Genomic DNA, 68,628 nt, shown 5'->3' with positions numbered 1-68,628 from the left:
CAGCATTTGGTCAAAGAGGAACAAAATCCACTTCGCTACGTTGGCCACAGCATTATCTCAGAGCCTGTGGTTTAGTGGAGCAACCACTGACTAGAAGATAAAGGATCCCACTTTAAGCGTCAGATGCTACAGCTTGGAGCGTCTGGGCAAATCCCTTTCCTTCAGTTTCCCCATCTGCAAAATGAAAATAATCTGTGTTCTAGAAGAAAACACTTTCCATACTGAAAAGAATGATAGAAATCAGTCAGAAGAAGGCAGATGACTGGTTCCTCCCAAGCCCCAACAGATTGGTGGGAAAAAAAATAATCCAAAGCACTTCCTGAGTAAGCCTCCATTCTCATCCGTCTTGGGGAAGCAGGAAGAGGGCCCTTGTCCCCATTCTGCAGATATGGAGCATGAGGTCAAGTGGTTGGTCAGGAGGGCACATGGCCGGCCAGGGAAGGGAAGGGCAGAGCCTGCTTGAGAACGAGGGGTTCTGCACAGCTTCCCCAGCAGAGCATTGGAGAAAGGCCCCGGGATATACCCAGCGTCCATTTCCACAATAGAGAAGAAATGACTATAAGGGCTTCAGATAATGACCTTTGTAGGGTAATCTGCCTTTGAGGGACCTTGCTGCTGTGGACAGAGCCGTGTACTGGGAGTCTCCAAACCCTGCCTCTGCCCCATCTCCCTCCTCAGCATTTTCTCTGATCGAATCCCGGGCCTGAAATGGCCTCCCTCGCCATCCCTGACTACTGACCTCCTCTCGCTTCCTTAATTCCCACCTTCTACGGGCTTTGCTTCCCAATCCCTCTTACTTCTGCGGCTCTTCCCCCCTTATCTTCCTGTTGCTCCCTTTAATTGTACTGTTTGCTTGTTGTCTTCCACAATAGATAGTAAGCTTCCTGAGGACAGATCTGTCTTTGTATCCCCAGGGCTTGGTGCACAGGGAGGTGCCTAATGAATGTTTACTGAATAATAAAAGTAGTGGGCAACAGTCGCTCTGGCGCTCTCTGACTCAGTTTCCTCACCTGTAACACTAAGAGACTGACAAGCTGCAGGATGATCGCCAAGGTCTCATCCACGCTGGACCCGGGGAACACTTTGGGTTCTTTTGGGCCATGGGTCCCAATGCCTCAGTTAGGGAGCACAGCAGCAGGGCCAGGACCAGACCTGTAATGTCATGAGAGCAGGGAATTCCCAAGTGAGGAATATTAATATAAATGAGCGGGTTCTAGGCAATTATAGGGTCTCTGGGACCCTAGAGGGGTTAAGTGTTGTTATGTACCAGCAACAGCACTTAAACCCAGCTGGGGGGCCAATGCCACCTGAAACCCCTGAATCTAGCGCCTGGAAACTGAGTTCGAATCCGGCTTAGACATTTCCCAAGCATGAGATAACAACAGTGATCACTTCCATCACCACAACAGCGATAATAATGTTTACAGAGGGCTTACAGTTACAAATGAATTGTCCCGTTATCTCATTCGAGCCTCACAACAATGCTGGGAGAGATATTCTTACCTTATTTTACTGATAAAGAAATTGAGGTAAAGGAAGGTCCAGGCCCTAGTCACACAGCTAGAGTAGGATTCAAACTCAGGTGTCCCAGCTTCCTGATTTTCCCTGCTGTGCTATGGAGATGGGACCTGCCCCAGAGCCTCAGTTTCACCTTTCATCAAATGGGGCTAATACAGCCTGACCTCTCTCTTTCACAGGGAGATTGGAAGAAAAATTCTGACTCAGTGTAGCCGCCCTGTAGTAATGGGTACCACTGCCATGACACAAAATGAGACTCATACAGTCGTAGCACTGGAAATGATTCTAATGCTCCCATTTTGTAGGAGGGAAAACTGAGTCCCAGGGAAGTTACATAAACCTTGCCAGAGGTCACCCAGCTCAGGTTCAACTCAGGAACATCAGAGATCCTCTCCCTCCTTGTGGAGATGACAGCCGGACCGAGCCTTGTGTGTGAGGGTATTAAAGGGAAGCCGCCCAGCAGGGCAAAGATTGCGTCACCACGGGATATTTATCTGATATGGGAAAAAATAGGCTTTGAGGAAATGAGCAAGAATAACACACAAGAAGAGGTTCTTCTGGTCCTTCCCAAGGGAACCAGGGTCCCAGGAAGAATTCACTGATGGATAGCCGGCCAATCCAGCATCCCACATTCAACCAGTTGTCGGGGAAATCCGCCTTTCTCTCTGGGAGTCTCCAGACCCAATAACCCGAGGCGTTTCTCCGCCTGGAGACTGCCTTCAATGCTTTAAATGCTTTCTGGCTGCCTCCTCTGGGCCAGACATCATGATGCAAGCTGGGGAACACACAGACCCAGAACAACCGGAAATAGCCCCAGCCCTCCGGTTGTTGACATATTTCTGCTCAGGGTCAGGGTTAGGGTTGGAGACAAATACACAGAGTATTTGGGGGAGGAGAGGTGGACAGAACTAGCACCTGGGAGAATAATCAGGCTAGGTGGAGGGCGGGAGATGGTCGCGGGGCGGAGCCTTGGGAGAAGGCAGAGACTAGAGGAGGAGAGGGCTTTGGGCAAGAGGGACACCCCCAATCAGGGCTTCTCTGCGTCTCCATCTGTGGAGCTCAAGAGTTGTGGTCAAAAAAAATTCCTGGGTGACCAAGACAATGAGAAGCTTCTCTGTAAGTAGCCACAAGGCAGCCCTGCCTTTTAAAAAGCTCTAAAGCAAAATTATGTGCCCAGTGGTCCAGCCAGGTAGCACAAGTGGGTCACAGTGGGACTCAGTGGTGGAGAAACCCAAGAAAACCTACCTCAGATACTTAATGGCTGGGTGACTCTGGGCAAGACTTGTAAGCTCACTTTGCCTCAGTTTGCTCATCTGTAAAAGAGAGAGAAAAACACCTCTGGTTATCATCAGGGAAAATGAAATAGATGCCAAGGGCTTTGCAAAGCTAAAAGTTCTAGAGAAGAGAAACACTGCGGAACTGTTTAAAAGATCGGTCCCAGCATGTGCAGACCCTCCATTGGGACCCTCCACACAACATGGAAGCCACTCTTCCTAGAGCTGGTTCCATGGCTAGGAGGGGGCAGGCTGCTCATTCACCTTGGCCCCTCTGAACTTCGGGCTCCCCTTTGGGATCATCGCTGGGGGCTTCAAGATTCAGGTGTTTTGGGATGTCCTGTGGGGAGCCCCCAGCTCTGGCCACCCAAAAGTCCGAGAACTGGAGAGTTATGGGACAGCTCCGAATCTAGTCCCACCTCTCTACTACATACCTGACATGGGCCTTCCCACACCAGCCCATTTCACCTGGAAATCATTTTATCTTCCTTTCTTCCTCTTCCTTCCTTCCTTCCTTCCTTCCTTCCTTCCTTCCTTCCTTCCTTCCTTCCTTCCTTCCTTCCTCCCTTTCTCTTTGTTATAACAGAGGACTCACTTGAGAGGCAGAGGAGGGGTATATGTGGAAACTGCAGAGCTAGAAAAACAAAAAAACATCAATAAATTTAAAAAGGAAACACTTTTGGATCCCCCAGGTAGGTCATCATTGTGCACATCAGTTCTCATGGTACTGGACCAACTGTAGGACATCAGATCTCCTGAACACCAGGGGGCGCAGTCATACTAGAAGTGTAGCTACCTCCTCACAAGAATTCTAAGGGAATCTGAATCCCTTCTTGCTCATGATGCTGTATTTGTGGAAGAGTGAGCCCCCAGTTTCCACTGGAGATGTTTGCGCTTTCTTTCTCTAACTATTCCATTTCAATGGTTGCTTTTAGCTAAGGGTGTCCTCTGGTTAATATGGAGAGTTGGACACATTAGTGGGGGCTTAGAAACTATAGCTGGGAGTTCCAACCCACAGAGTGAAACTGGGGAAGTTATCCCCCAGGAGACTCTATCTCCCAGTATGATTTGAGGCAGGAGTGCAGCAAAAAGGACACTCTACTGCAAATCGCCATTGGTCATCTTCCTTTGCAGTGTTCATAATGAGCGTAAGAAAAAAACAAAACATAAAGATAATTGTAGCTGGAGCACTCAACTTCTGTGTACCGGAAATCGGCCACTAAAAGAGCTTGTTTCGGAAGAGACAGATGCCTTAAAGGCTTTATTCCAATCAGATATTTCCCAAGCATGTGTCAAAATTACGTATGCTTTGAAATATGTGAGAGAGAACTTTGATGATCCTCTGATTCTTTCCTTAAATTTTTATTTTTTAAATTAAAAAAAAATTCCCTCTGATTCTTAACATCAAAGAGGTATAAAATAAGGAGAGGAATACTTACTACAGTGTTGGCCACCATTGTGGAGGGTGAAAATGGGAGCGCAGATAAGTGGGGAGGTCCTGGCTAGGTTTCTGGTTAAGGATGACTTTGGGGTGACTGCATTACAGAATACCCCAGAACCTACAAAAATCACACCTTCATAAAAGACTTTGGACTGACAATCTACAGAGGAAAAACCCAGTGAATAAAAAAGCTCATTCCATTTTCTCCCATCCCAAATCGTATTCTATTCTATTCATTCTTTGTGCTCCGAGCCCAAATTCACCGGTTTGTAATCTTGAATCCCGACGATCATCTCCATGAGCAGGGAGGACACTGAAAATGATGGTGTCTTTGTGTTCACTAGCTTGTGGACACTACAGGTTCAAAGTCACCCTCAACACAGACGTCAGATGATACAGGGGCTCTCTGCACTTATCAGAGGAACAGACTCACCTCAGACTCTTAGGAAGTCCCAAAGAAAGTTGGTCAATGGTTGCCATCCCCAGAAAGGACAAGTATTCCTTGTGATGTGATGATGTGAGCAGACAGAGAACGTCCGTGCTAGCCCCAGAAGGAAGGTCATTTTTGTAGGAGGCAGTGTTGTTCAGCGGTCAGAGGAACTGGATTCAAATCCAGATTTTGCTGCTGAAGGGCCACTTAGAATGAGCGTTGGCCAGCCTTCTCATTTCTCTGGGTCTCAGTTTCTTCCTCTGTAAAAGATAGAGATAGAACAGAGATTGTCACATCTGCTCTACTGGGTCAGACACCGGCTACAAAGGAAATCTTTCAGAATATTCACTTTGCCCTGGAGCTGGTCCCCTCCTCCTCAAAGAGAGTCTTTTCCTTGGTCCCATTTGCTTTCTTACGTAGCCATAAGTTCTGTTCTGTCTGAAGCAGCTTGGAGAGGCTGTCTGGCCAGAAAAAGACAGCCCAGGGTTAGCTTGAGACACCAAAGCCAATGAGTAGACACCCATGGTTTACCCAGAGAATGTAAGGAGATTTCTAGTTGAGAGTGCCAGGCTCAGTGGGAAGGTCCTGTCCCTTGTATAAAAGCACTGAGGGCAAGGTTGCCCAATTAACAGATGACCCGCTGAGGAGGGATGGAGAATTCTTGGATGGCACCAAAGCTCTCCATGGTCTCTCCTCCCCACCCAGAGTAGCACCTCCATACCGGACCCCCAGAACCCATATGCCCAGCCCCTAGGGAACCAGAAGTGAGCCCACTCAGTTTTGGAGCTCACGCACCGGGACTAAGATGTCTGAGTTGGTGAAGAAGCCCAAGTTCGCCCAACCCACCATATCTAGCTGGCCCCGAGGCGTCCTTTGCATCATCCTTTACTTCTCCCACTTCCCCCTTTTTCTGCCTCAGCATCCCAGTACCACACATGATAAACTAGAGAACATCGGACACTAGGCTCGCCAAGCCAATAAGCACCTACTGCATGCCAGGGGCTGTGCTAAACCCTGGGGATTCACAAAGAAGCCAAAATTCCTGCCTTTGAGGAATTTACACTCACTTAATGGGGGAGGGAAATCAAAAGTATATGCAAATCTAGAGAAACAGGAGTAATTGAAGCTAATCCCAGAGGGCAGGTACAAGGTTAAGGACAATAGAGGGATTTAGGAAGATCAGTGGAAGGAACTGGGAATGGTTAACCTGCAGAGAAGACTCTAGGGGAAAATGTGCTTGTGTGACCACTCTGACCTCAGTTTCTTTTTCTTTTTTTTAATTAAAGCTTTTTATTTACAAACATATGCATGGGTAATTTTACAACACTGATCCTTGCAAAATCCTTCCAAATTTTCCCCTCCTCCCCCTACCCCGTCCCCTAGGATGGCAGGTAGTCCCATACATGTTAAATGTTACAATATATGTTAAATCCAAGGTAACTGCATAAATATGTTTACATATGTGTAAACATATTTATACAGTTACCTTGGATTGTTTTCTTTCTCAGTTTTTTTTCTTCCTTCTTGATCTTTTTTTTTTTTGTGTGTGTGTGTGTAGCAAGGTCACTGTAAATATTTATAAAATGCAAGCAAACAACAACAGAAAGAGTGAGAATGCTGTGTTGTGTTCCACACTCTGTTCCCATGGTTCTCTCTCTGGATGTAGTCAATTCTCTTCTTAAATGAACTGGAACTGGAACTGCTGTACAGAGCCACGCTCATCAGAACTGATCCTCACGTAGTATTGTTGTGGAAGTGTATAAAGATCTCCTGGCCCTTCTCATTTCACTCAGCATCAGTTCGTGTAAGTCTCCTCAGGCCTCCCTGAAATCATCCTGCTGGTCATTCCTTACAGAACAATAATATTCCATAATCTTCATATCCCATAATTCATTCAGCCATTCCCCACTGATGGGCATCCCCTCAGTTTCCAGTTTCTAGCCACTCCAAAAAGCGCCACCACAAACACTTCTGCACATGCGCTGACCTCAGTTTCTTCATTTTTAATGGACTGTCCACTGGAGAAGAGACTGTCAGAAGACAGAACCCGCTAGGGGAAGATGCAGAGAGAGGGGGCAGCCGCTGGAACTGCTCCTGCCCAGCAGAGCAACCCCCAGAGACCAAGGGGCCGCCTTCAAACAAAGGAGGTGGGCATCCGCAGGGGCTGATCTCATCCAACGCCTCCCTTGAGTCCTGCCAGATTCCCGCAGAGCCCATCCTTCTGGGAGCTGCCTCTGACAGCATTGCCCTTCTGCGCCTTCACCGAGGACCTTTGAAAAACCAAAGCTGCCAGGTGAAGAGCAATTAAGTTTAATCGGGCCACCATTGATTTAAAACTACAGGGGACTGGGGTGGGGGGAGGAGAGTAATGCTCGAGAAGCTTCTGTCACTGAAAGACTGAGGCTTACTGGTGGATTCCAGGTATTTTCCACAAAGACTTTCCATGGTGACACCTGCCTGGTTATTAATGCCAGTCGCTGACTATTGTGTTAATTTTGCTTCTGCTCATTGAAACGCATCAGGGTCCCCAACAGCAACCTCCCCTTGTCTGATGTCAGCCTTGAACAAATTTGCCTTCGGGGAGTGGCCAGCTTGAGCAATGGGCACAACTTCTGTGGGGCCGGCCCAGGAGGGCCCAAGAGGTCAAGAATACTTTAACCCGGCCCATCTGGGGAAAGGCAGGCAGGTGACAGGTGCCCACTCACCTAGGAAAGCTTTCTGGAAGGCAGGCCTTCTCTCCTGGCATTTCATAGCAGTTCTGAGCCACGTTTGAGATCACCTTGAAGGTCTAAACCGCGGGTACCCTTTGATCCAAAGATTCCCAAAGAGACCAGAGGGAGGAAACGGTCCCCCGTGTGCCCAAATATTGCCAGCAGCTCTTTTGAGGGTGGCAATTGCTAGAAACGAGTTTATTTATTGGAGAATGGCTGGCAAGTTAGGGTATATGAATGTAACCAAATATTGTGTTATCAGAAATGATCAAAGGGACAGTTTCTGCGGCACTTCTAATGGATTCAGAGTAAAGTGAGAATAAGGTATATACTAAAAACAATAGGATCGGCTGTTGTCCTTCTCAGAGCACAAATGACATTACTATGTCGTGTTTTCAACTGTGGCTGATCAGACGAATGTGAGCTCCAAGCGTTCTACCATAGGCTGAGCACAAAGAGTCTGTGTGAACATTTGGAAGGAAAGAAGGCTCTGGGTTTGTGCCCCTCATGTTTCTTTTAGGCTCCCAAAATTCAGCTTTGCTTGAAGAGAACAGCAGCTTCTTGATGGGGCAGCCCTGTGACTCTGTCACTAAGGAAAAGCCACCTTGAAGCTCTTCTGAAGTCAGATCAGTGCAATGAGCAATCCCCGTTCTGGAGGACTGATGTCTGCAGCTTGCTGCTCAGACTCTTTGCAGAGAAGGGAAGCACAGTAAGATAAAACCTTTAACTCCAACTGAAATGGGAACTGGCTTTGCTTGATTGCAAAAAAAAAAAAAGAAGAAGAAGAAGAAGAAGAAGAAGAAGAAAAGAAAAAAGAAAAGAAAAGAAAAGAAAAGAAAAAGAAAAGAAAAGAAAAAAAAGCAGTTTTTTTTTATCCTATTGAACAAAGTACTTGGGAATGTCCACTTTACTAGGTAAGCTTGGAATTTAAAACAAAAAAACAAAGAAATAACAGAATAACAACAGAAGATGCCATCCAAAGCTAGGAAGGGTTGTAGGATTAGATGTGATCATTCCTGTGTCCTATTGAATCTGATTTCTGCTAGAAATCCTCAATTTCTTAATTTTTAAGGAATATTGGACTTGATGTCCTTTGAGATCCCTGCCAGCTTGAAATACTTATCTCACAAGACAGTTTTGGAAAACACACATTGTGAATCTTAATGTTAATCTTCAAAAGTTCATGATTAAATGGTACTTTAAGAATGATGATGGCAAGTGAAATGAGTAGAACCAGGAGATCATTGTACACGGAAACAGCAAGATTCTACGATGATCCATTCTGATGGACATGGTTCTCCTCAGCAGAGATGACAGAGGCCGGTTCCAACGATCTTGTGATGAAGAGCGCCATCTGCATTCAGAAATGACTATGGGAACTTATTTTTACTCTTTTTGTTGTTTGCTTGCATTTTATTTTCTTTCTCATTTTTTTTCTTTTTTGATCTGATTTTTCTCGTGAAGCCTGATAATTATAGAAACATGTATAGAAGAATTGCACACATTTAACATATATTGGATTACTTGCGGTCTAGGGGAAGAGGTGGGAGAGAAAAAATTTGGAACACAAGATTTTGCAACGTGAATATTGAAGATTAGCCATGCATATATTTTGAAAATAAAAAGCTTTAATTAAAAAAAAAAGAATGATAATGATCCATCACCTCCCATTGGACAAAGAAGAGGTAGAGATCTATGCCAGAGGAAGAGGGACACAAGTTCAACCCCCCAACTTGAAACACAGATCAGAGTCCAGTTATTTACACTTCCCATGGTTTCCTTTCTCATGATGCAATGGAGAAGCCAGAAGTCCGGGGACCTGCACTCTTGTCCTGGTTTTACTATGGAGTTCATGTAATCTTGGACTGGTTACCCAGTCTCTAGCTTCAGTTTCCCAATCTGTAAAATGAGATGTTTGAAACAGTTCATTTCTAAGTTTCCTTTCCACATCATCACTCATTCCTTCTTCTGAGAGCTCAGTTTTTTCATTAGAGGAGTCGACTTCAACCAGTCCTAATATCCATTCATTCATTCATTCATTCATTCATTCATTCAATAAGACTAAGAAGCACCTACCAGGTGCTCGATACTGTGCTAGAGATCCAAAGAGAAAAGCTCATAGTCCCTCCCCCCCCTCAATAAACTTATATTATATTGTAGAAAACAATTTGTAATGGAAAAGAAAATATATGTTGTTTTTCAGTCATGTCCTACTCTTTGTGACCCCATTGGTGGTTTTCTTGGCAGAGAAACTGAGGCAGTTGGCTGTTTCCTTCTCCAACTCATTTTACAGATGAGGAACTGTCATTGATGGTGATTTACAGATGAGGAACTTTCAGAGAGGAGACAGATAGGATTAATTTCTAGAGGAGAGTATTAGCATCACGGAAGTCCTGGACATCATGGAAGACCTGGGCAGGAGCGGGTGTTGGAGCTGAGCTTCTATAAGGGCATAATTTCTCCTTTTCCTGAAGCCTCCTTTCTGGCAAGTAGTTACGCCCATTTTCAAGGGAGGTAAGTAGCCCAGGAACAAATAAATGGAGATTTTTTAAAGTGTCTTAACCAATTAAAAAATAATAATCTTGGAAAGGAGATGAGAAGCTTTGAGTGTCTCTCTGAAGGTAGATCCAGAGGCTATAGGCAGGGACTAAATGGCCAATTGTTGGGGAGGGGGTGACTTGGGGGTCTAACTCCTTGCAATCCCATCCTGCTGGGAGAGTCGGTCAGAGGATGGATTCTGAGGATCCAGGCCTGCGGTGAAGGAAAGCGGAGCCACAACCTGAGGATGGCGTGCCATCTAGTGGCCATCTTCCAAATGGTTGGGAGGGACCCGAGTTTTGGAGGCAGTTTGAAAAGGAGAGGGAATTGTCGTCAGCTGCCCAAGGTGGCCGCCCTGTACAGTCCACTGAGCCAAAGAAAAGAGAAAGAATAGAGAGGGGGACCCACCCCAGCAAATTGTTTAGGAGAAAAGTGGCCAAGCGTTTTTGAATGGGAAGGGCCTCCCTCCCCTTCCCTGAAATCAACTTCGGACAAAGCTTGGCTTGTGCCTGGGCAGAGGTGGGATGCCAGGCAGGGGAAGGGGGGGCGCAGCGAAGCAGAAAAGGTTCCATGACTAATAATGGCCATCCCCTAGCAGAGTGCCTGACCCACAGTAAGAGTTTAATAAATAAATGATTGTGAACTTGCCTCTCTAAGTGAATAGGTTTCCAAATTCGATTGCTCCCAGGACATCACAGCCCAGCTATCACGGATGTTGTTTTGCCAAGAGGGTAATTGGGACTTCAAGATATTGTGTCACTTGTCCAAGGCGATACTGATAGCTGGGATTGCAAGGTAGGACTGTCTGGGCTGCCATTTACTTCCATTCTCTGTCTCTCTGTATCTCTCTGTGTCTCTGTCTCTGTCTGTGTCTCTGTGTGTGTCTCTCTCTCTATCTCTGTCTCTCTCTTTCTCTCTCAATCTCTGTCTCTCTGTCTCTGTCTCTGTCTTTCTTTCTCTCTCAATCTCTCTCTCTCTCAATCTCTCTTTCTCTCTCAATCTCTCTTTCTCTCTGTTTCTCTCTCAATCTGTCTTTCTCTCTTTCTCTCTCAATCTCTCTCTCTGTTTCTCAATCTCTCTCTCTCTCTCTTAATTTCTCTCTCTGTTTCTCTCTCAATCTCTCTTTCTCTCTCTCAATCTCTCTCTCTCAATTTCTCTCTCTTTTTCTCTCTCAATCTTTCTCTCTTTCTCTGTCTCTTTCTCTCTCTCAATTTTTCTTTCTCTTTTTCTCTCAATCTCTCTCTGTGTTTCTCTCTCAATCTCTCTTTCTCTCTCAATCTCTCTGTTTCTCAAACTCTCTCTCTCTCTCTCTCTCTCTCTCTCTCTCTCTCTCTCTCTCTCTCTCTCTCTCTCTCTCTCCCCCTTTTTGTGAGTGCACTGTTTCTCTCTCCTTGATTTCAAGGCATTCTCTCCAATTAACTGAGTCCCTAAGAGGGACTTTCTAAAATCCAGTTGCCAGAGGAAGTCCCAGAATGTCAGTAATCCGAGGCTCCTCCGGACTTTCACTGTCCAGATGGATGACTGGCCACTCTTTGGGTTCACGGTCCTGTGGTTTGGGTTTTGGATTTGTAGATTCCCAGCCAAATGCCCAGGAAGAGAAAGGCCCTTGCCCAAGACGTCCCTGTCCATTTCTCCCAGTCTCAGCCCTTTCCAGCCACATCTCCATCCCACTTGGGCCGGCCAGCTTTCCTTTGTTGTGGCCCACCAGGGGGGCGCTAGAGGAAGGTACGGGGTGCTGGGGGGAAGGCAGGGCCGAGGAGAGGGCAGCCATCCCTCTCTCTCTGGATTTAAGCTCCCCAGTCTGCCCGTGGGACAACTTCGGAACATCCAACCTTCCCATAAGCGCCTCTTCTCTCCGCAGGCAGACTGTTTGTTACCCACAACTGGGCCTCCAGGAGCCAGCCAGTCTTCCCCATTTCTCCTTTTCTCCCTCTCTCCTTCCTTCCCTCCTTTGTCCTCTCCCTTTCTTCCCACCCTTTCTCCCTCCCTTCTTTTCTTCCTTCTCTCCTTCCTGTAGCCATTCCTTCGCTCCCTCTTTATCTCCTCTCCTCCTTGTCTTCCTCTCCCTGCTTCCCCTTTCCTTTCTTCCGTTGCTCTCCCTCCTTCCTTTCTAGCCTCCTCCCCCCACACCGCCCATCCCCACTGCTACGGCCTGTGTGGGAGGGCCGGCTGGGGGCGGAGCCCAAAGGGCTTGGGGGGGGGGGGAGGGAAGGCCAGTACCCGCGCGTGGGGGGGTGGGGGCGGTACGGGTGTGTGTGTGTGTGAAAAAGTCGCCAGTGGATTTGGGTGTGGACTGACCCCCTGAGATTTGACCCTGGTATGAAATGCTCTAGCTATTTGCAGGAACCTCATCAATGAATGGACAGATAAGGAGCCCTATAAAAGGAGTGAACACCTGCAGCCGCTTGGTTCTCTTCTTCCTCCCCATCCCAGCGCCTTGGCTCCCTAGTGCTTCTCGCCCGTCGGGAAGCAACGGACCGCGTGCCTGGAGGTGCCAGTGCGGGTCGTGCCCAGCGCTCCGTGTGCCCCAGCGGCCGCTTGGAGAGAGCCAGCCCGGGCCCGAGCTCCAGCCGGCTGCGCCATGGCTCTGCTGCTGACTCCTCTGCTCGCCCTGGCCGCGCTCTGGTTGGCCCCGACGGTGCGCGCCCGGCCGCTGACGGACGCCGGCCCGCACGTCTATTACGGCTGGGGGGACCCCATCCGTACGCGGCACCTCTACACCGCCAACCGGCACGGGCCGGCCAGCTTCTTCCTGCGGATCCACCGCGACGGCCGCGTGGATGGCAGCCGGAGTCAGAGCTCGCTAAGTAAGTTGGTGAGCCCGAGTGTGGGCGAGTGTGTGTGCTTGTGTGCGCGCGCGCGTGTGAGAGAGCGCGCGTGTACTTGAATATCTCTGCAACGCTTGAGTGTGCTTGCTAGCCCTTCTTTGGAACTCCAGACTCTCCCTCCCTCTCTTCTTCTCTCCCTCCCTCCCTCCAGACGAAAGCCCCTGGGGCGCTGGTCCAGGCTCATCCCAGCAGATTGGAGGGCTCTGCCCGGATCCTCTGGCCCCGCAGCACCTCCGGGCCGCAGAGGCGGGCGCTCCTCCGTCCCGCTGGGCAAGGATAACCTTGGCTTCTGGCCGGTGGCGCCGGATCCCTCCCCGCCGCTCCCCTCCAACGCTTCCATCAGCAGGCCTGAGTTGAGGCTGCCGGGGGCGCAGCGCGGTCTCCTGCCTCTGGGCTGCGTTCGGACGCCCCGTCGGGTGCGCCTCTGCCCTACTCACCTGTCTCCTTTTTGCTCAGGTTTGTTGGAGATCAAGGCGGTAGCTCGGCGGATTGTGGCGATCAAGGGCGTCCGCAGCTCTCGGTACCTGTGTATGGGAGACGCCGGGAAGCTCCAGGGATCGGTAAATCAAATCCCCAGAATAACCCTCGTGGGCTCGGGGAACTGGCTCCCCCGGGCTTTCCCGTTGCGGGGGCTGGGTCATAGGCTCCTCTCTCTGTGTACCCTGGGCTCAAAATTCCTAGAAGGCCGAGCTCTTCGCAGTTTCCTCACCTGCAAAATTGTGATACTGACTATCTCGGGACTCTGGGAAGCCTTAAAGAGATTAGGGATGCCAGGTTCTCAGCGGGCGCTGGAACTCTGCTAGGGGAGGAATTTGGCTTCTTTGTGTTGAGCAGCCGGGAGCCCGGCCCTGCCCGAGGTGTGGAAGAGGCCGGGGACTCCGGGGGGTCCCAGACTGCAACTTGGGAGGCTGGCGGCTCCAGTCCCAGCCTAGTCGGGGGAGGGGATTGCTGCTTGCTATTTGCAAAAAAAAAAGGTCTCAGACGCTCCTTCCAGGGGTTCTGATAAACTAAGGCCCCGAGACCTGAGAATCTGGAGCTATTGTTACTTTGGCTTGGAGCTCCAGCTCCCAAGCCGGGGCCGAAAACCCAGGAAAGCCCGGAGCCGGGCGGAATCTGCTTTGTGCAGGAGCCGTGGCTTCTGCACCGGAAGCGAGATTGTGATAGTCCCTGCGGCACGCTGCCACAGAGGAGCCCTTCACATAAGCCTACAAGGGATGCTTTTATTGTCGGGAGGAGCCGCTGCTAGTCCCCGAAAGGCCTTTCCTATGACTTTAAATCTTCTTGAGAATTGGTTCCTCTAAGCATCCCAGAAAATCCCACTGGAGAATCTTGGGGGTCGGTGCGGGAGCCCGGTTTGGCCGCATTTTTAATAAAAACCTAAATGAAAAAGACCCGGGAGCCCCAGCAGCTCCGAGCCTCCTCCCGGCTGCACGGGTTTTTCTAGCCATGCTCCCTTTCTGAGCCTCGATTTCTTTAGAAAATGAGGGTGATCATAACAGCGAGGGATGGGGGAGCTGGAGCTGTCCATCATCTGCTAAGCCCCAGGTCTGTGAGGAGAACTGCCCAGATCTGGAGGAAATCCAACATTCCCTGCCCCCCCCCCCCAGGGGCTCTCGTTCTGGTTAGGGAAAGTGACTACTGATAATTGGGGGGGGGGGAGGGGGGTTAGAAAACTGCTGTGTGACTCCAGACTAGTTTCTTAGCCTCTCCAAGTTTCAGTTTCCTCTGGAGGAAAATGGGGTGGGGGAGCAGGAGAGAAAAGCACTTTCTTTGCCGAGTTGTTGCAAGTCCCCAATGAGATCACAGAGTTAAGTGTTTTCCAAACTTCAAAGCCATGGTTTCAATGCTGGCTATTATTATGTAAAGCGCTTCCCCATCTTTGCTGCGGGAAGGGAGGGTTAATTATGTCACCTTTGTTATATATTCACCCTGTCCCCCTATTTTAAATCCTGCTTCTTGCAAACTGTCAGGATAGTTTTTTTCGTCGTTTCTTCTGTCCCCAGAAGCCCGGGCTTCCAGCGGATGGGCCCCCCCTACCTCCCCCCCGCCCCGTCCCACCAAACGGGGTCTCTTCATCTTAGAATAATAAACACTCCAGGCCTGTCAGGCAGCCTCGCTACTGCTCCCCTCTTACTGTTCAGCTCAGGCCTAGTGGGAGAGCTTACCCCCACTGAAAAGGAGCTAGGCCCATGGAAAATCAGAGCTCGCTGCTTCCCTAATTAGCCGCCAACAAAGGCTGGAGTTCAAAGGGAGCCATTATAAAACCCCCTCTCTTTCTGGGGTCATCGATGGCTGCTGGCTGTGGGAGGTCTGAGAAGGGTGGTCCAAGGCAAGCTGGTCAGGGGCCCCCGGTGCCCTCTTGCCCTACTGTGAATGCCCACCCCCACCCCTTGTGCTTCCCAAGACCGGGGAATAGTCCGGTCTTCCCAGGCCGGATCCATCGCCTGCTAAGGCGATGCAAGGAGAGCCCAGCTTTGATTAGCTCCTACCCAGGATGCTTCATGACCCAAGTGCAGGCCTTTTGATGTTGGTCCCCAGCTTGTTTTGTGGCTGGGAACCATTGATGTCGGCTCCCTTTGTGACCTTTATTAGTTAAATACTTGAAGGGGAGGAGAGGACTGGAGCAGAGGGAAGAAAGGAGGAGGGAGCCCGGGAGAAATTTGGCACCTGGGGGAAGGGGGACTCTGCGGCCATGCGGTTGTTTTTCCTCTGGAGACATTTACTTAAAGTGGCGGCATGGAGGGCCTTCTTGGTCTTTAAGATCATGGATGTCCCAGCATTCGTCAGGTGAGCAGCAGGGAAAGCCTTTTCCCATTCGTTCTGCCTGATGTAAAAGAGAAGCCTGAAGGAGGGGACACATCTGCCTTAATGTATCCCGGGGGGGGGGTTCGAGGAGGAGTAGGGGGGCCTTTCTACTCCTGTCTCTGGGTTCAGAGGAACGATGAGAGGGGAAGCAGAGGATTAAGGGACTCCCTACCAAGCCAAGGGTCATCCCAGGCTGCCGGTGTCCTTAAGCAAAGGCTGGCTGACCCGGGACCGATGGCTGACCTCAGTTTCTCTGAGAGACCCCTCACATCTCAGATGCTGAGCTTCTGGATCTGCCAGCTGGGATATTCCTGATAGGACCCAAGGGCTGGGAGACCCCCTAACGTCCCTCCCTTCCAGCGCTGCCATCCTAGGGCTCCGGATTGGAGAGGACGTCACAAAGGGGGCCTGACACTGAGACTGAGGTGAAAGAGGAAGAGAGTGAGCTGGCTCGGGAGCTCTTAGGTTTCCCAGCCTGTAGGTCGTACACAGAGGCTTGGCGAGGAAGCTGTGGGAGAGTGGGGAGCTCGGGGCTGAGCTGGACGGGGGGCCTCTGGGGTCCCTCCAACTCCGGCTGGGAGACTGGGGACTTTGAGGCTCTCTTCTCAGCTTCTATTTCTCCATTTTAGAAATGATTGACTATAGGATGGACTAATCAGCGGCTCTACTTCATGACTGTTGGGACCTGACCGAGAACTGCCATGTTCTCCGGGATGTTTTATTACAGGTTGAAAGAGTTCACTGGGAGCCGTCACCGGCAGTTCAGTGACCCCTGAGCCGCGGGGCCCTCATGGCTCTGATCGCCAGTTTGCTGAGCCCAGCACTTTAGTTATAAACATTGGCTGAGGCGGGCTGGACTTTCTGTCTCTGCTCCCTTTGTCTCTTTGTCTCTTTGTGTCTCTGGATCTCTCTGTGTCTCTCCCTCGGAAGTGGACTGTTCCATCTCTTAGCCAGGATCTGAGAACACAGGCCCTTCCACATCCCCTCAGACTATTGGGCTTCTTGAAAATACAAGTGAACCACAGGGATGGAGCTTCTGTCTCTAAAAATGGATCCTCGGGGTGCTCTCTGATAATATTGTTTAAAAGTCTGAGGAGCTTCGAAATGGAAGCCTTGAGTTCAAATCCTGGATTGTTCCTTCCCTTCCCGGCTGGGAAACGTGGGCTTGTGTTTGTAGCTGGGTGTGTTCTCTGTGTCCTCGGCCCTTAGCACAAGGCCCAGCACTTAGTCAGTGCTTAATATATGCTTATTGACTAAAAGGAGGACAATAAGGCTGCTTTCAGCTCTGTCTTTAGGGGATTCTCCACTCGAGTGGGAGGAGACACATCCTGCTCAGCTTGGAGTCCCCCCAGGGCAGAAGAGGGAAGCCCTTTCCTGGGGTAACCCGGCCCCTTTAAGGAAGCTCTCAGCTGGCTTTGTACCCACCATCCCTTGCTCCTAGTTCTGTCCTCTGGGACTGCCCAGAAAATCTTAAATAATCAAAGACGATCAGCAGGTCTAGGTCTCCCAGAGTCAGGTAGGCAACATTCAGCCATTCTTTTTTTTGAGATTCTGTGGCCCTGGTTTCAGGGAAAGGAGGGAAGAAGCTGCATGGACCTAACGGCACCAGGTGCTGCACAAATGCTGCCTCCATTGAGCCCCCGGACAATCCTGGGAGACAAAGCAGTGGAAGAAACTGAGGAAGTGACTTGTCCAGAGCCACACAGCCAGTAGGGCCTGAGGCAGGATTTGAACTCAGGCCTTTTTGATCTCTAGTCCTAACGGGGGACACAATCTCCCACCAATAAGGGGCAGAAGACAAATCTGAACCCAGATTCTCTGACCTTGGCAAAAATAGCCTTCCGCCCTCGGGACTCAGTTTCCCAGTCCCTTACTCCTCCTCTCCGTGGGTTAGCGGGGGTCCAGGCAGCCTGCAGACAGCTCCCCGGCTTCTCGGCCCGCGTTCTGACCCGTCTGTGTCCCCCTCTAGGTGAGGTTCTCCCCTGAAGACTGCACGTTCGAGGAGCAGATCCGCCCCGACGGCTACAACGTGTACCTGTCCCCCAAGTATGGCCTCCCGGTCTCCCTGTGCAGCGACAGGCAGAGGCAGCAGTTCCAGGGCAAGGACTTCCTGCCTCTGTCGCACTTCTTGCCCATGATCAGCTCCACGCCGCTGGAGGCCGAGGACTCCGGAGGGCCCGGAGAGGCCTTTGACTCAAACCTGTTTTCCCCGCCGCTAGAGACCGATAGCATGGACCCCTTTGGCTTTGCCTCCAAACTGTCGCCTATAAAGAGCCCCAGCTTCCACAAGTAACCGCGGCCCCTGCCAGGATTCAGACCCGGGGCCGGGGTCCTTCTCTCGGCCTCCTGCAGCCCACGGGGGGAGTCTCGAAGGATGAAGACGTCCCTGGAGAGAGCGATGGTTCCATTTTGTAAATACATAAAACGTCTCCAGATGGTACATGTGTAAGATATTGAGCATCAGCCAAACCCCTGCCCAACAGATCTCTCACTTGGGCGGGGGCACCTTCCATGGTCGACCCCCTTCCCCCTCCCTCCCTCCTCTCCCCCCCCCCCCGCCCAACAGATCTCTCACTTGGGCGGGGGCACCTTCCATGGCCACCTCCCTCCCTCCTCTTTCCCCCCCTCCTCGCCCAACGATCCCTCACTTGGGCTGGGGCACCTTCCATAGCCAAGCCCCTGCCCAGGAGGTCCCTCACTTGGGCGGGGGCACCTTCCATGGCCGCCCTCCTTCCCTCCTCTTTCTCCCCCCCCTCCCCCGGCCCAACAGATCCCTCACTTGGGCTGGGGCACCTTCCATAGCCAAGCCCCTGCCCAGGAGATTCCTCACTTGGGCGGGAGTACCTTCCATGGCCGCCCCCCCCCTCGCCCAACGGATCCCTCACTTGGGCGGGGGCACCTTCCATGGCCCAGGAGAGACCCCTTTCTGCTACCAATAGGTGACTCTGAGAGCTGAAAGGGGGACCCTGACCGACCTCGGATCCATGTTGGAATGGAGCCAAGACTCCTCAAAATCCCTCAGCCAGGGAGGCTGCAGGAGGCCCCACCCCCACTCCTCAGGCCCGAATGGGTAGAATTGGAGGGTGAATGACCTCTCTCTCCTGCCTACTAAGCATCAGATTGCTCCTGGGAGATAAGGCTGCTCACCCCTCCCTACCCCCTACTAACTCCCTCTTTTAACCTGGCTTACCTTATTGACAGGAAGAAATGAAGAGACCTTGTCACCCCCAGCTCCATAACTGCCTGTCTTTTCAAAGTAAACACAGCTTGAAACAGAAAGAGATAGGAGCCAGCTTTGGGGCAGCTTATTGACCCAAGTCATTGGGGATGTCTCTTAGGCACCCCTCGAGAGACTTCCCAGGGAACAGCGACCAGCAGCCACCGGATCGAGCCCCCACAGGATTCTTCCCTCCCATAGATTATGCTTGGGCTCCCCTCACACAGGCCGGCTCCTCCTCCTCCTCTTCTTCCTTTCCTCCTCTTACTCTTTTTCTTTCTTTCCTTCCCTCTTCCTCCTCCTCTTCCTTTCCTCCTTCTCTTCCTTGTTCTTTCTTTTTCCCTTCCTCCTCCCTCTCCTCTTCTTTGTTCTCCTCTTCCTCTTCTTCGGTCAGTAGTGGGGGGGGGGCAGGAGCTGGGAATAATCCAAAGCCAGTCTGGGGAGGCTTTCCCTGGGTATCCCACCTAGAGCAGACTTCCATTCCTTGTAATCGGGTCCTCATGGGAAATCTCACCCCCTCCTCTGCCCAGCACTTAGCTGCCCCATGTGATATTTATGAGTAATTTATTGTCCCATTCTCAATCCTTTATTTTCTTACTTTATTTATGCCCTGTCATATTTATGCGCTGGTGGGAGTTTGTTTTTTACATTAAAGTGGCGTTGGTTTGTGTCAAAGCCTGGCTTATTTCTGAAGACTTTGAATTCTGTAGATAGAATTATATCCAAAAGGAGTGCTAAGACCCTCGGACCCCTCCCAAGGTCTCTAAGTAGACTCTACTATCGAAAGCTTTTATTAAGTACCTATTGTTTGCCCTGTGACAAGCCCTTGGCAGGGAAAAGGTAGGGGAAGGTTCTTCTTCTGGCAATAGCCCAACTGACCCTCTCTGGCGTCCCCCCAGTTTCCGGCGTCCCCCCAGTTTCTGGCGTCCCCCCCAGTTTCCAGCATCCCATCCTTACCACAGTTTTATTTTTTTGGAAATTCCTCTCCCTGGGAATATTGTTGAAGAAGGAAAAGTGAATGGGTGCTGGACAGGGAGAGAAAGTGGTCAAAGCTTTGCTGCTCCCCCTTGGGAGCATGACTCTAGACCCTCTGTAAGTGGTTCATGAATCCCCTGAACACAGAAACTCTTGGGCTTGCTCTGCAGAGGCAAAGGGAGGGAAGCCACAGAATTCTGGCTATCTGGGATGGGTCAGGTCAGAATTAGGCGGTTTCAGCCTAATCCCCTCACTGTCCTAAGCCTCTCAATTTCCTGTAAAAGGGAGCCGCAGTCCATGCTGCCTATCTCCTGGGGCCATGGGAATATCAGGAGGATGTGCGCAAGCCCTTTGAGTGATGAGAAATACTCGCATATGGAAAAGCTTTGGGCTAACTGGGGCCCTTCGAGGAGGAGGGGGAGAGAGAGGCGGCTGGTGCTCCTTGAACCTCAGCAGGTTTTATAAGGAATTTTTGGTCAATCCTTTACTTTTGTAGTTTATCAGGGGGATAGAGAGGGGGATAGAGAGGCGGCTGCTGCTCCTTGAACCTCAACATTTTTTGGTCAACCCTTTATTTTCGTAGTTTATCATGGCGCCGTGGATCAATTTCAGATCCAGCCCCTGCCTCCTTCCAAACAAACATCCTGGTTGAATATCTCAGAAATCAGATTTCAGAAGTATCCCAGCAATGTGAGGGCCCCTTGGAAGAAGTGGTTTAATCCAGGGGTCTGTGGGAAGGGATCACAGGAAGGGGCCTGGGAGGAAATCTATTCCAGTCCGCTCATTTTATAGCTGGCTGATTGGCCCAAAGCCACCCAGGTGGGACGAGATAGGGATGATTAACATGGGATTGTGAGGTGTACAAAGCACGGCACGGAAATGTTATCTCAAGTCCATCCTCACACAGCCTGAAGGTGGGTGCCATTATTATCCTCACTTTACAAAAAAGAAAACTCAGGCTGAGATGTAGTCAGCATTGATTAAACACCTACTAGATGCCAGCCACACTCCTCCTAAGTGTCTGGGGCGGGATTGGAACTCATTTTCTTGACTCCTGGTGTATCCACTGCTTTCTTCACTAAGCTACATTAATCTCTCTCTCTTTATCTCTCTGTGGTTGTCTGTCTCTCATCCCCCTATCAACTCAGAAATTGCAGGATTCTTTGAGTTACTTCAGTATAAGACCCCATTTAATTTCCCATATGGCCGAACCAATGGTATGCATCTTATAGGGCTGGAAGTTGCCAAGGCAACCAGCCACAGCTCACACTACTACTTTACTACTATTTACACTGGACCAAGAATTGTCAAGTGTCTCCCAGAGGTTTCATCACAGGTAGCAAGAATTCCCTGGAGTCAGAACCTGCAGTTCATTGACCCCTGAGCCCGAGGCAGGTCTTAAGCTGTGGGGCCCTGTGAGCTCCGAATGCCAGGTTACAGAGCCTGGCACTTCCTTATAAACATTGTCTGAGTGGAGAGAGATGGATGGATGGATGGACCCTCAGAGAGGCTTGAGGTGTTTGGAATTTGGGATAGGAACATGTGAACTGAGACCAGATTACACTCAGGTTCTCCTGACTTCAGGCTACAATAATATTTTTTAAAAGGCTAAGAAGCTTGGATTTAGAAGACGTGAGTTCCAATCTTATCTGGCTGCTTATTGGCTACGTGACTTTCCTTCTCTCTGAAAGAAGAGAGTGGGATTTAATGGATTTCCCCTGGTGTCCAGCTCTGACCTTTGGTGATCCTCTGCTGCCTTCCTTTCTCTCCACAATTTACAGTTTACAAGATCCAGCTTTCTCAGTGGTCGAAGGAAGCTTAGAGATCATCAACTCTAAGCTGTCCCTGAATGAGAATTCCCTCTTCAAAGTAGCCAGTAAGTAGCCACCAGCTTTGGCCACCTCCAGTGGGGCAACCCCGGCCTTTTTAGTACAGTTTTTCCAACCTGTAAATGGTTGTTGACTGACTGGCCCCAACCTGACTCCATCACAATTTTCTTTCACCTCTCCTCGCCTTGTCGTCTGGATCCACCTGGAGCCAGTCCGATCCCTCTTCCAAATCTTCCAAATCCTTTAAATAATGGAAGAAAACTATTATCCCCTGTCCAGTTTTCCTCCTCAAAGTTAAACGTTCTCCAAGTATGCATGCCTCCTTCAATCTTTCCTCATACAATGACAATAGATTGAAAAAACTAGATGCAAATTCAGCCCATGACACCATCAGCCTCAGTTTCTTCATTTGTTAGCTGGAGGTAGTCTGTCTCATTTAGTTTGGGAGAACAGCTAAGTTATCAGCAAAAACAAAACAAAACACAAACTGAGAAAGACATTTATCTTGCCTTCAACAAGGGAAAGGCACATCCCCTGAAGGGAACTATTGACAGGTTTAGGGGGACAATCAGGACATCCGGCAGCCCCGGATCCCTAAGTGTGATCTTAGCCTCTGCCTGTCATCATTCTCCATTAACGTAGCCAGTGCTAGTCTTGCAATAGTCTTTATCTTCAGCATGACTGGCCTTGATTCCCCCAGAACAGAGAAGGGTCATTGATACTGTCCATGGTCATGAAATGGTGGAGAAGGTCAGGCAGGTCTTTTCATTGTGGGGTAACTGCCCTGCTCAGCAGCCATTCCTATTGCCAACTTTTTTCCAGTCTGGTCTAAGAAAAAGAGTCTTAGGCTGTGGGGGTACTTTTATTTCTTCCAAAAGCAAGCTTGCCTGTACAAGAATTGAGCTTCAAAAGTGTTGGATAAGGGGATTAAAAAGCCACAAGCAAGGAAGGGCCCCTAATTCAGGATATCTGGCCTATTGTATGCCAGGGTTCCAGTTTCTAGGAAGCAAGGAAGTGCCCCCCAGGCAGGATGCCTGGCCTGTTATCAGCCCAGATCGTAAAATTGTAAAATCGAGGAAGTGCCCCCCAACTCAGGATGTCTGTGAAAGCTTAATCTGGTCTTGTGGCTGCTGATTTAGCAGAAAGATTTGGATTCACTCAGGGAGCATCGCAGAGGGTTGTTGGTATGCCAGTCCAGAGGGGCTCAAACCGTCTTTGATTGGTCAGTCCATGTGTTGAGCTTTCTGTGGGGGGTGAGGGGCTCGAGTCCCCTATTGGCGTCACTATCCTGCTCAGAGGTTCCTACCTCTCAAGTTCCTGGCGGGAGGAAATCATGGCTCAAGACCCCGCCATGCATTTGGGTGGTTTTTTATCATCCTTGCATCTTTGCAGCGTCCTGCTCCGGGGCTGACTTATGGAGTGGATGATGGCTCAGGATAACCTGGTCCTGGCAGCTATCCTGAATAGCAGCAGCATCAAAGCTCATTATCTGGCCCCCAAGGACGCTGGACGGGGAGCATATCACCCCGTTCCCAACTCAATCAACTCCAGGGTTTCTCTCTGGCCTCCAGAAGGGCCTTGAAGGCCCTTCATCACCTGCTCCTCCTACCCTTCTGACACCTCACTCCCCAACTGTACTCTTTGATCCAGTAGTTCCAGCTAGGGACTGCTCCATGAACAGGATCCTCTATCTCTGGGCTCCAGGCATCCTCTCGGGCTGTTCCCCAGGCCTGAAACCTCCCCCCCTCCACTTTGCATTCCCTGATGCTCTCCAGGAAGTCTTCCCCAGTCCCGCTTCACTTTGGTGCCTGGGAAGCTCTCCCATTGAAAGTACCCACCACAGGGGGTGGGGGTGGGGATGGGGAGGGATGACGTCTGCTTCTGAATGATTAGTTTCTCACAGAGCTTCCATTTTAAGAAGAATGTCCAGGTCAGCTGTGCTTTCCTGCCTGTCCTGGCTGCAATTCTGATTCACCTCAGCCGGATTTTATTTACCATGCCTCTTTAATGGGTCCATTCATTTCCCCTCCCCTCTCAGTTCACTTTTATATGCTCTTTTCTCTATTAGATGGTAAGCCTCTCGAGGGCAGGGATTGATATTGCCAATAGTATTTCCAATACTGGCACATAGCAAGTAAGCAAATGCTCATCTACCCAACCTTTCTCTCTCTCCCCTCCAGTTTCTCCTGCCTCTACCTTGTTCATACAGAGTTGTTTGCATGGTGAGTCTCCCATTAGATTATGAACTTTGGGAAGGCTGTCTTTACCTTTCTTTCCCCAGTACGTAGTAGGTGCTCAATAAATGTTTATTGTTCTGACATGTTGATATTCTGTTTCATTGAACCACACGACAATTCTATGAGAAACTGAGTAAACTGAGGCTGAGAAAGATTATGTGATTTGCCCAAAATAAATATCTGAGGCAATATTCTGATACTTCCTAAGTTCAACATTCTATCTACTATTGACATTTGGTTGCCCAGCAACAATATGAAGTAGTCCCTGCCTTCAAGGAGTTGATATTTTTCAGGAGATAAAATGAATATGGATAAGTAAGTATAGCGTCAATTGAGGAGAGAGACAAGAAAGAAAAGAAAAGAAAGAAAGAAAGGAAAGAAGGAAGGAAGGAAGAAAAAAGAAAGAAAGAAAGAAAGGAGGAAGAGAGGGAAGAAGAAAGGAAGGAAGTAGGGAAAGAAGGACAGAAAGAAAGGAGAAAAGAAAGAAGGAAGAAAAAAGGAAAGAGGGAGGAAAAATAGGAGGGATGGAAGTTGGGAAGGAAGAAAAAAGGAAGGAGGGAAGGAAAGAAAGGAGAAAAGAAAGAAGGAAGGAAGGAAGGAAAGAAAGGAGAAAAGAAAAAAGGAAAGAAGGAAGGAAGAAAAGAAGGAAAAAACAAAGAGAGTGAGACAGGGAAGGAAGGAGAAATGGAAGGAGGGAAGGAAGGAAGAAAAGGAAAGGAGAAAAGAAAGAAGAAAAGGAAAGAAAGAAAGGGAGTGAGGGAGAGAGGAAGAGGGGGAGAAGGGAAGGAGGGAAGGAGAGAATGAAAACTAACAAAGGGGGACTGTGGTGGGAGGATATTTGATCTAAGCTCTACAGAAAATGAAGGATTTTTTAGAAGGGGAGGTGAGGAGTGAGTATATTCCAGACATGGGGGACAGCATATGCAAACATGAGAAATTAAATATTCACTGTTTACAAAACAGCAAAAAGTTCACTTTGCCTGAAATCTAAGTGTATGTGCAGGGGAATAATGTGCAGAGGAATAAGCCTGGAAACATGGGCGCGAGGGACCGAATGTGCCAAACTGAGCATCTGGGAAGGCTGCGTGTGACCTGCACCTCGAGTGTGTGTGTGTGTGTGATTTTGAAGCAATTATTGCACTCAGACCCAGAATGATGGCTCCAAACTCAGGGTGGGAAGGATGCCTTCCAGCCACTGAAAGTCCAAATGAACCGGGGCACAAATCCACTGGGTCTGTGACATCAAGGACTGAAGGTGACGGGGTCTTGCAAAGCCACAGGATGGGAGACCTGGCTTTTCACTGCTGCCTGGATCATGCCCAGAAAGCACAGGGAGCAGCTAAGGCAGGACCAGCTGAGAAGGACGGCCGGCCCAGGGCCAATCTCTGCTGGGAGTCTCTGACGCAATCCTGGCAAGTATTCAGTGAATTCCAACTATGTGCAAGGGCCGGAAGCAGGTCGGTTCTAGGGTTCGGCCGGAAGAGAAAGGCCCTGGGCAGGTGGCTTAGACTTGTGGATTGGGGGAACTATGCAGAGGGTACTGTAAAGACCCCTGCAAGAGGGGCGGGTACTCAGAAAGAACAATGGGAGAGGAACTCAGCCTCGTGTAGTGCTCAATGTTTGCTGGATGAAAAGAAGGAAGAAAGGAAGGAGAGAAAGAAGGGAAAGAAAAAGGGAAGAAAAGGAAGGGAGGGAGGGAGGAAGGAAAGAGGAAAGGAAGGAAGGAAGAAGAGGAAGGAAGGAAGGAAAGAGGGAGAGGAGGAAGGGAAGAAAAGGAAGGAGGAAAGGAAGGAAAGAAGAAGGGAAGGAAGGAAAGGAGGAAGGAAGAAAGAGGGAAAGGAGGGAAGGAAGAAAGGAAGGGAAGAAGGAAAGGAAGGAGGGAGAGAAGGGAAGGAAAGAAAGTTGTAAAGGTAAATAGAATCAAATTCTAGCTGGTCCTGAATGCCAAGCCAAGGAGTTTGGACTCTATCCTGTAGGGGGTGGTAACCATTGAAAGTTTCTTAGGGAAAGAAGAGTGAATGAAAAACTACGCATTTGCTTTGTGCTGACTGAGTACTTCGCTAAGAGCGGTGGATACAACTGGGGGTTTTGGTCTAACAGGGAGATTACTGATACAGAAGGCTTCTGCAAAGTCTCAGGGGAAAGTCCCATGATCCTTTGCACCACCAAAGCAGGTCATGACTCTGCTCTGATAACGTTTCCCTTGATAAAACCCTCGGCTTTCTGATGTTGAGCCCCAGGACGCGGCCAAAGCCTGGGTACCAGGGCCCCTCCTTCTGGGTCTCCGGTGGCTGCATCTCCGCAGGGGCCACTTCCTGGAGGGTGATGGAGACAGCCAAGCCGGGCTACGCCCAAGACTCTGGGGCTCATGGTCCGGGACTTTCTCCGCCGGGGTCTGAGGGGAGAGGGTTCGGGCCGCCTCCTGTGTCTCCCTCGGCAGCCTGGTTTGTCCGGCCTATCCACGGTCGCTGGCAGCTGGTGGTGCCGGGTGGGCCGAAGGCAGGGCAGGCGGTCTGGGGGCACGGCTGCTCCCGAGTGCCCGCCCGTCAGGAGCGGCCGATGGTGAGGAAGGGGGGCCCTTTCCCCCTCAGTGAGCCAGGGTGGGGTCCCCAGAGAGGGAGTAGCAGGTGCGGGGGTGCCCCCAACGGGCCTGTCAGTCTTCAGGGACCCAGCTTTTCCAGCCCTGCCTCCGCTCAGAAGCTCTCTGGGCCGGCGTGAGGAGGTGGGGAGTGCCAGCTGAGACCAGCCTGGCAGGCTTCCTGGAGGAGGTGCTGGGGATGGTCACTGAAAGGATAAGGGAGAAGTCAGGGAAGCCAAGGGGCTTCCTCTTCGTGGATATAACCTCGGGCATGTTTGTGACCGTCCGGGCCACAGAAATGAAAATGCCCGGCTCGGTCCCAAGCTCTCCAGCGGCGGCGCTCCCCTCGCCAGCCCCGCTTTCGGGTGCCAGAGCTCCATTTTCTGCCTGGGGCCTCCCGGCTCCGAAACTCTGGGTGCTGGAGGCCTCCCCCGCAGCCCCTGTTCCTGCTGCCCGTGCTTAGAGATCTCTTCCCGCGCGGACATTGTTCTCTTATCTTTCCAGATGTTCCCAAGGAGATAAAGGCCCCGGGAGAGACCCACACTTTGTAAACAAAGGCCGTGATTGAATTTCAGGAGTTAATTAACTTGCCCCCCTGCCCCCTTTGGTGGAACTGGGGTCTGCGGCCCGGAAAGGGGCCAGCAGAGGCCGCCAGCAGGGCCGCCTTGCCCTTATCCGGGTCCTGCCCCCCGGGCCAGTCAAGCGGGGAGCTGGACCCGGGCCTTTCCTCCCCCTTGGCCTGGGGGGGGCACGCGCTGCCACGGCCACGCCGGGCTGGGGCCAGGCTCCCGTCATCCGGCCCCGACGCCTCCCGGTGGCCGCTGGGAAGGCAGCCAGGAACGTTAGAAGCTGCGCCGCGGGGCCGGGCAGGCGCTCCATTGCTGCGCTGCGCGCTCCCCCTGCTGGCCAGCGGCCTGTCTGCGCCCGAGGCCTCGCGGTCAGACCCTGCCCTTGGCGCCCCCGGCAGGGGAAGCGTGCTTTGTCTCTATGGCCTCTGGCCCGGATCCTCTCCTCCCGGCCTGAGAGAACCGGCCACCAGGCCTTCCCCAGACTGACCGCCCAGGGGTCCCGGCCCCCCAGCGGCCCCCAGCCTAAGGTCCCGGGTCTGCGGAGCAATGTCTGTCACGCCCTGGGGACAAGTCGAATCTCCACCAGGCCTAGAGTGCCCCCCAGTGGCCACGAGCGGCATGGCAGCGGGACGAGTCCTGGTCTGGGAGGAAAGGGGATGGATGGAGTCTCCTTTAAGGGGACCCCGACTCCAAAGACAGCGTGCCCCAAACACGCTAACCAGGCCGGGAGGAGTGTGGTGGGAGGGGTGACCTCGGACGAGTCCCTCACTCTCTCTGAACCTCAGTCTTCTCATCTATGAAATGGGGCTGAGTGTGTGAGGGGGGTTCCAGATGCCCTCCAGGGTTCCCCAGCTCTACGTCTCGGAGCCCCGGAGTTCTGAGGCTTTGAAGAGCGCGACACTACGGGGGAAGCATTTATTAAGTCCCGAGTGTGTGCCACGCCCTGAAAGACCCCGGGGAAAGCCCCCGCGCGTCCAGACCACCCTCCGGGCAGGATGGGGGCCGGTCGCAGACTTGGGAGCCCCGGCTTTGATGCGGCTGAGATGCTTCTCCCCGCTCCAATCCCGAGGTGTGTGTGCTGCGTGGGGGGCTACGTGTGCGTGTGTTTGTGCGTGTGCTGCCCCTCTAGCCACAAGCATGGATTAACCGCCGCGTGTTTGCACCGCCCAGATGCGAGCCGGGAAGGCGAACCCTGGCTCCTCCTCTGACTCCGCCTCTGGTCCTGCCTCAGACCCCGCCCCTCTCCAGTCATGTTGTCCCTCGTTCCCTGAGCATGCGCTATGGGCTCCGCCGCCCGAGCCCTCCCGCTTGCCGTAGTTTCTGTCCCGTCAGTCTGTGCGCGGCCGGCCCGGCCTGGGAGGGGAGGCGATCCCGGGCGGGCCGGAACCGAACCGCGTCATGGACCGACCCCCGGACCTGTTCGATGCCATCGTGATGGCGGAGGAGAGGTGGGTGCGCGCCTGGGCCCTGTCTCAGTCTCCCAGCCCGCACCTGGCTACGCCGTTCTGCCTCAGTTTACCCACCTGCTCCTCAGCGCCGCTCCCCACACGTCCCCTTCCCAGGGGAGGGGGGTTCCAGCATCACCGAGGTTCCCAGTGTGCCCCCAACTCTGTTATAGCCGAGGAAACTGAGGCCGGGAGGGGGAGCAGCCATTCGGGCCTCTTCAGTTGAGTTTGAGGTCCGGCCCTCTGGAGTCTTCCCCAGGACCAGGAGGAACCTCCCTGACAACAGGCTCCTCTTCGTTATAGGCCGCGGCGGGTCCTGGGGGAGGGGCTGGAGTCAAAGCTGGGCGACTCGGAGGGTCCCCAAGTGACAGTGACCCTGGTTATGGCTCCGAGGCCGTGTGGCGTCCATCCGGGACCCTTAGTGCCGGGGCCAAGTGTCCCTGCGCCCCCGCCAGCCTGGAAACCACACGCGGTGAAGTCCCCAAGCCTTAATAAGCGCCTGTTGTGTGCCGAGTACTGGAGACACGAGGAGGCGCCCCTCCCCCTCCCAGCCCCCACTGTTGGGGGAGACCGGCTTGGGTAGAGATCTGCTCCTGTGGGAGGACGGAGCCTCGGGAGGCCCCGGAAGGGCCCCCAGACCCCGGCTCCCCTTCGGCCTCCTCCCCCCATGGGAGGTTCCCGTGTTCGTTCTCTCTCAGATACCGCGGCGAAGGCTTCCAGGAGGGCTACGCCGAGGGCCGCTGTCTGGGCCTGGCCGAGGGCCGCCGGGCGGGAGTGGTCCGGGGGGCCAGCATTGGGTCAGAGGTCAGTGGGAACCCCTCCGGAGCCGCCCCAGAGATCCTTGGGGGAGGGCAAGGGTCTGCCTGGGAGAGGTGGGGGGGGGCCGAGCCTTACGGGGGCAGGAAGGGGGGAAGGGGGTACCCCACAAGGGAATCTGGTGGAAGGGGGCGGGGGAGGGGGAGACCGCCCAGCATCTTCCAGCCTCCCCTTTTGCCTTGTTCAGGCCTTGGTGACTTGCAGGGGGTCCCAGAGCTCGGGGCTCTCAGCCCTGCTTTGAGACTTTTCTTGGGGGGGTGACTTGGGCCCATTTGTGTTCTTACCTTTAACTTTACCCCACAGATCGGGAGCTACCGAGGCTTCGCCCTGACATGGAAATGTCTGCTCTCGGAGAGCACCACGGACAAGGACAGGTGGGCCGAGGGCCCCTGGGCGCTTGGGGGGGAGGGGCTTGGCTTGGGTTTCCCTCCTTGTCCCAGCTCGGGGGCACGGGCCTGATTTCCGCCCCCTCCTCCCCCCCCCCCGTTCTGCAGTTTGATTTCGGGGGGCTTTCCTGCTTCCCGATTGATTGGGGTTTTCGCCCGCTGTCCGTCTTCTGCAAGATTCTCCTTCTGTGACTTAGGGAACACGGAGGCAGAAGAGACCTGGGGGCCGCAGGCAGCCGGGGCGGGACGCGTGGGCGAGGTGGGGGAGGGGATTTTCTTTCCCATCGTCAGGGGCACGGTCACCACGTGGTGATGGGCCCGGCCCGGGGATGGTGCCGGAGGCTGGGGCTGCCCCTGCTGTCTCCGGGGCTCTCGGGGGGACACTTGAGACGGTGGCCGGCCGGCAGCCTCAGGTCCTGCTTCTGCTCTCTAGGAAGAAGGCCAAGATGCTGGACTCGCTCCTCGGGATGGTGCAGAGGTTCCCGTACGCCGACCCCACTCACGGCCAGCTCCACGAAGACCTGGACCGGATTCGGGGGAAGTTTAAGCAGGTGGGCTCTGGGAGAGTCTGGACGGATGGAGAGCGGGTCGGGAGGCGGGGGAGGGAGCAGGCTGGGCATTGGCCCCTGGGGGCCTCACATTCGCGCCCCCGTTTGCAGCCTCTGCCTTCGTTTGTGCCGCAGGTCTGCTCGCTGCTGAGTGTTCAGCCCGACTTCCACGTCAGCCCCGGAGGCTCCGCCCTTTCCTTTTGAGCAGGGCCGGGCACAGAACAGCCGTCTGCGCGTGGTGAGGGGACCTTCCCGAAGGCCGGGCCGGGTCTCGCCGGGAAGGCACCGGCCGACAGGCCCTGGGTGTCACCTCAGGGATGCGTTTGCACTGTGGCCTTCTGGGAACTGGGCCCGAGCTCCTTCAAACAGCCCCTTCCTGCTTCCTGCGAGCCTCTCTGATCCCCTCGTTGGGGGGCCGGGTCCCTCGGCCTCCAGAAGCCAGTCGCGGGATCCGAGGGCAGAGAAGGGAGAAGCAAGTCGAGAATCCCTCCCGGGCAGCCCCGGGCTGACTGGGACCCGAGCAGGCTTCCGAGGGAAGGGGGACCAGTCAGTGGCTCTAGCAAGTTCTACCCTGGCCTTGCTTCGTCTCCAGGTGGCCAAAGACGGCAAAAGCTGCTGAAGCACGATTAAACTTGTGCCATGAGACGTGTGTGGGTTCTCCTGGCGTGGCCCGGTGGGGCAGGGTGGGCGGGGCCTGGTGGGGCAGAGCAGGTGGGGCCCGGTGGGGCAGAGCAGGCGCAGCCTGGGGAAGAGCTGGTGACCTTGGACAGCCCCTCTGCGCCCTAGTTTCCTCATCTGTCAGATTCTGTCCCTGCTGCCTTTGTCACGGCCCCTGACCCATTCCCGAGCCCCCTCTGGGCTTTTTCCCATCTTGCTTCCCAGGGACTGCCGCAGCGGTCAGCGTCACCTCCGTCCCGCGGGGAGTCCCTGCAGCTTCCTCCAGTGCCCACGGTCTGGTGCCCTCCTCCCCATTCAGACTGGCCACTTCAGCCAGACTGACCCAGCCCCTGCTCCCTCCCGGCCGGCCCCCACCTTTTCCTGAGCCAGAGGCTCCGCTACCGACCCTGCTTCATTCAGCATTGCCTGGAGTCCTCCTAGGGGGACAGTGCTAGAGACATTTGGGTACTTTCCTCCCCTCCCCCTTAGATCGCAGGCCCCTTGAGGTCAGAGCCTACGCCAGGAGTGTCCTGACTAGCTTTAAACTCTTTTTCCAAATAAAAGTTAAACTGAATTTTTGTTGTTTCAAAAAGAAAATGGACCTTTCTGACCGAGCAAACCCATAAATAGGACCCACATCTGAGCGGTCTGCTGGGCTCTCAGCGGCAGAAAACCCCTTTGTGGCTGGAGGGCCGGCCCGGGAGCAGGGAGGCAGGGAGCGGCTTCGAGGCTGGCCCAGCAGAGCTGCCTTAGCCAGGCTGCACCAGGAGCAGAGAACTCTCGGGTCCCGGGCCTGGTAAATTCTCGGACCTCCGAGGATGAAAACCTGGTTCTTGGGGGATGAGCTCCCGGGGGCGGGGCCCCCCTCTTTCCTCTTCCACGTTCTGCTTAGAGCGGACCCATGGTGCCGTCTGAGAGTGGGACGGGGCTCCGGGAGGGCCCAGGCAGTGCCGTGTTTCCCAGTGCATAAAGCGCACAAAATTCAAAAGCAACTGATAGGATTTCAGGTGTGTACAGCTCGCCCCACAAACAAGCTGGTCCGCAGTGACCCGGGCGTGAAACCCGCGCTTGCAATCCTGCGCGCTTCCCCCAGGGCACTGGAACCAGACGGGGTCTCGGGCTTTGCGGGTTCCGAGGGATGAGCTCGGAGGCAGGGCTGCTCCAGGATCACAACAAACCCTGTTCGTTAAGAGTCTGCGAGGAAGGAGCGTTCGTGAGCATGGAAGGAGAGTAACAGTGGGATGTGTTGTTTTACAGCTCCGTGCCATCTGATCTTTACGAGAAGCCTAGGAAGGGGGGCTTCCTGTAATCCCCATTCCTAGGAAGGGGGGCCTCCTGTAATCCCCATTATAGAGCTAGGATGCTGGAGGCCCCGAGCAGGTCTTCCAGACTCCAGCGCTTTCCGTGCCGCACCGCCGAGCCGCTCTCGGGGCCCTCGGGGAGCACGCCGCTTGGGTCTGGGAGGCAGGGGCTCAGCATCCAGAGACGGGGTGTCCCGGGCCCCGGCCTTGTAGGCAAGAAAAGCCCTAGTCTGAAGGAACAGGATGGAAAGCAAAGGGTGAAGTATTGGGGGGATGGGGAGGGGTGCAGGGAAAGAAGCAGCAGGAAGGAAGCCCAGGCTCTGCAGAGGTGATGAATGCATTGACAAGAGTAGCCTGTGAACCCCTTTCACGTCCGACGGCCAATCGCCTTGTGGAAAGGGGGCCCTGGGCCTCGTGCGTGTGGTCTGACCCCCCGGACTGACGCAGATGGCGAGTGAGATTCAGCCCTCGGAGAGAGGGGAGCCCCCTCCCCCAGGCGCGTCCTCATCACACCTTGTACACGTGTGCACCAAGAGACACACACAGTGCTCACTGACTGACTGGGGCCGTTTGGGGCGAGTGGCCGGAGTGTGGGGGATCCCAGCGCCAGACTTGGGCGAGGCTCTGGATCCAAAAGGGAGGAGCAGGGAACCTGAGCAATGAATCCGGCTGGACGGGGGGCCATGGCGTCTGAGACCAGGGCGGCGACCTGCAAGATCTGCCCCCACGTCTTCACGGGCTGCTTTCCCAGGAGCGCGTCTCGGGCATACAAGATTAGTTCTTCTCCGGCCAGAGACGGTGTCTCTCTTGGGGAGGCCCGTTAATGCGGGCAAGTCACCAGAGAGGGCTGTGGGCAATAACCGTGTCTGTGCCGTAATCTTCCAAAGCGCCCGAGAGGGGGAAATGCGCCTTTAATGGGACACGAACTAAGCCCTAAGGAGATTATGTTGACTTAACCCATCGGAGTTTGAAACCTTAGCTCCATAGGGTCTGGCGGGTCGACGCCTTTTGTCTGTGGCCTCCAGAATTCAATACGGGCCCCACAAATGCGGAATGCCATTTCCCAGCAGGCAGTCCTCGCGAAATTTGGAGATAACGTCAACTTTCCCCGTTCTGTCCACACTATGGCGCGCCCGTGTAAGTGCGCAAAAAGCGAGGCCGTTTTTGGTGGGTTTGCGGCGGGAGAATTCCCTCCGGACTTACTGGCCCGACAACACCGAGGAACCCCCTGAGGCCGGCGGGATCCTGCCCCGCTCATTTTCTTTGCCTTCCTGTGAGTTTTTTCCTATTGTTTCTCAAGTCTTTGTGAGCGAGCAGGGAGATGCGAGTATCAAGGTAGACGGGATTAACGGGCAGGAGGGAACGGTCCCATTTGGGCCGCTGAGTGCTGGGACAGTCATGTAGTGGGTCTTTGGAGCGTGGGGCCCTGGGGTTGGGAGGCCTGTCAGGGGAGGGCAAGGCTGCCCCCCCTTCCACAAACACCCCCCTCTGGGATCCTTCTTAGGAGGCCCCCCAGAGCAGCCTTCCGGGGGGGGGGTGCGCTGGCAGTTGGGCGGCTGAATGGGTAATATCTCTAAATGGCGGGGCTGGCAACCGCCGGCCGTGGAGGGATCCTTGTGTGGACAAAGCTTAGCCTGCACAGCCCCCGGGGCCCTTCCAGCGCGGAGCCACCCATAACCTCGTAATGGGGACGTTCGCTCTGCTGAAAACAGCCATTGACTGAAAACACGGAATGCCTTACACGACCGAAGACAACATTTACCTCCATCTGGAGGCCCGGACTATCAATGGACAGAAGGCAGCTTATGTTGGTCTCGGCCAGAATTTACTGAAGTGAAACCTCTGGCTGGCTCGGGGCAGCCAGCACAAGGAGTCCTGTGTGAGGCGGAGGCCCGGGGAAACTTGGCCGGCGTCTGACCCGTCGGCGTGTCCCTCGGTCCCGGGGAGGAAGGCCCCCGGGACGGCCGGGGACAGAGCGCGGCCGCGGGTGCGCTTTCGTGCGGCTTCTGTGGGGGGGCTCTCGTCGTCTCCGAAGGCTGAGGAGAATGGGGCTCCCCAAAGGGCAGGGGCTGGCCCCCGGCTGGCCCTGCACGGGGCTTCCGCCCTCCATCTGCTCCCAGCGGTGGGGCTCGGGGGGCCGGGGCAGCAGCCCCTCGTGGCCTTGGTTTCCTTCCCGGTAAAACGTTAATTCCCAAGCATCGCACCAAACTCTCCAGTGGTCAGGCTGGCCGACAGCCAAGGGGAGCTCTTACTTTGGGAGCGCGTGAATCCCAGGGCCAGGATCGTCAAGGGACGGGTCATTGGGCACTTCTGAGAAGACCCAGAGCCACTCGGGCCCCTTGGCAGGCTGGGAAAGCTGTGTCCGCCCTGGGCTGGGGTTGTCCATCAGAAACCTTGGGCCTTGGCTGTCCTTGTGACCCTACTGGTCAGCCCCGGGGCCCTCCTGGTCAGTACTGGGGCCCTGCTGGTCAGTCCCAGGGCCCCATTAGTCAGTCCCTTGGGCCCCACTGGTTAGCCCCAGGAACCCGCTGGTCAGCCCCAGGGCCCTGGACACCAGCACTTCTGAGTTGAGTTCCTAAAAGCCCACTTGGGCAGGTGCTCTCCTTCAGGCCTCCCCCTGCCCTTCCTCAGGCCCTGCTCCGTGCCCTGAGCCCAGGCCATCACGGCAGGACGACGCCGAGGGTCCGGGCCCAGCTGGGCCGCTCTCAGCGCTTCGTGGGCTTCATCCCGGCAGCTCTGGACTCTCTCTGGACCCCTGAAGGCGGCTGGGGAGCAGATTCAGGCCAGGAGAACTGCGTGCCCCGGAGATGGGGGCTCCCAACCTCAGGGAGGAGGCGGGGAACCATCTTGGGCCCCTTTGGTTGAGCCCCTTGGTCCCTTGTTTTAGGGTTGGGTCGGGGAGGGTTAGGATGGAGGGGCTGAGCCTGCAGCCTTGGTCCTGGGCTCCATTGGCCATTTCTCTCCCAAGGCTTCTTTTGTGTTTTTCACTTAAAAACCCCATGACTTGCCATTACCGTGTTTTAAAAATGATCACTTTTGGCCCCTGGAGACCGACGCTTTTAGAAGGGGATGGGGGGTCCTCGTTCCCTCGGCCCAGAGTGAGATCCGGGGCTCAGGGTTGCTCCCGATGCCATCAGAGCGGCTCCCCTTTTGATAATGATGTTGCAAAGCGCGCGCCTCCCAGCAGCCCCTGAGGTGGGCTCCGTTTTCTCTGAGGGGGCTCGGGGCAAACATTTATGTGGCTCTTTAAGGGTAATAAGCCACTTTGTGGGGGAGTCCCAAGGTGGCATGGATTTGGTCCCTCTGCAGCAACCGGGGAGAGGATTAGGGGTGACGGGGGCCATGCGGACAGAAGGAGATGGGCCCACCAGCGTCCACCTGGCGAGCGCCCCCCCGGCTGGCTGCTCCCCTGCCCGGGACGTCCCCGGTTTCCCTTTTGGAGTGGGGCCCGGCCTCCTCTCTCCGGGCCTCCCGAAGGCAGCCGCCCTGGCGAGTCCTCGGTGGGCCCTCCTGGCTCCCTTCGGGCCGTGAGCAGGCGTTGGCCCAGCTCGTGGTGAGTGGACTGTGGGAACGGATTAGAGCGTCCGGCTTTGTTCTCCTCCTGGATGAACCCGGGATCAAAGGCATTCCTGGGATGGGAAAACACGGCCTTCTGGGGGACCGGCCCTGACCAGCCCGCGGGGGCAGGGAGGGTCTTAAAGCTCTCCACCGGAGGGGCACGTCCCCAGGCAGCGCCCAGGCCCGGGCTCCAGAAGCAGCCGGTGGATCTGAGGCGCCCGGCCCCACGCGGGGCACATGCCGGACACGGTGCAAGCTGGATATGGTACACACTGGCCTGCTCAAGTCCACACACTCACACACACACTCACACTCATACACAGTCACACACACATATTTACACACTCATACACACACACACTCACACACTCACACTCATACACAGTCACACACATATTTACACACTCATACACACACACTCACATACACACTCACACACTCACACTCATACACAGTCACACACATTCACACACTCATACACACATTCACACACACTCACACTCACATTCACACACACATTCACACACTTATACTCACACACACACTCATACTCACACACACACTCACACACATACACATTCACACATACACTCATACTCACATTCACACACTCAGTCACTCATACTCACACTCACACACGCACACACTCATACTCACATTCACAAACACACATTCACACACTTATACTCACACACACACATTCACACACTCATACTCACATTCACAAACACACACATTCACACACTTATACTCACACACACACTCATACTCACATTCACAAACACACACATTCACACACTTATACTCACACACACATTCACACACTCACACACATACACATACTCACACACACACTCATACTCACATTCACAAACACACACATTCACACACTTATACTCACACACACACATTCACACACTCATACTCACACACACATTCACACACACACACACACTCATACTCACATTCACAAACACACACATTCACACACTTATACTCACACACACACTCATACACACACACTCACACACATACACATTCACACACACACTCATACTCACATTCACACACTCACACACACAGTCACACACTCATACTCACACTCACACACTCACTCACATTCACAAACACACACATTCACACACTTATACTCTCACACACACACATTCACACACTCATACTCACACACACACATTCACACACACACACACACACATACACACATATACTCACAATCACTCACACGCCTCCCCAGACTTTGAGGTCCAAGGCCTGTGGGCGAGCAGGCTGAGGGCAGGAGGGGCCGATGGCAGTTGGGGCCCACGCAGGCTTTCCCTTCCTCCCTGAGGCTGCAGTGTGGGGTGCGCTCCCTGGGCCCAGCTTCTCAGGGATGTGAGAGCCCTGTCTCTGAGCCCAGGGTGGCAGGTGTGGGACGGGGAGCAGGGTGGGTTGTGGGGTCCCGTCCCACTTCTGCCGCCTCCCCCGGGGAGCCCTCCCAGGTGTGGGATGTTCTCCAAAGGATGGAAGGAAAGCATTGCCCAAACATGGCAGCCAGTGAGTGAGATGAGGAAACGAAGGGGGGCCTGTGGGGAGGAGAGGGGAGCTCTGAGCTAGGATTTATACTTCTGTTCATCCGCCCCATGGATAGTTTTGCCTTCCCAAGGACTTTGATCTCACCTCCTCTGACCCCCCCCCAAATTTGCCAGGCCTGGAATTGATTTGTGTCCCCCTGAAATTAACTTGTATCCTCCACAAAAGGACCCCACGTTTCTGGGGAGACCAGGGGAAGTCTCATCGCTCCGCCCCCCATCCCGGAGCCCCGGCAAAGCCCCTCCTGGCCGACCTTCTTCCTCGGGGTCATCGTCTTCATCTTCAGACTCCGTGGTGTCGCTGGTCACCCCTTCTCTCTCTGGGGGAGGGGCCCACTCATCAGCCGGCCGGGGCTTCCCGCCCGATCAGTAAAAACGAGGACACGGTCACTGGGTTTTACAAGGTTTATTTCTAGAATTTAAATTTTTTTTTAACTTTTTTTTCCTTTTTTTCCTTTTTTGCTGGAAACTTGTCTGTTACAGGTCTGTTGGTGAAAATGTGCATTTCAGACCAGGGATGCCAATAAGTACAATATAACGACGTACACGTCTGACTCGCCTGCTCCCTAGAAGATTGTTCTAACTCTGTAAATAACGGGCCATTAGAGCGCCTCGGTGGACACATGAACCCGCCATCAGCCTTTGGCCTCTTAGTACGTACAATATTGAAAGAAACTTACCGGATGCACCACCACTGAGCTTAGCACCGAGCCCCCAGACCCCGCGTCCCTCCCTCCCTCCCCACCCGCGACACAGAGCGTGAGTGTTCCCCAAACGTGGCCAGGATGGATGGATGCGGCCCCAGCCCTCCAGGCGCCACGAGGGAGCTTCACTGCGTTTCTCCTCAAAATAAAAAATAAATGAATTCTAATTTCATTTTGGTTTTAGCAGCATACAGACAAACAGCTAGATTATTCTTCAGCATACAACTCTGTTAGCTGGCTTAATGGTAAAACCTACAGGCTTCTCTTAAATTAGCATTATGCTATAATTAACAACAACAAAAACCTAGTATATAATAAACAGATTAAACACACCAAATACGTAGCGTTTCAGAAGACATCCTACGTCAAGGGCGCGCCCCCCGACAGACAGTCCTAAGAATTAATGCACCTTCCATAGAACGATGTGGCTAATAACAGAGCTTACGACTACTATGATAATGAACCCCAGGTCAGACGAAGAATCCAGCATTCTCCACGCGCGAAAGAGAAGGACTCGCTCTCCGGGGCTGTTTCTTGACTCAATTCTCACAACCCTGCTTGCCCCAGCCCCCGTTCAGGAGAGAGCGCACGCCATGATAGGTTGGCCGATTGGTTGGTCGGTCGGCCGGTTAGTTGGGTGGTTGGTTGATTGGTTGGTCGGCCGGTTAGTTGGGTGGTTGGTTGATTGGTTGGTCGGCCGGTTAGTTGGGTGGTTGGCCGATTGGTTGGGTGGTTGGCCGATTGATTGGCTGATTGGCCGATTGGTCGGCTTGTTGACCGATTGGTTGGCTGGGTGGGTTTGCAGGCCTTTCTGTTTGTAGAAGGAAGGGAGGCTAGGAGTCCAGGACCTGAAAACCCCTGGTTCTAACACGGTTAACTGAAAGCATGAGGTATTGTGAAAGAGGAACCTTTTTTGGGATAGAGCAGTAATCACATTAAGTAAAAAAAAAAAAAAAAAATTGATCACATAAAAAAAAAATCTACAAAAAAAATTGTCAATAATATAATTTTCTATGAGAAAATTAAAAACTTATGACATGGCAGTTAATGACATTGTGTAAAAAAAAATGATCCACAATATATAGCAGCAAAACAACATGACAAAGATACAGAGAGGCAATGCTGGCTGTCTTTTTTTTTTTCCTTTTCCAAACCATGCTGGGAATTCATCCATAGCAGCTCAATAAAAACGGAGTATCCCCCACTCCTACCATTACTTTTACAATCACCCCCTTTAGCGCATGGCAGCTCCCCCCCATGCATCCATCCATCCTTCCATCCCTCCGTCCGCTTCCCCACCACGTCCTCGTCCTTCTCCAAGGTCAGCTTCGTCTCCTTCCGCCCCTCCCTCCATCCATCCCCTCCCTTCACCTACTTACTCCCTAAATAATAACAACATGCGTCGCCCAGATGTGCAAATTTTCGGTCACTACACAAGAGAAGAAAGACGCGGACGCCGGACCCCCCCAGACTCCCGGTGAGCTCCCCAGCTCCAGCGTGTCTTTCTCCCCCGCCAGACAGAGCGCTTGGGGAAAGGAGAAGACCCTCCCCCCTTCCAACTGCTGCATCTCCCTGATCACTTGATTCTTGAAAGGACCGGTCTTTGACAAGCTGTGTTAAAACTGCTACGTCACAGGTAAGCACAAGGTATTGTGGGGATGTGTGTGTGTGTGTGTGTGTGTGTGTGTGTGTGTGTGTGTGTGTGTTCAAACCAAGGGGGAGATTGCATTATTTTACAAATTATACTGGCCTTCTGAATTTTCTCGGCAATAAATATGCTTGATAGCCTTAACTATAAATTATATACTTTAGCCTTTAAAAACCTTCTGTTGTAAAACAGGTAGAGATTATCCTTAAAACTACGCGGTCTAAGGCGAACCTTTAAGGCTCCTAATTTACAAACATCAGTTGGCGTTAAAGATGGGGAAGGGCAGGAGTCCATCCTGGCGCTTTGCAAACCTATTTTCTCTCTCTCTCTCTTCCTCTCTTTCTCTTTCTCTCTCTTTCTTTCTCCTTCTTTCTTTCTTTCTCTCTCTCTCTCTCTCTCTCACCTGAAACTCGACCTTCTCAAACCATCCCAGTCTAGCCAGTGCACTCACTTGGCAGTCCACCTTTGAGCACTCGCCCACTTCCAAACCATTCCATTTAGAAAGTCCCACCCCCTCCGCGCCCCCTCCCCCCAAACCCGGCCACGTGGCTTCCTCTCTCTCCCGGACTGAAAGTGCTTTGGAATGGAATGGTTTCGGAGCACGCCGCAGATTCCGCCCGACGGCCCGAGGAGGAGGCGCCGGTGGAGAAAGGGTGGGTGACGGAGGGACCCGCCGAGTCCCGGGCCTTCCACACACCGTCAGCGTGCGCTAAAAAAATAGAAGATTACAAAAATAGAATATATTATGTCACTACTTTGTCTTTTCTAAAATACAAGTCCTGGATGAGGGTGTGTGTGTGTGTGTGTGTGTGTGTGTGTGTGTGTGTGTGAGACAACTCGGGAATGAAGCCTTCCTCCGCCCAGGAGATCCTGAGACACAAACAAGATGAGCCTGAAATGAAGCGCTGGCGCTGACCCGCTCGCGAGCCGACGAGGAGAACCGAGGGGCTCTGACCGTAAAGTGACTACATGCGTTAGCTGGCGGGGCCAGGGATGCCGGCGCCCCGAGCTCTACAGCTACCAGAAAAAAGCACTAACCCTCTGCTACCTCCGACGAGCCGGTTTCACTTGTTCTGCTCCATGTTGTGGTTTCTGCATTTGGGGGCTTCTTTTGGGGGGTTCACCGTGTAAGGAATCAGATCTGGGACCTCCCCTGGAGACCTTCCTCTCAGGTTAACGCCTAGCTTTACAACATAGTCATAAACACGTTAATATAAAAACTAGTTGATTATTAGAGTATAAAAGCATCTATTTGTGGCGCGAAGCCCCTTCCCCCGGGGCCAGGCGACTCCTTTGCTTCCAAGACAGTTTTTGGGCTGGTTCCTGTAAGTCATGGATGGAGGGGGAGAGAGCGCGACAGAAAGCAGAGGAACAGAGAGAACGGAGGGGCCGTTTCTGTCTACAAGTGTCCAGGAGAAGGGTGTTAATGGTGGGGGCCGGGGCGGGGCGGGGGCTTCTGACGCGGCGGCCTCCTTCCCCAGATGCCTCCGGACTCGGCGGACCCCCCAGCAGGCGGCGGCCCCTCAAATGTTCACGTCCCGGACGTCGGTGGGCGTGTAGGACAGGTCCCCCTCTTCCTCCATGTTCTTGGGTACCGAGGATGAGCTGTGCTGCTGGGCCTGGCGCAGGCTGGACTCCAGGAGGGCTTCGATCTGCTCCTGGCAGGCTCGTAAGCAATCCTGTGGGGGAGGGGGAGAAAAGGCGGCCTTGAGGACCCGGCCGGCCGCCCTTCCTGCCAGGGCACAGAGGTCCGGCTCCCGTCCTGCTCCCCCGCGGCCGTGAGCCTAGGCCCCTGTAAATGGCACCCGCTGCCCCGACGGCCAAGGAGGGGCGAGGGCGGCTCACTGTATGCTGGGAGGAGGCTCACTCTGATCCGCCAGGGCTGTCCCCAGTCGGTGTTAGATGCTTGCCTCCTGGGGGGGGGAGGGATGTGAATCGAGCCTCCCCCCAGGGAGGGGCTGCAGCCGTCAGCATTATTCCCGCCTCCCAACAGAAGCTCAGGAGCTCGGCCCAGGCTTGGGGAGCATCTGTCTGACTCCAGTTCTCCCTGTGGCACTCACGGGCCTCTGGCACTTCCCAGCTAGAGCCGAGAGCCGGCACACAGTAGGGGCTTAATAGAGAATTGGCTGATTACCGCAGGTAGACACAAGAGTTGCTATTTTTTACAGATGAGGAAACTGAAGCTCGCTTGCCTTTGGTGGCCACCCCGCTAGTGGGCCGCACCGTGTGCCCAAGTCCAGGAGCCACCCCTGGCTTGGAGCCTCTCTTCCCCCCACACGACCCCCAGCTGTGACGGGGCTCCCGAGGTAGCTCCTACTCTAACTTCGGCCCCAAGCTGCCCCAAGGCCAGCGCAGCCTCCTGGGAGAGAGGCGTGGCTGAGGCTGAAGGCCCATGAGCCCCTCTGGTGCGGGGGAGAGGGTGCTCAGCCCCCAGTGCTCCACCTCTGACCTCTCCTAGCCCCGGGACACGTTAGCGAGCAGGGTCCACCCAGCCCGGCCCAGCCCAGACCGGCTCCCTGCTCTGCCTGCCCACCTGCCAGCCTGTGTATCTGCCTGCCAGCCTGCATGTCCGCCCGTCTGCCCACCGGTCTGTCCGCCTGCCAGCCTGCGTGTCCGCCCGCCTCCTGACTGACGCTCCCACATCTGGGGAATCTCTCCCAAGGTTGGGCCCTGCTCTATCCTGGGACCCTGCAGACTCCTAGGCCCTGCCCAAGGCCCCGAGGGTGCCGGCAGGGGCTCCTTAGCCCAGACTCTCAGGGCAGGCTCGGCGGCTTCCTCAGGGACACGGCCTGGGACCTGGGGACCCAGAGCCGTGACTAGCTGGGTGGCCCTGGGCAAGCCTGCCTCAGTTTCCTCATCTGTAAAGTAGGCCCCATGGAGGGCGAGTGAGCTGCAGGCGGCTGCTGGGCTGCTTTTTCGTTACTCATTTGTCCAGAGCCGGGGATCAGCAGGGATCTCATGAGCTCAGCAAGGCCCGGATTCAGATCCTGCCTCTGCCTCGTGCCAGCTGGGGGGCTCCCCTCACCTCACTGTGTTCTTCTTTAAAATGGGGAATCATCATTCTGTGGGCAAGGGCCGGGCCCAGCCCCGCTGCGCACTTCCCCTCCCCCCACCTCACCCCGTGGTCCCGCCCCCGGCTTTTTGGGGGACCTGGTTGGGGAGGAGCCTGTGAAGCCGCCAGGGTAAGGCTCAGTTAAGGAAGGGTGAGAAGTGTTCTTGGGCTCCAGGAAGAGGGGGGGGCCCCATCGTGGAGGTTCTCTGAGGGTTGGGGGATGGGTCACAGCACCGGTCCCTCCCGGGTGGGGGCCAGATGCCCCCCCAACACTCCCAAACCCGAGGCCCTGTGGGTGGTTTCCTCTGGGCACAACCTCAGACCCGGGAGTTCAGACCATTTGCGTCTGGGAAGCGGATTCCTATGGGGAAACTGAGGGCCAGACCTGGGGAAGCGGGGGTGGGGCTGGCGTCCTATAGAATCCACACTATCAATCATCACCTGACACAGTGGGCGGCCCCGGGGGTCTCTCAGCACCGAGCCCCCCCAGCCCCGCTTCTGAGTGGGGGCGACTCGTGGCCTTGCGGCCGTGCCCTGACCCTGCCGGGCGGTGCCGGGTGCGAGTCGCAAGGACCGCTGGCCCTGCTGAACCCCTCCGAGTCACCACGACTGGGGGCACTGAGCCTTCGAGGGACCGTTCTCTCTCGGTACTCCCCGTCCACAGGCTGAAATCTGGACAAGCCGAGATGAGGAGGGTCCCACCAGGGGGAACACACAACCCTGCCTGGGGCCCGAGTCCTGGCCCTGCCCCGACTCCCCGCCTGCCTCGGGGCTCCCCCGTGCCTCCAGGGCCTGGTCTACCCTGCCCCGACTCCCCGCCTGGCTCCTCTGTAAAAGGGGGTGACGGAGCCCAGACGTCCTCCTCGGATCGCGGCTCAGACCATAAAACTCAGCCCAGCGTTCTCGCCCCAGGGACGCCTGAGCGTCCCGGCCCGTGGCCTCGGTCCAGAGCAGAGTGCCCGGCACACAGTCGGCACTTAATAAATGCTCCCCTCCTTTCCTGGCTTGGTTTTCTCTCGGATGGGACGGCCCTTCCAGCTGCGACCAGACCCCGGCCCGTGTCTGTGACGGCGGCCAAATCCCGGGCCTCGGTTTCCCCCTTTTGACAGTCTGGCGCGTGGCACGTGACTTACCGGGTCGCACTTAATGACTTGAGACAGGAATCTGGTGAGACGCTGATAGGTGAGGAAGGAGTTGGTGCTTCCCAGGTGCAGGCCCTGGACGGCGGCCACCACGCTCCCCGCCGCGATCATGGAGGGAGGGTTGGAAATGAATTTCACGTCTGGAATGAAACGGGACAGATTTTCAGGGGGCGCTGGCTGAGCTCCAGAAACCCGTGGTCTCAGAGGTCACCCCCGACCCGATCCCCACCCCCGCTTGGCCCGGCAGCTGTGGGGGCCGGATCCCCAGCTCCTAGTGGGCCAGGAGAGCTGCCCCTGACCCGGAAACAAAGGTCAGTCCAGGCAGCAAGAGAGCCCAGGGATGTAGTTGGAAATACAGAAATGCCCCCTCCCCCAAACAAAACAAAACAAAACAACCTCCCTTGGAGGAGGGGGTGAAAAACCCAAGAAACAAACGGTAACGAGATAATGCGCATTCAAATGAAGGCTTCTCTTCCCATTCACTGCGCCATCCACCCTGGCAACAGAGCCCGGGGATGTGGCAAAGCCCAAGTGCCGGGGTCCCGGCGAGGGCAGACAGACCCCATGCTGACGGGAGCCCGGCCTGAGGCCCAGCACGGCGGTCTGCCCGGCTGCTCTGCTTGGGCCCATCCCCTCCCCCCAGGAGCGGCTCCGGGGGACCCCCATTCCCCCGAGGGAGCCCCCAAGCCAGCGGCAAAGCTCCAGAGAGAACTGTGTCTAGAGCTCGCGCACCCACCGCCAGGAAATGGAATCAAAAATATCTGCTGCTCGGAGAATAAGGGGGGAAATGCGCCCGGATCCGGACGGTGACCCCGAGGACCCGGATCTGGACAGCGACCCCAAGGACCCAGATTCGGACGGCGACCCCGAGGACCCGGATCCGGATGGCGACCCCGAGGACCCAGATCTAGACAGCGACCCCCAGGACCCAGACTGTTTTCCAAAGCAAATGTTAAGGCAGGCTCGAGTAATTTTCCTCGTTTCAGGTTTGCCAGAAACTGGGAAGGAAGAGCACTCCCCCAGGCTGGGGAGTGGGGCCCACGGGAGGGGCGGGTTCCCGGGCTGAGTGAGGGAACTAGTTCCCAAGCTCCCCTAAGGCAGAGCCCTTGGAGGGGCCTCGGCCCTACCCCCTGCTTTGTCCAGAGGAGAAACCCGAGGCCCACAGAGCTAGCGAGGAAGGGGAAGGGATGTCCCCCCGCCCCCCAGGATGCCCTGGTTCGCTCCTGCAAGGAAGGGGGATGCTCACGGCCCACCCCGCGGGAGCAGGTGAGAGCCTCCAGGAGGATGGCTGTCATTCAGCTTCCCAGCCCCCTCCCCCCTCAGGACCCGGGGCCGTCCGACGCTCCATCCGTGGGGATCGGGTTGTCGGAGGAGCCCCCCCGGCCCCAGCTCTTTCTGAGACTCGGTTTCCCCCTCCCGGGCCGGGAGTCCGGCGGCTCAGGGCGGCGTCTCCCGCCCGGCCCCGCTCTCCCTCGTCCTCCACCGGGAGGCCCCGAATTTCCGCATATTAATCAGGGGGCCCCTCGGGTCTGTAATTGGATGCCCCCGAGAGCAGAGTGTGGCATCATTGTCAGCCCCCATCGCCTCATCTCGCGCCGCTCAGCGCCCACAAACAAGGGGAACTCGGCGAGATGAATGAGACCTGACAGTGGCACAAAGGCCCGGGGGCCCCCGGCAATTGAAGCCCACGGCCCCGGTAGCCTCTCGGAGACTTCATCCAAAAAGAATAAACAACTTCAGCGTTGTTAAAGAGGGAGAGGGGGGCACGGCGAGGGGGCCCAGAAGAATGCCAGCCACCCTGAAGGGAGGACAAAGCGCCTCGAGCGCGGGGAGGACTTGAAAAAAACTGTCCACCGGGGCCACTCGCCCCTCTCCCTTGTAAATGGGAGCAATCGCATCCAGGCTGAGAGCCGGCCATGAATGAAAACCCTTTCATGGAGGCCAATCAGAGCCGCTCCCATAAATCACGGGGGCACCGGGCGGTGGGGCTCGCTGGTCCCGGACCCGGGCCTAGATGGCGAGCGCCCCGGCCTGGCGGCCCTCAAAAGCGTCTTTCTGCCCGGGAGGCGGCCCTTCCACAGTTAGAGAAGGAGCGGTACCGTGGGCCGGTCCAGTTAGAGAAGGAGCGGTACCTCAACCCAGTTAGAGAAGGAGCGGTACCCCGGGCCGGCCCAGTTAGAGAAGGAGCGGTACCCCGGGCCGGCCCGGTTAGAGAAGGAGCGGTACCGCGGGCCGGCCCGGTTAGAGAAGGAGCGGTACCCCGGGCCGGCCCGGTTAGAGAAGGAGCGGTACCGCGGGCCGGCCCGGTTAGAGAAGGAGCGGTACCCCGGGCCGGCCCGGTTAGAGAAGGAGCGGTACCGCGGGCCGGCCCGGTTAGAGAAGGAGCGGTACCGCGGGCCGGCCCGGTTAGAGAAGGAGCGGTACCGCGGGCCGGCCCGGTTAGAGAAGGAGCGGTACCCCAGCCCGGCCCGGTATTTGTGGCTTTTCATTGTTCCCCGGGAGAGGCCCTTCTGGGCGGGGGCCGGGCAGCCCCCATTTCTTTTCAGTCGTCCCTGCCCAGCCTGCCCCTGCCAAGGTCCATTCATTAAACTCAATTATGTGATAACTTCAAACGCCTCTGTTAAGTTTCCCCTGAACCTACCGCAGCACAAAGAAAACTTGGGTAGCTACATTTCCCCAAAGTGCCCAGATGGCACACGGGCACCCGAGTGCCCCAGGAGGTGCCCGGCGGAGAGGGCCAGAGAACTCAAAATTCCACAGCGCCCCTCCCCCCCAGTGAGCTCCTTCCTGCCTGGGGGCGGCCGCGGCCCCCTCCTCAGTAAGCCAGAATGCCTCAATCTCCCTTCCCTCCTCCCAACCCTGAGAGTCCCGAGCCGCCCCCAGCCCACCAGGCTCCTGGGGCCACTTGGACGGAAGGAAGCAGGCGCCCTTCCCCCGAGAAGGAGTAGGAGGAGGAGGAGGAGGAGGAAGGGAGCCGGCCAAAGTACTGAAGTCTCCGAGCTGTCCAACCTTTGAACTCTGCCTCCTCCCCCTTCCCCATCCCCACCTCCCCAGGCAGGTAACAGGCCCTGCTCCCGGCTTGGGGGAGCCGCCAACCGCTTCCTGAAGGAGTGTGGGCCGGAGGGGGAGGAGGGAGCAGCTGCCACCAGAGTCCTTCTCCTCAGTGAACTCTCGGGAGCCTCTGAACACTTTCCCAGCACCTTAAAGGGCCTGGCCCCAGCTTCCAAAGGTCCCGCCTGAGGTGGCGGAAGCCACGGAGCCCACGGGGCGGGGGAGGGGCTCCCTGACAGCTCAGGGGGGCGCCCAGTCACTCCGCGGGAAGCTGAGGGATCCGGCCAAGGAGTCGGCTGGCACTCACTGGGCCTAAACCTCGGGGAGCTTCCAAGGGCCCCTAGCAGAACCGGAGACCTTGCTATGGCTCCCCTAAGTGGACAGTCAGCCGGAAACGCCAAGATCTGAGCATGAGTAGAAAAGGTGGGGGGAGAGAGACAGACCGATAGACAGACACAGAGAGATGGAGACAGAGAGACAGACAGAGACACAGACAGACAGAGATGGACAGAAACAGAGACAGAGACAGAGAGATGGACAGAGACAGAGAGAGACACAGACAGACAGAGAGACAGACAGACACAGAGAAAGACACAGATAGACAGATAGACAGAGATGGACAGAAACAGAGACAGAGACAGAGAGATGGACAGAGAGAGAGACACACACACAGACAGACAGACAGAGAGACGGACAGAAACAGAGAGAGATAGAGACAGAGAGATGGAGATAGAGACAGAGACAGACAGAGAGAGACACAGATAGACAGATAGAGATGAACAGAAACAGAGACAGACAGAGAGATGGACAGAAACAGAGAGACAGAGACAGAGAGATGGAGACAGAGAGACAGACAGACACAGAGAGACACAGATAGACAGATAGACAGAGATGGACAGAAACAGAGAGAGACAGAGACAAAGAGAGACACACAGACAGACAGACAGAGAGATGGACAGAAACAGAGAGACGGACAGAGACAAGAGACACAGAGGCAGGGAGAGTGCACGTGTCCCTGAGAAAGAACAGTGGCCTTCCGCACCAGGGCGGGCTCAGATCCTAGACTTGGAGCCGAGCTCCAGCCTCCGGACAGCAGACTTGTGAGCACGGGCAAGGCCTCTCCGGGACATCTGTCCAATGGAGACCAGGATGCCCGGGGCTCCCGCCCTCCCAGGGCTGCCGCTCGGTGTCCAGTGACATCATGTCTGGCTCGGGCTTTGCAAATTGTAAAGTAATCTAACAAATGTCGGCCGGGCCGGGGCTGCTGCTTACTATTTATTACTACGCTTGTGATTGTGATTGTTGTCATTATTATTCATTGGGGGGGGGGGGGAGAATCTCCTCGGCCGGATAGTCTTACTTCGGGCCCTGGAGGCGCGGGGGAACAGCCTTCCGGTGCCCCCGGGCCAGCGACCCGGCCTGGCGCGGGTGGGCGGCGGGGGAGCGGCCGAGCCAGCTCCTTTGGAGCGCAGGCTCCGGGGGCAGCTGCCGATTCTCAGGCGCCGTGACCAGAGGCAGCCACCGCCAAACGGGCAGGGTGGCAGAGGGGGGAAGAGAAGGGAGGCCGGGCTGGGCAGCCGGGCGGGATCCAGGCGCCCCTCCCTCCCGCCCAGGCCCACGCCGTGCCCTTGGCCCGGACCTCAGCGTCTGCTAGCGCTCCGCTGGCCGCCCCCGCACATGGCCCATCGGCCGGGGGCACGTGGTGCGCGCCGGAGAGCTGGGGCTGGGGCTCCCCTCCCTTCCAGCCCCTCCTGGCGGCGGGCCCAGCTCAGGGAGAGGCCAGGGGAGGGGTGGGGGCCTGGCTTGGCAGCCTCATTAGGGATGCAGGGAAGAGGGTGGAGGCAGGAGGAGGGGGCGGAGCTTGGCCCCGAGATAGCCGCCCTCCTCCCCCTCCGCAAGCTGACACAATGAAAGGGGGGGCTGCAGCCCCCCGCCCCCACCCCCGACAAACAGTAACCCTACCAATCACACGGAAAAGAAAAAACAAACTTCCTGTTCCCTGCCTTCAGATCACTGGAAATGCCCCGAGAGCGCGGCCAGCGCGGGCAGAGGAGAGTGCCCAGCAGGGGGCCCGGCGGCTCGGCGGCCGCAGCGGGGGCGCCGGGGCCTGCCTACCTGTAGCACAGAGGGCCACGAAGGTCTGCGCGTGCTTGCGGATGATCTGCTTGTTCTCCTCCAGCACCGGCATCTTGGACAGAAAGTGTTCGATGAAGTCGTGGGGAGTCATGGCAGCCAAGTGCCACTTGAGCTTGTTCACCAGGAGCAGCTCCATGTGCTGGAAGGAGAAGGGGCGGGCAGTGCAGGGAAGGGGGGGGGAGATGCCCCCTCTGCCCCAGGTGTCTCCTGGCCGAGGGGGGAAGGGAGGCCCCTCCCCCACAGAAAGGCAGGGGGCTTCCCAGGGAAGGATGACCAGCGGTCACTACGGGGGTGGGGGTGGGGGGCCGTTTCCAGGAGCTCAGACAAAAGGACCTCCCACCATCTGGAAGGAGAGGGGCCAGGCTCAGGAGCCCGTGGCCGCCAGCGCGCGGGGATGCCGCTAGAGGGCAGGCGCTGCCCATTTTGGGGCCACGTTAACTTGGTATAAACGTGGTGGCTGGAGGAGGGGAGGGGAAGGGGGGCGAGGCAGGGGCGCATCTCGGGGGAGGGCAGGGACAGGGCTGGAAGTAGGCAAAAGGGCTCGGGCTGTCTCCCTGCCCCAGCCGGGCACTGTGCTTGGCCACGGCTCCCGGACCCTAACCCCAGCCCCCCCCCGCCCCGCAAAGCCTCCCCCCGCCTGGCACGGGCTGCTCGCCCTTCTGGGGGCTGACTGGCCGCCGCGGTGTGCAGAGCGTGCCCCGGCAGGCGGGCAGCAGCGGGCAGCCCGGCCGCCTCCTCCCCCCGGGAAGCTGGGCCCCCGCGGGCATCCTTACCAGCAGCTCCTCGGGCCGCACCGAGTGGTCGGTGTAGATGCACAGCTTCTCGGCCGTCAGGGGGATGGTCTCCTTCATCTTGGACGCCACGAACATGCAGGTGGCCCCCAGCAGCTGCAGCCGGCTCTTCTTCAGCGGCTCCAGGGACAGGAACCGGTCCAGATAGTTCATAGCCAGGGGGAAAACTTCCTCTTCGCATTTCTGCTCCTCGCACACCTGGGGGCGGGAGGGGGGGGATGGAGGCAGTTCGTCCGAGACCCCCAATCCTGCCCGCCCCCCCAGAGAAGAGCGCTTGGGATCCCCGAGACACCCTCCCCGCGCGGCGGGGCCGGAGGGGCCCCGGCCGAACGGGCGGTGGAAGGTGCAGAAAGGCCAACCAAGGCAAAGTCGCCCCCCCAATCCCAACACCCCCCCCAAACAAAAGCGAGGCCCGAGAAACTGAAAGGAAAAGTGGCCGACCGGAGGGCAAGGGAGCGGGAGGAGGAGTGGGGGGGGGCGCGGGTGGGGCGGGATGGGGGACCCTCCGGAGCTCGTTCCCCTGCCCCCCGGGGGGGACCCTGGGCCAGACTGCCCGAGGGGGGGGCGGCCGGCCCGGCGGCCCCGAGGCCAGCGGCCGTGGCCCGAGACACAAAGGTGGCGGCGTCCCCACGCAGGCGGCGCGGCGGCCGCATTTCCCCAGACGTCATCTTTTCAAAAAATATTTAAAAATATTTAAAAAATTGCCCGGTGCGTACAAAACCCCTGACAATGAGCCCCGGGCGAAGCGTGAGCAGATCCCGGTCCCAGGGACCGTCTAGGGTCTGCGGGGGGCGCGCAGGGAGCCCCGAAAAGGGACGCCCCCCCCGTGCCCGCAGCGCGCGCTGCCGCCCGCCTCTCTGCCAGCCGGGACAGCGGCCGCGCCTTCGGAAATTAATTAAAAATACTCCGAGGCTCGGGGGGCGCCGGCCGAGCGTCTGACAATGGGGTCCGGGGTCCCCAGAGTCCGCCCGCGCTTATTCCGAGCCCCCCCCGGGGGGCCCGGCGCGCTCCGGCCCCGGGGCCCCGAGACCTGGCCCAGCGCGGCTGGCCGCGGCCGAGAGGCCAGAGCCCCCCCCACTCCCAGGCAGCCAGCCGAGGACGGAGCCCCGGGAGTTGCCGGCCCGGGTAGCCCTCCGCGCCCCCTCCCCGCGCGCCCCCTCCTCATTATTAATAAACACTTCTGTTTTGCTATAAACGCGCAAGATGGCGCGGAATACTGGCACGGGCAGCCCCTGCATACGTGTCCTTGGATATTAATTTAAAATAAAATTCCCCCCGGCGCCCTCCCCGGCCGTCCCCGGGGGCCGCGGGCCGCGGGCCGCGGGCGTCCCTCCCGAGCGCGGCCCTGCCGGGCTGCCGCTCGCCTCCCTTCCTTCCCACGGCCCCGCGGGGCGGGGGGCGCGCGCCGGACTCCCACCAACCTCGAGCATCCAGGTGGCCACGATCTTGCGCATGTAGGGGAGGATGTCCTTCTGCACGCACTTGAAGTACGACACGGACGGCGAGCACGTCTCCTCGGCTTTGAGCATGGTCTGCAGCGCCCGGTCATTGAGGAGGTTGGCATCGAGGTACGCCCGGCGAATGGTCTCCACCTCGCAGCACAGCAGCTGGTGCTCCATGGCCGGCGGGCAGGCTGCTCCCGGGGCTCGGACGGACAGACGGCCGGCTGGCTGGACGGCGGGAGCCGGCTGCTGCTGGGCGCCTCGCGGGGCGCGGCGCGGGGGCTCCGGGCCGAGCCGGCGGGCGCGCCTCTCGGGGCCCGCCTGGCGGAGCGGAGCGCGGGGCTCGGACGCTGCGGGTGCCGCCGCCGCCGCCGCCGCCGCCGCCACCGCCGCCGCTGCTACTGCTGCTCCAGCCTCTGGAGGCTCCACGACTTTGCAGCTAGCCCGACTCCCCTCCTGTAAGTCCCAGTGACGTGACTGTTGTCGAGCGGAGATCAAAGCCCGGCAGAGAATGAGAAAGGGAGAGAGGGAAGCGGGGGGAGGGCCGGGGGCGGGGGGGAGGCGAGGCGAGGGGGGCCGAGGGGCCGAGCCTTAAAGCCATCCATCCCCTCGCCTGCGCCAGCCGAGCTCCCACAGAAGCCGGGCTCGAATAGAAATGCTAATCACTCCGGGACCAGCTTTCTCTGGGGGAAGTGCAGAGAGGGGTGCGGGGAGTCCGGGGAGGGGGGTCCCCCGCGCTTTGTAAAGGGCAGCTCCGGGTCCCGAGGCGTGGGACAGAGCCTGGTGGAGGCCGGGCCACCCGCAGCCAGACGGCCGGGCAGACACGTGAACTCTTAGGGAGCAGGGGCCCCCACGAGCTCGCCGAGCAGCAGAGGGGCTAAAGGGGAGCCGGAGGGGGGCGGGGGCCGAGGCCCTCCCCCCTCCCTCGGTTAAAAAAATCACTTTGCTTCTCTGTTCTCAACACTCGGGAAGCCTCTTAGAACGCCCGCCCGCATGTCGACATGCATGGGCACAAAAGGCCAGCATCCCCCGGCAGGCAGCGTTGCAGCCCACGCTGCCCGGATGGGACCCCCGGCTCTCGGGGGGGAGAACATACAGTTTCCCGAAGAAGCCCGAAGAAAGGGCCACCAACGGTGCGGGACGACAAAATGGTGGTCAGCTCTCCCTGCAGCCTGTCCTAGAGGAAGAGCTCCTCCAGGGGAGGGTGAGAGGGAGGGAACTCCAGACCAGCCACCTTTCCCCCGGCCTCCTTCCACCTAGCTTCCCTGCCCACTCTGGGGAGTTCGGGAACGAATCTGGGAATCCACAGGCAGGCAGGCCGCGAAAGCAAAGGAAGCAGGAAGGAGACCGAGAGAGAAGAAAGGGGAAAGGGAGAGGGCGGATAAATGAAAGAGAAAAGGAGACAAGGAAAAGAGATGAAAAGCGAAAATAAAAGAGAAAAAGGAATAAAAGAGGAGGATGGCTGGCCCCCCTCTGTCAAGTGCGGTGGGGGTCGGGGGCGGTTCCGTAGCAAATTTAGCCGGGGCACAATCTTGGGGGGACGCTGAGGGGTTTCAAATGCAGTAGACAAGAAAATGGCAAAACGTGTTCAGCTCATTCCTGGCTTACTCCATGTGCCCGACACACTGCAGGCGCCTAATAAGTGCGTGTTTCCTTCCTCCCTCTGGTGACTACAAGCGCTCGTGCTTTCTCCAGCCCAGGTCACCTAGACACCTATCGTCCTGGACCCCGTTTGTCAGCTCCCTCGAGATCGTATTAATCTCACTGATCGCGGAGGGGATTGAGGGGCTGAGGGGGGAGGGGTCCGAGAGTCGGTGGGCTTGGAGAGCCTCGAGGGCTTTTGGGGGGCCCCGGGCGGGAGGAACGCGCCGCGCAGCCTCGAGCACGGGTGGGCTGCGAATGCGGCTGTGTGGGAGGAGGCTACAGCCCGGCCGCGTGGAGCCGGCCACCCCGCGCCGCCCACGCCGGGCCCGGGGCCCGACGTCAGCGCCGCGGCTTTCATTCATAAAATAGCGAACGTGCGGGGCCCGGGGCCGGCTGCCACGGGCTCCGGAGCCTCGCCGCGCCCGTGGGCGCCCCCGGAGTTAGCCCCCGGCCACCCAACGGGCTCCCAGGCCGATTCCTGGAGGGAGCTTCCCCCCAGGCTGGCTGGAAACCCCAGAGGAAGCTGGAATTAGCATCAGCCAATGGGAGGCGAGATGTGTTACCAGGCGGATCAGGCAGATCTCAACGAGGAACTGAGAGGCTGCATGGCCGGGGCCCAGGGACCGGCGCTAAAGTGCACGGCGCGCAGAAAAACGTGGAGGCTCAGGTCCGCGAGGCAGATCCGGCCCGGGGCCGTCTAGGAACCGGACTAGGTGGCCCGGTGCGGCCCTCCTGACCCGGAGAGAGAGAAGCCCGGGAGGGGGGGAGAGGAGAGGGGTGTGTGGAGCGGGAGGCCGAATGCACCCAGCGTGCACCCCCGAGGGCACGTGGGGCTGGACTCAGGATTCCGGGGGACTTGGGGGGGGTGAATTGCAGAGACCCCAAATATAGAAAATCTGAATAACTTTATTTTCTGCATTTCATTTTGCGCCGGCCTCTTCAGTCTCCATCCGACGGGGATGAGCTCCCTTAAGTGTGCTGCTCAAGGGACTGGGGAGGGGGGGGGTGTTAGAGGGTCCTGGAGACAAAGAACGTTGGACCCCAGCCTGGAGGGGGAACCCCGTTTGCGTTTCCTTAACAGAAAGGTGCAACAGAGGCGTCATAAAGACAATCTTCCCCATCTGCCCCCCCACCCCCTTCTGACTCTACAACGAATCTTTTCCGACTCGTAGGTGTGCGACATGGCCCCAGTGGAAGGGAGCAGGGAAGCGCGGGGAGGGGGAGGGGGGGGCTCGGCGGACCGCAGGCTGGGGGCCGAGAATGTTTGGGGGACCGCCACGTGAGTGGCTGAGGGAGGGGGGTCGGGCGCTTTCCCCCGGACTCCAGGCCTCCTTTTGTCAGGCTGGGGGAAGCCTTCCAAGAACGAGCCACTTCCCACGTGGGTGGGTGGAGGTGGACTCACCTGTAGGCGCATACCTGCCGGCGAGTTTAAAGGCTCGGCCTTCCCTCCCCCAGTCCTGCCCTTGTCCATTGTTGAGTTTCCCCGAAGAATGCCTCGGGGAGCGGGGGCGGCCCCCACTCACCCGCCCTCCCGCGACTCGCGGGTTTCTGGGGCCCCTCCGGGAACCCGGCCCCACCCCCATCCACCCCGGGCTAGGGGTTCGGGCTCGGGCTCAGTGAGAGCACGTGGTGGCGTCTGCTTCTTCGTGCGGGGGAATAGGGTTGGGGTTAAAGGAGGCTCCTGGGGTGCTCTGACCCGACATTCAGTTCCTCCTCCTCTCCCCACGTGGGCACGAGGAGCGGCAAGATGGGGGAGGGGGGAAGCAGGCGCTTCTCGAAGCCCCTCTCTCCACGACCCGTAGGGATGGAGGGGCAGCTGGGAAGGCAGTCCTCGCTCGGCCCACGGAGGGATAGCTTAACAAAACCAACCGAGAGTACGTCCTCATGGCCCACCCTCCCCAGGGCTGGGGGCCTATCAGTGCCCACGCTCGCGGGGCAGCCTTGTCCCCGCCCGACTGTGACCTAATGAGAACTAGTCGGCTCCGGGTCTCAGGGGAGATGCTGGGGGGCAGCCCCCCGCCCCCCGGAGAGCTCTAGCCCCTTCAGGCTTGGTCCCTGCCCCTCCCCCCCGACGGCTGTTTGTGTCACTCAGCACCCCCTCGACGGCGGCCCCGAAGAGGGCTGCGCCGGCCCCTTCCCAGAGCCTCGGCGGGGCCTGCCGGGTCCTGCCCTTGATCTTCGGGGTATTGTTCTGCAGCCAGAAGCCTTTGCATCCCTTACCTAGGAATTTGGGAGGGGGCGGGGGTGGGGGGAGGCCGCCGGGGCCCGGGCGGGGACTCGGGGGAGGGGGCGTCGCTCCAAGGCATGCAAATCTCGGCTTAAGGAAGTTCCCCGGGGAGGGAGCAGAGCCCCCCTCCCTCCCATCGCGCTTGGGTCGAGCCGGGCTGGCCGGTCCCCCTTCGGGGATGGACCCCGGCCCGGCCGGTCCCGGCTCGGCCCGGCCCGGCCCCGGCAGCGGCGGGAGCGCGCGCTGCTCTCGCTGTAATTGAGGCTCGAGCTCCGCTCATTAAGAGGCAGCGCCGCGCATTCCGCGCATTCCAGCCGGTGCCTCCGCTCCCCGGGCCACGTGGTCCCTTATCGCGGCCGCCTACCGTAATGCCTGCAAGAGGCGCGCCCGGGCCGGCCGGGGCGCGACGGGACCGGCCCGGACGCTGCCCTCGGGGAGCAGGAAAAAGGAGCGGCCGGCGGAGCTGCTCCGGGCTCGGCGCGCCCCGCTTCCCCGGAGCCCCGGGGCCTGGGGCAGAGTCTGTCCCGGGGGCGCAGTTAGGACCTTGACCCCCGACGGCCCTCGCCCCCCGACGGCCCTCGCGCGTCTTTAGGCTTGCGAAGGCGTGTCCCCGGGCTGGAGCACCCCAGGATCCTAGAGCCGCACTAGGCTGGGGCAGCTCATGCGCATTGTCCCCCAGCCAGGTGTCCTGGATCTCCAACCTCGATCCCCGCCTACCACACCCGCACACGGTCACTTAACGCAAAAGGTGCGCAAAGCGTCCTAGAAGCCAGGCAGGGGCACGCCCGTCGGAGCCGGAGTGGCCCGAGGACCACGCGCGCCCCTTCGGGGGAGCCCCAAGCCTCTGCGCCTCCTCCGGGCCTTCTCCCTAGGCAGGTTTTTAACTTTTTGCAGGAAGCGTTTACCCAAAGGAAACCTAAATAAAGCGAGAGGATTGCTAGAATTCCCAGATTAGAGTCTCCCAGGAGCTAAGGAGGGACTGACTGGCTTTACCTTCACTCAACCAGGCGTTTATTGCAGTCCTACTGAGTGCTGGGGGAAGAAATGAGAGTTTCTGAACTCCCCTGAGGACCTGGACCATTGAGAACACTTCCTTTTAGGAACACAAACCAACCAGAGCACCAAACGACACAAAGGAGCTTGGTTACCTCCGACACTTCTGCTGCCCGGCCCTAGTCTCACCCCTCTTCTAGGTCTGGGGAGGGGGCGCATGACCGGGGCCCGAGACCCCGCAGGCTGGGCCTTGTTTCAACCACCTCGTGAGAGAATCTGTCTCTGGATCTGCGGCCGGGGGTCTGATTCCGAGCGGAAGAGCTCCAGGCCATTTTCTCCGTCATTTTCCAACCTCTAATGCTTTGCCTCCAGAGTAAGCCCTGAGAAGTCTGGAAAAGAGAGTTTGGACTCTATAGTATCACGGTCTATTATCCATTCTAATGTTGTTATAATTGTATCGGAAAGGGGAGAGATTAGAGACGGGATGACCGGGAAGGAGGCTAATGTAATAGCGAGGAAGACAAGAGTTCCTGCCCTCCACAAGCTTCCAATCGACGTGGGGAGCTCAGCCCTAAAGCTACCAATCACTGAAGGTCCTAAAAGCTCAATGCGCCAAAGCTCAGCCCTAAAGCTACCAATCACTGAAGGTCCTAAAAGCTCAATGCGCCAAAGCTCAGCCCTAAAGCTACCAATCACTGAAGGTCCTAAAAGCTCAATGCGCCAGAGCTCAGCGATCTGACGTATTCACTGGATGCTCCTGACGGCGCAGAGGGGACGTGGTGGCCAGGCTGGTCTCCATGGAGAAGGAGGTTAAGTGCCAGTGAACCTGAGCCGGGGGGACTCTTGGATATGGATCTGTGGAGGAGGGTCTCGTCTGCGCCAGGGTGTGGGAGCAAAAACAGTCCCGAACGGCTGGGGAGGAGCTTTGTATAAATGGCGTCCACTGGGCTTCAGAATAGGTTGGGGCAAAGATTGCGTTCAGAAAAAGAGGTTTGAGCTTTTTTCTAGAGGGACACGGAAGAATTAAAGGGTTTTGAGCAAAGGAGTGACTGGGACAAAGTGATAGTTTGAGGGTGAGGGCACAGTGATGTGTGAGTAGTACTCTCGTACGTGGATTAAATGCTTGTTGACTGAATGCTGAGAAAGCAGCAGGTGCCATTAACAGGGGGCAGAAGCCACGCGTGTCTCCTTGTGGCACACGTGAGTGTGTGAGAGAGGACCTTCCCTGGATGAGAGATGGGCACAACAGGCTGGGGACCTCCGTGGGAGCTGTGGACAAGAGTTTGTGGGCAGGATTCCGGGGAGGGCGTGTGCCCCGGGGTAATGGGGGCCAGATCTCGTGGGCACCATGACTCACCAACTTAGTCTTCCAGCCAAGGATGGGAAATTTCCAGTTCGGTGTCTGGCCGTCTTTAGAGCCCGAGTGTGGACGCTCTTACAGAAAGAAGAGATGGGGTAAACTGAGGCTCCCAGAGAGTGTCAAGGATAGGATTTATACCCATTCACTGATCCCAGTGCTTTATTCTGCCCCTCTGGAATGGGACAATAAAGGTCGCCTCTCACAAGTCTAATAACTTGAATTTCTGAGCCTGATGACATTGTGGGAGCCAAAGCCCTTTGTTTACAGATGCGGAAACTGAGACTCAGAGGTGAGAAGAGGGTTGCTTAGGGCTTAGAAGACCCAAGCCAGACCTTGAAGTCCAAGGCCACTGAGTACAACCCTCTCACTTCACTGGGAAATGGGGAGACTTAGAGGGAAACTGAGACCCAGAGACATTGAGTGACGGGCCAAGAAGTAAATGGCAGAGCTGGAATTTGAATCTATACATTAATCAGTCAACATTTATTAAGCACCTACTGTGTACTAAGCATGGTGCTGAGCGTGGCTTCTGACTTCATCCAGCTCCCCTGCACAAATCTCTGGGTCAGCTGCAGACCCACCCACTACCACGTTCTCAAGATCCCCTCTGGGGAGGGGAGAAATTGTTTCAGAAAGGAGAGATAAAAGATAGAGGAAGGACCCCTCTCCTACTTTAGTGAGGAGGAAGGAGAAGGGAAGAGGGAGGAGAGCAGAGGGAGAGACCTTGGCCCTGGCTCTGCCCTCGCTGCCACCAGCCAGGAAGGGCTTCCCACGCAGAACCTCCACTTCCTCGCTCTGCAGCCCTTTCCTGACCTGGTATTCCTGTATTCTCTTTTGGAAATCCAAAGCAGACTTGGAGGAGCCTGAAGACCTGAACTCTGTTCTGTGAGCCTTGAAGGGCTCTCTCCCTATGAGCCTCAGTTTCCTCATTTGTCAGTTAGCTGAGGAGCATCTTTTCCTTCCTTCCTGACAGGACAGCTGCAAGGTATCATGTTTACAGCATTGGTCGTGGTCGGGAAGACCTGAACCCAGATCTGGCCTCAGGCCCTTATTTATTGTGAGGTCCTGAGCACACCTCTGTTTGCCTCAGTTTCCTCATCTGTAAAAATCGGGGTCATAACAGCACCCACCTCCCAAGGTTGTTGTGAGGTTCAAATGAGGCAATATTGTAAAGCGTTTTGCACTATGTCTGGTACATAGGAAGCGCTGCAGAAACATTGGCTGTGATTATTATCTCGAATTCATCACTTCCTAGATGGGTGACAGAGCCTAAGGCATGCGATCATAGATCCAGAACCAGAATTTCTCCTTGGCAGCCACTGAGAACAGCCCTCTCATTTCACAGAGAGGGAAACTGAGACCCAGAGGCACTGAGTAATGGGCCAAGAAGTAAATGGCAGAGCTGGGATTTGAATCTATACATTAATCAATCAACATTTATTAAGCACCTACTGTTTACCAGGCATGGTGCTGAGCATGGCTCTGACTGTACCCAGCCTTCTTTCCAGTGAATTCACCTGGAATTTGAATCTATACATTAATCAATCAACATTTATTAAACACCTACTATTTACCAGGTATGGTGCTGAGCAGAGCTCTGACTGTACCCATCCCACTTTCCAGTGAATTCAGCTGGAATTTGAATCTATACATTAATCAATCAACATTTATTAAGCACCTACTATTTACGAGGCATGGTGCTGAGCATGGCTCTGACTGTACCCAGCCTTCTTTCCAGTGAATTCAGCTGGAATTTGAATCTATACATTAATCAGTCAATATTTATTAAGCACCTACTGTTTACCAGGCATGGTGCTGAGCAGGGCTCTGACTGTACCTAGCCTTCTTTCCAGTGAATTCAGCTGGAATTTGAATCTATACATTAATCAATCAATATTTATTAAGCACCTACTGTTTACCAGGCATGGTGCTGAGCAGGACTCTGACTGTACCCAGCCCTCTTTCCAGTGAACTCAGATCTCTTCCTCTGTAAAATGGGATAACGGCACCCCCTCCCCCCTCTGAGATTTTGTGGGACTCAAACCAACCCGTCCATTTAAAGTGCTTCTATATAAATATTACCTTTCGTTATCGTTGCTGAATGAGTAGCTCTAAGGCTGCCTGCCTCCCTTGCCCCCTTCTCTCCCAGCCCCGAGCACCGGGCCCCCTCAGGGCCCCCCAGGCATTCCTCTGTCTCCTAGGGGCCCCGGGCTAAAAGAGGATGCTGACCTCTGGGGGAGTGGGATCTTTTCTCCTCTCAAAAGCTACCTTTGTTTCCGAGATCAAAGCTTCTCAGAAGGGTCTGTGTATTCCATTCAGCCCTTAAAAATGTAACACTGAACAGAGAAACGCTCCAGTGTGGGATGCTGGTGGACATCTTTAGAGGGGATCCGATTCTAAAGCGAATTGTGGAGAGCCAGGATGAAGGAGGCTATTCTCCCAGAAAGGTTTCTCTCGGGGAAATAGAAAGTCACCCTCTGAGACAGGAGAGAGCCCGCAAGGTTGTGGCCTGGGAAAGTGGAGACAGAGCTGGCAGCTGGGGGGGGGGGGGGTGGGAGGTGGGAGGGGGATGGAAGGGCGGGGGAGAGGCTTCCCTGGGCGGGGGCGAGGGGGAGTGCAAGTCAATGCTGATCTTGGGGCTGCTTATTGTACCCACTAACTTGCCTGGTCCTGGAAGGGGCTGTCCACAAAACGAGCGCCGGAAGGCACTTCAAGGAGGCCGTGGCTCCCTCTGTAAAATGGGCTAAGAATCTTGTCTGTCATACTTCGTGGCGTGGTTCTAAGGGAAATGCTTTGTAAAGTTTCCATAACAAATACAAGTGACATTTGCAACGTTGGCAGAGCAGTTAGAGATGTCTCTTTGGGCTAGTGTGAGTCAGGGGCTTATAGGTATTATTTGTATCTTGTCTGCACTGAGAGGGAAGCTGAGGCAGAGGGCCTTGAATGCCCTGGTCATATAGCTAGGAAGGAGCCGAGGAGCATTAGAATGCAAGTTGTGTTTAGGTGGTTCCCGGGTACCTTGCTCAGGTAAGATTATTTCCCTTTTGGGAAAATGGATCTATTTTTTTTGAGGAGAGAGTAGAGAGGGACACCCATCGGGAAGCAGACCAAGCCTCCATCTCTGTTGCTAACGAGCTGCTGCATCCGGGAAGTCATCTGGAACTCCCAGGGACCCTCAGGGTCTACTGACTGCCTGGTGGCCTGAGCTGGCGGCCGTCAAGTTGGATTGATGAGGTCATGGTCATGGGCTAGCATCTTGGGATGGATTAGTTCCCCCTCCTCAGAAGGTTGTTCACCCTTAACCTTGGCCAGCCAGTTTACAATGGGCATGTGGAGATCAGAACAACCCCCAGTTGTCCCTTCTCCTGCCTTGCCCTCCCCCTCCCTGTCCCCTGGGGCTGGCTCTTGGCATGAGCTATGCCTGCTAAAGGAAACTGAAGATGAACCCCCGGCTGGAAGTGTCCATGATAGCTGCAGATGATAGAAGCAGGAGCCCTAGGCTTAGAAAGGAAGGGAGCTCCTATAGCGCCATCTGCCTCAGTTTCCTCATCTGTAAAATGGAGATTATATTGGCACCTCATTCTCAGGGTTGTTATGAGGATCAAATGAGATAATGAGGCCTTTCCTCATGCCTCCAGCTATTAGTGCCTCTTCCCTTTCCCTCTTCCTCCTAATCCCCAATTTGTTTTGTATATGAGTCTTTTGGGGGATTATATACCCCAACAGGATATTAGAATATTCACTTTCTCTTTGTCTCCATCTCCTTGCTTGGTGGCCTGCATATAGTAGGAGTTTAACAAATGCTTGTTAATCGATTGATAACACCTGTAAAGTTCTTTGCAAGATTCAGAATAATGTGTGAATGTCAATGATTATCAATTTACAGATCCTTGCACAGATTAGTGTGAAACGGCAGAGAAAATATCTGTAAAGTACTTTCAACAATGATCACTCCCAATCAGCATTTATTAAGCACCTGTTAGGTGCCAGGCACTGTGCTAAACTCTGGGAATACCAAAAGAATAAAAGACAGGTTTTGCCTTCAAGAAGCTTACAGTCTAGTTGAGGAGATGATGCAAAAAAGTTATGCAAAGTAAACTATATACAGGAGCTATAGAGAATACTATAGATGCCAGAGGTATAGTGAATTTAATGCAAGATAGATACAGGAGCTGTACTGGTTACAATGCAAGTTAGATACAGTATCTGAACAAGCTGCCATGCAAGCTAGATACAGGAGCTGCACTGGATACAATGCAAGTTAGATACAGTATCTCTCTAAGATACAATGCAAATTAGATACAGTAGCTGTACTGGATACAATGCAAGTTGGAGACAGTATCTGTCTAAGATACAATGCAAGTTAGATTCAGTAGCTGTACTGGATACAATGCAAGTTAGATACAGTATCTGAACAAGCTGCCATGCAAGCTAGATACAGGAACTGTACTGGATACAATGTAAGCTAGATACAATATCTGTCTAAGATACAATGCAAGCTAGATACAGTAGCTGTACTGGATACAATGCAAGTTAGATACAGACACTGTATCTAAGATACAATGCAAGTTAGATACAGTAGCGGTACTGGATAAAATGCAAGTTAGATACAGTATCTGAACAAGCTGCCATGCAAGCTAGATACAGGAGCTGTACTGGATACAACGCAAGTTAGATACAGTAGCTGTACTGGATATAATGCAAGTTAGATACAGTATCTGTCTAAGATACAATGCAAGTTAAATATAGTATCTGTCTAAGATACAATGCAAGTTAGATACAGTAGCTGTACTGGATACAGTGCAAGTTAGATACAGTGTCTGTCTAAGATACAATGCAAGTTAGATACAGTAGCTGCACTGGATGCAATGCAAGTTAGATACAGTATCTGTCTAAGATACAATTCAAATTAGATACAGTAGCTGTACTGGATACAATGCAAGTTAGATACAGTAGCTGTACAGAATTCAATGCAAGCTAGATACAAAAACTGTACTAGATACAATGCAAGTTAGATACAGTATCTGAACAAGCTGCAGTGCAAGCTAGAATCAAAAGCTGTACTAGATACAATACAAGTTGGATACAAAAACTGTACTAGATACAATGCAAGTTAGATATACAAGTTGGATACAAAAACTGTACTAGATACAATGCAAGTTAGATATACAAGTTGGATACAAAAACTGTACTAGATACAATGCAAGTTAGATACAATATCTGAACAAATTGCAATGCAAGCTAGATATAGGAGCTGTACTGGATACAATGCAAGATAGATACAGTATCTGTACAGAATACAATTCAAGCTAGCTATAGGAGCTGTATAGACTAAAATGCAAACTACATGTAGTAGCTGTATAAGATTTAATGCAAGCTAGATACAGTATCTGTGCAGAATATAATGCAAGCTAGATACAGGAGCTGTATTAGATACAATGCAAGTTAGTTATAGGAGCTGTATTAGGCACAATGCAAGTTAGTTATAGGAGGTGTGTAGAATAAATACAAGGTAGAAGCTAGAGCTAAACAGAATACAAAGCAAGTTAGAAACAAGAGCTATCCAGAATATAGTGCAAGATAGATGTAGGAGCTATACATAATACAATGCAAGCAATGTGCACGAGCTATACAGAATATAATTTAAGTTATATGCAGTATTAATAAGAAACAATTAATAAAGACTTCCTTTAAAAGGAATCCTTTAGAAGGATTGTCCTTGGGTATTAAAAGAAGCCAGGGGTCAATAAACAGAGATATGGGGGAATCCAGGCATGGAGACTAGCTAGGGATGATACCTGGAGCCAAAGATAGAATATGTAAGCAAGTCAACTGTTGTCCTGGCCATTGTTATTATTGTATTGTTATCACCGCCCTCATTTTACAAATGAGGGAACCAAGCCCAGACAGGATAACTTTGAGAAACTGGGGCCAGGAGTCCAGCCACTAGATCTGTTCATGGTCATGTATGTATGTATGTAACCATCAGAGATGAACCTTCCTGAATCCCAGAATCTCAGAGTTGACATCCAGGGTCAGCCACAAAAATAGTCCCCCAGTTTCTGCTCAGAACTCTCCAAAGACAGCCTCTGTTAGAGACCTCCAAGGACAGGGAGCTCACTACCAGCCCATTTTGCCTGTGTGACCATTTCCCTCCCAATCTCAAGTTTAAATTTGCTTCTTGGAGATCTGGAAAGATTTATGGAATTAATGCTGCGGGAAACGAGCAGAACCAGGAATATATCATACACAATAACAGCAAGAATGTGCAATGATCAACTATGAAAAACTTGGTTCTTTTCAATAGTTTGGTGATCCAAAGCAACTCCAACAGACTTGAATAGAAAATGCCATCTGCACCCGAAAAAGATCTAAGGAGATTCAATGCAAACCAATGCATGCTATGTTCACTTCTTTTTTCTATTTTTTCCCTCTCCCATAGTTTTTCTCCTTTTGTTCTGATTTTTCTCCCCAATGATTCATAAAGCAATGTGTATTAAAATAAATAAGTTTTTTAAAAAAGCATTTGGAAGTGTCCTTCTTATCTCTTCTAATTCTACAGTCCAGAATCATGCAGAATCAGTCCAATTCCTCTTAAGACAGTTAATGTATCTCTTCCAAATCTTCTTTTGTCCAGGCTCAACAACCATAGTTCCTTCAAAGGGTTCTCACATGATATGATCTCGAAACCCTTCCACATCCTGGTTGCTCCCTGTCTTCCACCTCCACCCCCAACACTCTCTATTTTGTCTACGTCACCCAGAAGTAGTCTTGGTTGTCCTAAATCTAGCCAGGGTAGATCAATATTTCCTTGGACCAGCCCTTGCCCTGGATTCATTAGCTTTGGGGATTGTATCTGTCATGTTACCTTTTATATGATAAGGTGGAGATTCAGAGAGGCCAGTTGCCTTCTCCTGGGACACATAGCCCTCTAGGGCAATATTTTCCTTAGCTAGTTGGGAAGACAAAAGGCCATGCCTTCCTTTTCTTCCAATGTCTGCTCTTCTGAGCAGTGCCTTGGTTGGGGGTTGGGAGGGTGTTAGGAAGGAGGTGGTGTCTGGTTGGGTGATTTTTTTCTTCTGTGGCTTAACTGCCTCATACTTGGCCAGAGGCATGGGCAGATATTGTGCCCACTTCCTTTCCTCTTTTTGTCTTTCTTCTGTGACTCATTCTAGGCACAGATGCCCCACTCATCACATGTCCTTGGCATTCTGAAGTGTCTTTGTAACTTCCCTTTCCACTGTGATTTAGGGACTTGTGGCTTTCAGGCTGTATTTGGACCAGACCACTGGGAATGTTTTGGCAGAGCTGCCCCCAAAGAAATCTTTCATTCATCATTTTTGATCCCCTGCCACAATTCTGGGATGCCAAGATGGTAGGATGTGATTCCTGTCCTCAAGAAGCTTACACTCTAGTTTGACATGGAGCCATCTCAAGGAAAGGAGGACTTATTTAATCAGGGCTGTGAGAGGAGAGTTCCAGTACGATAGAGCTGACCCCATCTGAGGGCTTCTCTGATCTTCTCCATTTCCTGGAGTCCAAGAGCCTCCCTCTCTCATTTTTATTTGTTCCTACTGGGTCTTAGAGGGACAAAGGCCAAGAAGTTAGAAGACCTCTTCCTTTTGTCTCTAGAGAGGAAAACTCCTTAAAGCACCTTCCTAATTGCTTTGCAGGATGGAGGGCAATGGGAGCCCATAGGAGATTTCCTCAGCAGTACTGGCTCTTCCCAGGTCTTCCTCCATTTCTTGGGTATCTTTGTCCTTGTTCATCCAAGTTACCTCTTTTGGAGGTAACTAATGGATTCGATTTCTATTTTGCCTTAGCAGAACAATTGTCTTTTAAGATCTGTTGAAATATGATCTCTAAGTTCCTTTGGGGGGTGGGGTGGTCAGCTTTGAAGTCATCCAGTGATTCTTATTATTTTTCTCCTTGTTTTGCCTGGGAGATATCTTACATTTCCCCCAAGTCTTTTGCCTTTATTTTTGATATTCTTTGTTGCCTCATAAAGTAATTAATTTCTATTTTGTCCATTCTCATTTCCAGGGAGTTTGTTGCTTGGACACGATTTTATGCCTCTTTGGTTGAGCTTTTAATTCTCTCTCCTATTCTTTCTTCTATGGCCCTTGCTTCTTTTCCTATTTTTCCTTTTAGCACTCTCAATTTTTTCATTAAAATTTTTAAAAACTCTTTTCAAACACTTTCTTCTAGGCTATTAATCATGTTGATTAATATGGAAATGATCTCTAAATCCTTCACCATCCTGGTTATTTCTCTCTAAAATCCCTAAAAACCCTTCTCTAAAAACTCTCAGCATCCAGTTGATTAGTGTTCTTCATAAGATGTGAATCTCAGACTGAAGTCCATACCTTCATTGTGATCTAGTGTGCTGAAGAATACGGAAGGCCTCTTATTGCCTTCATTTGATACTCTTTCCATCTATTGATGGGATCCAACACTGCATTAACTTTCTCAACTTCCATACCAAAATGCAAACATCTTGAGCTTTTGTCCACTCTAGCTCCCAATTTGTCTTTTGCTTTTTTTGATTTTTCAGATAAACAGCTATCCATTCACACACCCACCATCTTCTATTTATGAAAATGATGAATCTGAACTCTGATATAAACCATGTATCCCTATTACATAATGTTTTTATGCAATCGAGTCAATATTCTGGCCCACCAGGATCGTTACACTTGACATTTAACATGTCAACAACCCCTCTGCTCTTTGGGTCAGCTGCAAATAAGCCTGAGATCTATAGTCTAGTGTTTCTGGATGCCATATATTCCAATGTTGCTGTTTAGGAGGCTGTTGGAAGGATACCAGGAGGGGAAGGCATGTACTCCTGTGTGGGTGGGGTTCATGGATAAAAGGGACCTGACTTAGGCAACTGATTGCCAATGGTGGGGGAATGAGGCAGATGGAATATTCACAATGTATTCTAAGGCGTTGTTGCTGAGGGTCTTCAAGAAGTGTGATTGAAAGAACTGGGGATATCAGGAGGGAAGAGGAAGCTGGGATTTGACTCAGTTTTTGGAATTATAAACATAGCTGCTAAATTCAAGATTTTAAAACATTCTTCCTTTTCCTTCTCCTTTTCTTCTCAATCTGTTTCAGTCCAGCATCTCTCACCTGCAAATTCGGTCTTTTTCTTTTCATATGGATGCTTTAACATGGTGTAGACGAGATGAACATGGACGCTTTAACATGGTATAGATGAGGTAAAAGTCCCCATTGATTTTTCTCCCAGTTGTTCAGGTAGAAGGGTAAATGGAAATGGCCAAAGACAAAGCAATTAGAAATGCATTGCAGCATCCCAACGGTCTAAACCATCATCTTGGAAGGTGTTTAATCTCTGGACTAGCCTCATCTTGGAAACCTCAAGACTGGGTTAGCCCCATTACTTTCTGCCATAATATAGATGTTCTATGAATCAAGTATGGGACAGCTATTTATCCTCTCTGGAATAGTTGCTGTTTTAAGTTCTGGGTCCCTTTGAATTTGGATCCTTTTTCATCATTTCTTACCTGACTTTAAGTCAGGTGCTTAGTGGATTTTATGCCCTGTGATCTTCTCCCGGTCTGATTAGAAAAATGTTTATGCCCCGAGAATGATTAAGGGCAGTATTTGGCAGGATAAAATAGAAATGTTTAATGAGGGCTCAAGCAATAAGGGAGGGTTTTGGGTGGGCTGCTATATGGACTTTGAAGAGTGGGAATTTGCATAGATAGAGGGATTGGGGAGGAGCCATGAGCTTCCTTGGATTTTATGAGTTGTGAGCGACCTTCTTACTCATTGTGATAAAATGCTCTGGAGTGTAATTATTCTGTGGCATTGGTATTCTGTCTCCCAGTTTCTTTGATTGTGGGCCTTGCTATTTCCCTTTTCACCCTGACTCTATTTAAGGCTCAGTTTCATTGCTATTTCCTACATGAAGCCTTTTCTGACTTCCTCCTCAACTGTTAGCACTTTATTCCCCAACCCCAAAACTACTTTGCATATAGTTTGTATTCCCTTTTCTATGTCTGTCTTGTTTTTCTCAGTGGAATGTCAGATTCTTGAGGGCAGAACCTATTTATTTCCTTTATGTCTTTGCATAGTAACTTGCCCTTTGCTTTGTACATAGTGGGTATTTAATAAGTGTTCATTGTATTTTGAAAAAGCTAACAGTGTTTAAAGCACTGTGGCTTTAACTCGCACCTGGAAAAGTTCCAGAGTTTTTTATTATTTTTTTTTATTTTAGTAGATTAACATTATCTTCCTCTTCCCCACAGAACCTTGATTTAAGATTAAAACCAAACCAAACCAAACAACCAAAAAAAATCTGTCCTCAAATCTAAATGAGAGGGAAATTGTTTAAGGTACTTTTCAAAAGGAGAAAAATCAGCTCACTCCACTACGAAAGAACCATTGGTTGGCACATTTGGTGGACTCTGATTAAGGGGAAGTCTGTGCTGGGGGAATTTGCAGCATGAGGGGCTTTGATTGCTTGTCAGACAAGCTCAGAGCCTCAGCCTGTAATTTGGCCCTGAGTGATCAAGCTCGGTTAATGTGATAAACTCGCCAGCCTCCAGTTGTTAGCAGACCAAAGGGGGAGCCATGATTAAAGCCAGCCCAGACTCCATAGGTTGGTGGTGGGGATGAAGTTCAAAGCCGTGGAAGAGTAGGCACGTTCCTGCCCCCATTGGAAACTGGGAAAAGAAAGCCAAGAGGCCGTTTATTTCTTCTGATGCCTTACGAGAGGTGTACGTGTTCAGCTCTAAAGATGCTTTTATTTTGATTTCGGACCTCCTTGTCATGGAAGCCATGGCTTTTTCCTAGTGGCTGGAGAATTGTACTCAGTCTCTTCCTACTTCTCTCTAGTTCTGGATCCATGTGAGTGGTCTAGAACCAATTTTGTACTGAGACAACCTGGTTTTTAGTGAAAGGGAGGGGGTAGGGTCCCCCTTTTTTTTCCAATTTCCTTTTTTAAAAAAAGCTTTTTATTTTCAAAACACATGCACAGATAATTTTTCAATATCGACCCTTGCATAGCCTTGTGTTTCAGATTTTCCCCTTTCCCCCCACCCCCTCCCTTAGATGGCAAGCAATTTAATATATGTTACACATGTTAAAATATATGTTAAATCCAATATGTGTAAATATATTTATACAATTCTCTTCCTGCACAAGAAAAATCAGATCA

At 54.2% G+C, this 68,628-nt stretch overlaps 3 protein-coding genes across 4 annotated transcripts; 2 read left to right on the top strand and 1 right to left on the bottom strand.

Annotated features, from left to right (window-relative positions):
* The first annotated feature begins 12,493 nt into the window (after positions 1-12,493).
* FGF19 (fibroblast growth factor 19) lies at positions 12,494-18,080 on the top strand. Its single transcript, XM_051966935.1, has 3 exons — positions 12,494-12,719; positions 13,197-13,300; positions 17,515-18,080. The coding sequence occupies exons 1-3, from the start codon at positions 12,494-12,496 to the stop codon at positions 17,836-17,838; spliced, it is 654 nt and encodes a 217-aa protein (XP_051822895.1). The 3' UTR covers positions 17,839-18,080.
* A 10,135-nt stretch (positions 18,081-28,215) lies between these two features.
* On the top strand, positions 28,216-30,788 carry LTO1 (LTO1 maturation factor of ABCE1). 2 transcript variants are annotated; one of them, XM_051964679.1, is made up of 5 exons: positions 28,273-28,398; positions 29,094-29,199; positions 29,515-29,585; positions 30,031-30,148; positions 30,281-30,788. In XM_051964679.1, exons 1-5 carry the CDS (start codon positions 28,349-28,351, stop codon positions 30,347-30,349), a joined length of 414 nt encoding a protein of 137 aa, XP_051820639.1. In that variant the 5' UTR covers positions 28,273-28,348; the 3' UTR covers positions 30,350-30,788. The 2 variants fall into 2 exon arrangements, with proteins under 2 accessions (XP_051820638.1, XP_051820639.1); XM_051964678.1 differs by lacking the exon at positions 29,094-29,199 and having other exon boundaries at positions 28,216-28,398.
* Positions 30,789-37,641: 6,853 nt separating this feature from the next.
* On the bottom strand, positions 37,642-51,488 carry CCND1 (cyclin D1). The gene is made up of 5 exons (XM_051964219.1): positions 51,196-51,488; positions 49,757-49,972; positions 48,963-49,122; positions 43,788-43,936; positions 37,642-41,281 (listed from the first exon to the last, which is right to left on the bottom strand). The coding sequence occupies exons 1-5, from the start codon at positions 51,391-51,393 to the stop codon at positions 41,126-41,128; spliced, it is 879 nt and encodes a 292-aa protein (XP_051820179.1). The 5' UTR covers positions 51,394-51,488; the 3' UTR covers positions 37,642-41,125.
* Positions 51,489-68,628: the final 17,140 nt, after the last annotated feature.

The sequence above is a fragment of the Antechinus flavipes genome, chromosome 6, assembly GCF_016432865.1.
Source record: "Antechinus flavipes isolate AdamAnt ecotype Samford, QLD, Australia chromosome 6, AdamAnt_v2, whole genome shotgun sequence".
Taxonomy (NCBI): domain Eukaryota; kingdom Metazoa; phylum Chordata; class Mammalia; order Dasyuromorphia; family Dasyuridae; genus Antechinus; species Antechinus flavipes.
Note: the sequence above shows the minus strand (reverse complement) of the source record. Positions and strands in the feature narration are given on the sequence as shown.

What these genes read in the sequence shown, in the direction of transcription:
- CCND1 (XM_051964219.1), bottom strand. Translation starts at nt 51,393, where the DNA reads ATGGAGCACCAGCTGCTGTGCTGCGAGGTGGAGACCATTCGCCGGGCG. An exon ending in TGCGGCCCGAGGAGCTGCTG is followed by an intron (nt 49,123 to 49,756) that starts GTAAGGATGCCC and finishes TTCTCCTTCCAG; the next exon opens with CACATGGAGCTGCTCCTGGT. An exon ending in CGTGGCCCTCTGTGCTACAG is followed by an intron (nt 43,937 to 48,962) that starts GTAGGCAGGCCC and finishes GTTTCATTCCAG; the next exon opens with ACGTGAAATTCATTTCCAAC.
- FGF19 (XM_051966935.1), top strand. Translation starts at nt 12,494, where the DNA reads ATGGCTCTGCTGCTGACTCCTCTGCTCGCCCTGGCCGCGCTCTGGTTG. An exon ending in CCGGAGTCAGAGCTCGCTAA is followed by an intron (nt 12,720 to 13,196) that starts GTAAGTTGGTGA and finishes CTTTTTGCTCAG; the next exon opens with GTTTGTTGGAGATCAAGGCG. An exon ending in CCGGGAAGCTCCAGGGATCG is followed by an intron (nt 13,301 to 17,514) that starts GTAAATCAAATC and finishes GTCCCCCTCTAG; the next exon opens with GTGAGGTTCTCCCCTGAAGA.
- LTO1 (XM_051964678.1), top strand. Translation starts at nt 28,231, where the DNA reads ATGGGCTCCGCCGCCCGAGCCCTCCCGCTTGCCGTAGTTTCTGTCCCG. An exon ending in AGCACCACGGACAAGGACAG is followed by an intron (nt 29,586 to 30,030) that starts GTGGGCCGAGGG and finishes TCTGCTCTCTAG; the next exon opens with GAAGAAGGCCAAGATGCTGG. An exon ending in TTCGGGGGAAGTTTAAGCAG is followed by an intron (nt 30,149 to 30,280) that starts GTGGGCTCTGGG and finishes TTTGTGCCGCAG; the next exon opens with GTCTGCTCGCTGCTGAGTGT.